This window comes from Platalea leucorodia (genome assembly GCF_965183815.1).
Source record: "Platalea leucorodia genome assembly, chromosome: 5".
Taxonomy (NCBI): domain Eukaryota; kingdom Metazoa; phylum Chordata; class Aves; order Pelecaniformes; family Threskiornithidae; genus Platalea; species Platalea leucorodia.
Genome location: NC_138827.1, coordinates 62377749 through 62430727, shown reverse-complemented (window position 1 = coordinate 62430727; position 52979 = coordinate 62377749). Strand labels below are relative to the sequence as shown.

At 39.8% G+C, this 52979-nt stretch overlaps 1 protein-coding gene across 1 annotated transcript; it reads right to left on the bottom strand.

Annotated features, from left to right (window-relative positions):
* Window positions 1-7737: 7737 nt before the first annotated feature.
* Window positions 7738-52382, bottom strand: BARD1 (BRCA1 associated RING domain 1; the record flags this gene model as incomplete). The annotated part of the gene is made up of 11 exons (XM_082313971.1): window positions 7738-8067; window positions 8778-8875; window positions 19128-19220; window positions 20238-20367; window positions 21948-22056; window positions 29999-30171; window positions 30883-30963; window positions 39811-40808; window positions 48207-48352; window positions 52010-52066; window positions 52231-52382. 11 exons carry the CDS (start codon window positions 52380-52382, stop codon window positions 7738-7740), a joined length of 2367 nt encoding a protein of 788 aa, XP_082170097.1.
* Window positions 52383-52979: the final 597 nt, after the last annotated feature.

The window sequence follows — 52979 nt, the reverse complement described above, 5'->3', positions numbered from 1 at the left end:
CAGGGTGCAGGGTAGGCTAAGTGTCTCCACCCAGCTCCTTAGGCAAGCCTGGTGTCCTGCGATGTGTGGGAGACCAAGTCACAAGACCTGAGCTAGCTAGGGACACCCCGCTTCTGAGCCACAGACGTACGCTGCTGCACAGACCACAGGAACTTCTAATTCAGTGTAAGAAGTTTCTCCGTCTCTCATTATTGTCAAGGTCAATTTCATCAAGCAGTTTTTCTAAAACCAGAAGCCAATAGTCCATGCAAACTCTTGAAAGAGTCCACAAAAAGACATCACTGGAAAAAACCAAATGCTTATTCCAGGCTGTTCCTGGATGTTTTTACCACGGCTTGTTCAACAGGTACACAGCAAGTGAAAAACAGAGACCAGTAAACTTGTACTGTGAGTGGATTGAGCTCGGGAGAACATCTGCCTCCAATTTTTCAGTTAAACAAAAGTGTGAATTTTAATTCAATAAAAACCTTCAGCCTACAACCACAAATAAAAATCATTCAAGCTTGGCTGAATTTTAAAACCAGAACCTGGCACCTCTTCAGAAGCACGTTAGAGAGCTTAGGGTAGAAAATCTTCCCATTTTGAGACACGCAGCTGCCAGTACGCAACTGCTGAGAGCAGGAATGAAGCATTGCATTGGGCCCAGGCTCCAGAAGCAAAGCACATGGAGGTCATGAGCAATATTTACATTAATAGCAATATTGTTTGTGTGTGGGCTTTAAAAACTATGCACACCGCTATGAGTGGCTGTTTTGAATCCAGGTTACATCAGCCATGCAGGTGACCCTGACTTTATACAGTCAACCTGAGGGCACATGAAGGAGTTGAACCTGGAGTGCAGCCTGGCTCCTTTGCCCTCTCCCCATGCTATCACCCCCTGCTCTCCTAGAACCAGCCTAGGGGACGCAGCAGGGCAGAACATATGGTCACTACATTGCTGCACATCATAAAATGAACACTGGGGCAGAGAAGATCCAGCACTGCAGACTTATTGAATTAAACATTATTGTGGCTAATGCAATCAATACAGCATTGATTGCATTATCCATATTAATATTTAATTCAATTAAAAGGCCCCCCATTTCTTTTTTACTTTTTAATGTTCTTCCAGGTCTTTTATGCTGCAGAAAAAAAACTTAAATTTTGCTACAGACCGTGAATTCCAGCTGGACCCAAAATGTTGCTGATCTGGGTTTCTCCTGGCACCAGCTGTTCCAAGCTGACCCTGCCAACAGAGCAGGGGACAAGCATTTCCCTGGCCAGGCTGCCACTAGCACCCAGTACGAACCCCACAGAGAGACTGGGACCCCCTCAGGGGAATGTGAAGTGCACGAGTGTGTAGGGCAATCGAAAAACCTCACTTTCCAAGGCCTTCGTAGCACAGCCGAGCCCCAGCTGGTCGCTGCCAAAAGAGGCAGTCTCACACCAGCTCCCCCCACCAAATAACTTTTTTGGTTCCTCTGAGAATTAGTACAGTTTGCTAAACTAGCAGGAAACTAACCCAGCCCCACACTAGCTAAAGAAATAAGTAGATTTTTATCAGTTCAGCAAGCTGAGCAAGACAGCCAGCTTAGCTGTCACTTCACATCCCATTTTTTTAAATATATTTTTAACCCCTGTCTCGCCGTGTATCTGTTTAGCTTATGGGCTTATGAAGGTAAGCACTGCGCGTGCTTGCACAGCGCTCATCATGGCACAGCACTGCTCTTCAGCAAGCTCGCTGCAACTGAATAGAAATAAGCCCCAAAGTAAACTCAGACCCGAGAAAGGGCTGCTGTGGTTTACAGCTGTGCCCCATCAGGGAAGAAACCTCTCTGCTTCTTAAACAAACTTGGACGTCCAGGGCAGCTATTGTAATGCAGCTAACCGTGGCACTGCACAGTTAACTTCTCCCAGCTGCAGTGCACAACGCTTCCGACATCCACTGGAGCAAACATTGCAAGCCCTGCGGCACAATGAAACCAAGGGTACCAGCAACCCCGTTACCTGTCACTGCCTCAGCATCTCCGCTCGGTGAATGATGCCAGTGTCTCAAACACGCAGCGGGAGCTGACATTTCTCTGCTACTTCATCAGACCAGACCTCCTGCCAGGAATTAAATTGAAGTACAGAAAATGCATCTTCTCCATAGGGAAAAAAAAGAAAGGTGGAAACCTTCCTCCTCTTCCTCCACCTGATTACATACAAAATGTTCTTCTGCTTTTAAGGGCAATTTAACACTAGTTAAATTACCGTTAATTTAAATCAAACAAGTCTGAAAAGATAGAACATGCTGCACTGCCATTAAAAACAGCTGAATCTTCATTTGTTCCATCCAAGACACGACTGCCTATTTCCTAGCCAATATTATCTGGCAGTCCAAAGACCCCTTTCTGTAGTTTTTAAATTGATATTTAAGCCTACTTTGTTGGCTTTTGCAACACTTTGGTATCTGAGAGAAAGAGTTAAACCTTTCCATCAAACTGTTTTTTCTTGCAAAGCATGGGAGAAACTCAGAAAAAGAACATGGGGCCAAACAGATTAATATCAATGAATCTGACATTCAATTCACCCCCTCTCCAAGAGCAAAACAGGTGATCCTCCAGCACTGAAGTACAAAATAGCCTAAGGAGGAAAAAAAGAAAAGCTTTGCTCTTCCATGTTTCATAGACCTGTCCTCAACAAGATCCCGAGACGCTGCTATCCAGACTTTGCTGGCAGTGCAGCGGACCCACCAGACAGCCCACAACAGACGCTCCCACCCAGAAGCACCACTGGCACCACAGCACTGGCAGTTATAAATTGGTTTTTCCCCTTCTCCCCACCACCCTGACGGTAAAGCTAGCCCATGTGAATCGGAAGCAGCACAGAAAGCATAGGCAGGGAGACCAGATGATCCCTACATTTACACGTTTTCCCCAAATAACGCACACCAATGTGTAGTTTTGCAACAGTCTGTGGCTTCCATACAGACAGCTTTGTCCTGAGCAGAATATTTGCAAGAGTTTCATTAGCCAAAGTGCTGATCTGCTGGAAGACTGCAGCATAGAATAACTGCTCCAGATTAAGTTTGGTCTTGATGCTGCACCAAGGCAGGGAATACAAAGCCCTGCCTAGAATTATTCCTCTCCTTGAATTAATTCTCTTCAATTGCTCTTGCTCCTTCTGTGAGCCTTGCCCAGGGTGATGACAGATAACTTTGTGGTGGGTCCCACACAGCTGGTCAGGTCCAACCTCAGCTCAGATGCTTGCAATAGAGCAGAAGAGAGGGGCTTTAGTCCAAGCCTGACAAAGGCTGTGCAGAAGCCAGTTGGGTGAAGCACTCGCTGACATCTTCGTTATTAGAGAGATGCAAGACTTTGGACCCTCGCATGCTTGTTACGCATTCAGAAGAGGACTGCGTGATGACCCTGAGCACCTCCTAGGCACGCCAATTCTAATTTGAGAGCAAAAGCAGCTACCGCTGTTCGGTATTACTCATTTGCCTGTTGTTTCCGTAAAACACTTGCGGAAATAATGCAACATCTGGCTCTCCTGCATTGCTCTGATAAGTTCTTTTTATGGGCCACTCACTCCTACCTCAGAAAAGTCACTTCTGAGTATCTCAAATAACAAATTAATCCTCCATGTTCAGCAACAGAGAACAGATTTTATTTTGTAGCTGGATGAACAAAGTCCAAGGAGAACTATTTCCCCAGGCATCCCCACTACAACTAGGCTTCCTCTGACTTGCCCGCCATATATTACTTTCTTAAGAAAATTAATCTCTCCCCCTCAAAAATGTATATAATTTTAATTACTTCAGACAGGGGGAGAGATGCTTTAGGGATAAGAAAAAACGATGAGATCTTTAAATACAAGCAATCAAATAGAGGTAGAAATGGCCAAAAGTATGAACTATTCTATAACTACATTCCCCAGGATCTACCCAGGACAGTGATGCAAGGAAGCAATCTCTGTACTCTCAAGAATCTTTCACTTCAATACACACACACACAAAGAAACCCCTAAAAAGCCCACACAAAACAACAACAACAAAAGAAAAACAAATGAACAAACCGGCCAGGCTTCATATATTCTCCCCTAGATCACAAGCCACAGCCATTCAAAAAGATTATACTGTATTTATTAAAAATGTTATCTTCTATTAACTATTAGTGATGTTAAACTGATGTCACTGAACTGCAGACATTGCTACTGAAGGGGTTATCAGTTGTCCCTGATCAACCGATGCATAATGAGATAAACAGATAAATTTCAAGGGAAGCTGCCTGAAAATCATTAGCCTTTCTGAGACTCACAGCATTTTTGAGGTATAAATACTAGATTAATAAAACCATCTATAATCCAGAATGCAAGTCTTGGACTTTTACCTCTTCAAATGCCCCAAACATAAATGCACATTAAGTATATGCACTTTAGCAGAAGAATACCAATATAAATTCATGTTATAGCTAAGGTTCTTTAGAATTATAGAATCATTTAGGTTGGAAAAGACCTTTAAGATCATCAAGTCCAACCGTTAATGTAACACTGCCAAGTCCACCACTAAACCATGTCCCCAAGCACCGTATCTACCGGTCTTTTAAATACCTCCATGGAGGGGGACTCCACCACTTCCCTGGGCAGCCTGTTCCAGTGCCTGACCACCCTTTCAGTGAAGAAGTTTTTCTTAATATCCAATCTAAACCTCCCCTGGCACAACTTGAGGCCATTTCCTCTTGTCCTGTCACTTGTTACTCAGGAGAAGAGACTGACCCCCACCTCGCTACAGCCTCCTTTCAGGTAGCTGTAGAGAGCGATAAGGTCTCCCCTCAGCCTCCTCTTCTCCAGACTAAACAACCCCAGCTCCCTCAGCTGCTCCTCATAAGACTTGTGCTCCAGACCCTTCACCAACTTTGTTGCCCTTCTCTGGACACACTCCACCACCTCGATGTCCTTGTAGTGAGGGGCCCAAAACTGAACACAGGACTTGAGCTGCGGCCTCACCAGTGCCACATACAGAGGGACAGTCACTTCCCTGGTCCTGCTGGCCACGCTATTCCCGATAGGGTGCTATTGGCCTTCTTGGCCACCTGAGCACACTGCTGGCTCATATTCAGCTCTCCATTGACCAGCAGCTTTAACAGATTTTCTTTGATGAACTGATCCACTCCCTGCTTCAGACTATGCTGAAACATACTGCACCCAAAACAGGCTACGGCTGTCAGTGCCACAAGTCTGCTCACACTGCATGAAATACCTCTTCTGGTTTTGAGCCTGCTTCATACCAGGTTCCTTTAATGCACTCTTCTTCTTGAACTAGAAGAGACAGCAAGAAATGATCCATACACACTCTTTACCAGATGCCTCATGATTTTATAACCCTGCTTTCATCCAATCCAAAATTCATCCAGTGGATTAAGGGACTTGATTTATCCTTACTACGAGACTTTTTTTTAGACATGTTTTATCAAGTGCCATCCCTCTGCTTTTAATGATTAGCAAGAGTGAATTAAGCAGGGTCTGCATTACCGACCTCTAGCTTTTGTGTACTTACCTATTGCTTCAGTAGTGTTCGACAGCTGCTGCAATTTTGGCATCAGAGTCTACTTACAGCAGTTCTGCAAGGCTCTTTAAGTGCAGAAGTCTGCACAAGTTGATCGCACTCAAACTCCGAATTCCTGAAGAGACCTGAAGGAGACGGGCCAGAGTTGATCTTGAATGCACTTCAATGAGAAGGGTAAGTAAGGATCACTCCTCAGTAGGATATGGAAATAATGTGATTTGATAGTAACTCTGCTTGAAACCACCACTTGATTCAAAGGAACAAGACCTTAGGAAAAGTTCAGTGTGGCTTAAAAAAAAAAAAAAAAAATCAGGGTGATTTTCTAACAGAGTTTCTTTTGAGCTGCCAAGGAGCAATGGCTCTTAAAATCTGTAAATCTGCTGCCCCTACTTTAGGACATAGAACAGGATTACCGATGGGCCAAATTTCTTCCTGGTACACAGCAGAAAAGCTCCACTCTTAAGAATTTTGCCAAGACTCACTGCTATTTTTGCAAAGAATACCGCATTAGGGATATTGATGTGCTATGAAATGCCAAGTTAAAATGTGCTACTATTCTTAAAATAAATGACCAGTACCTTATTTGCTGCCAGTGTTTATCTGCACAAAAACCCAAAACACATTCATCCCATGGGTTGTTCCATTTATTAAGGAGCCTTACATTTTTGCTCGCTCACACAGACTTGCAAGTACTTGAGAACTGCATTTAGTGAAGAGCAATGATTCAGTCTAGCTTAAGTGACAGATCAAGATACTCCAGCTACTGAAGTCTAGTAGATGCTATGGAAAACTATACCTGTTATACATGAAGTGTATAGTTCTAAGAGTTCTATAGAGCATATTGAAAATTGGCATAGGATCTCCAATGGCAATGGTTACAGAAAACAACTGTCTCTTACACTGAAGAGCTGGTGGATACGCTATCTTCACAGCTGTATCAAGTTCACAGAAGAGTACTTACATTTCCATCTACCTGTTGAGATACATATGGACTATGTACTTATTCTGCAGCTAAGCTCATGCAATAAGATACTCCAAATTTACTGGCACCAGAAGTTTTATTATTACAAGCAACACAAAAGCAAACACAAGAAATTTTGTTTTATCCCACAACTATCATTCTCATTGTATATTATTACCATTTTTAAATTATGAATTCACAAACTAAGGCAATGCAAAAGATGCAAGACATTACATAAGAGCAAAGAGTGATGAAGTAATATTCCGACAATAACTTATGATCAATTATGAGAAACTAATTAGAAATTTATTGTAACAAATATGAAAGAATCAAATATTGCTCCAATGTAGCCACCTAAGTTTAAGTACAATTGTGCAGAGTGAGGCATAATTCTTGTAATCATTAAATTTTTTTCATTAAAGTATCCATGATTGCAACCATCCATACTTACAGAATATTTTTTTATTTTAATAAATTAAGAAGGATCCTGATGCTTAGAAACCTTCAGAAAATAGAACAGAATTCAAGTTAAAGCATAAGAGAGGACAGAAGTAAATAAAGCATTACTCTTGCTACAAATAAGGAATTTTAGACCAAGATTTTTAAAGAGAGTGTTTTCAAAATTGTCTACTTCCAAATAAATTTAGGCCATTAGCTCTACTCTAATTTCTACGAAGCTTATCCCGTGGCCAAGAATTTCCTGCAAAATTCAGTTGTAAGAAGTTATAAGAAACATCACGTCATCTGACAGAAGAGATGTCTATACGAGCAAATGACTATGTTCAAATGCATAGAGTCTTTTTTTTAAACAATACAAATTCTGGCCTGGCTGGGAAATCTTGACACATACAGTAGATCTTGTCAATGAGTATTAAACAGAAAAGAAATGGGGTCATGCTCTGTGACCTAGGAAGGGCTGGTTTAAATGAAGAATGCAGTAGGTTTAATTTTGCAAAATCTTAGTTACAAAATGTCAGTGATTACTACACTTAGGTTAAATGCAAAAATAAAGCATACTAAATAACCCAAGGCACATTTTTCAATGCAGTATATTTATGTCCCTCCTCCATTGTAAATTCATTTATTCCAGCATACCAGTGATCTTAGTAACTCATTTAAATCGTCAAAGCTCTCCTGTATTCCTAAATGCGAAACATAAATCATAGCTCCAGCTCCAGACCAGCGTTCACCAGAGCATTCCAACTGCTCAAGATGCACCACACTTTAAAACCTTGCTCATGAGACATATTCATTTTACAGGCAGGAGCTGAAATGACATCACACAGTCTATAAGCCAGCTGGAGGGGGCCATCCAGACTTTGCCCTGACGAATTTTTTCTGGCTTGAATTTAGAAGACACATCATAGATTACATACTGAGTGCAAAATCTCTGGTCAGAAGTAGATTCTGCATGGTAAGCCACCGTGTTGACTGTCTGCGTCACATCACTGTCTGGTTTTGGCTGCCTAACCAGAATTTGTCCTCCTGCTGCTTTGACCAACTCCACAAGATCACTCTTCTGGTGATGCTTGAAAGATCCCAAAAAATAGAAGTAGCATCCATCAAACAACTTGGGCAACTAAGTGGAAGAAAAAAATAAATAAATAAATACATACAGGACTTCACAACTGAGCACACAGGAAAAAAGTGGAAAGGAACAATCAGTGCCTACAAAAAAATACAATTTAAAGTGACCAACACTTGAAACTAGAACAGTAACTTAACATGTAAGGTCCTCAGTATAAGTATGCAACCAAGAAAAGCTTGCTTACATGGTAAGTTCTTGCTAACGTTCAAATATTTTCCAGCACAACAGGGTTTACTTATGAGCTAGGAATATTTACAGCTACTGTTAAAATACATTTAATGGATTTCTCCAGTGTAATCCAGAAAGTAACCAGAAATTAATCCAGTTAGATATAAGAGTGGTCCTATATGGAAACAAGAAGTAATAAAAATATTTTTCTTTCAACTATCAGATAATTTCAACTAGGTTCTAAAGTTGAGCAGAGAAGGCCAAAGCAGCATCACTTCCCGTCCCGTACAACTTCTTCCACGAATGTAATAACAGCGCTCCCTCTGACAAGGTTATAGCAACATATCCACTGATAGAGAAAAATGACAGCTTTATGGGTGTTCGCAGTTCTTTCAATCACCTTGCACATAATCAAATTTCTCTACAAGACCACATTAAAATTTTACATCTACTGAACCTGCACATGTGGCAAAGGGCAAAAACGCATGAACCAAAGGTCATTAAGATAATCTGTCTCAAGCAATAAAACCCACCAGCTGTTCTCTGTTGAGCCGGCTTCTTTGTGGGCCACCTTGGATTTCATACTTCTCTTCTTGTTCTCGAACTGTGGTTTGTAGACAGGCATGTACCCCTACAAAAACCACAATAAGGAAGGCAAAGATTAGAGATCCCATGTTTTAACAGAGGCTTGCATGTCATTTTAGGGACTAAAGAGCTGCACTAAAATAAAAGGACTACTCACAATGCACAACATAGCATCAAAGCTTGTGTGCTTTAGCAATTTGCTTTTAAACTTGAAAAAATTTACAACAGCGGCTGAAGATGCAAGTTAGATGGAGAGAAGCAATATCACACTAAAATCACTGCTGTAAACACTAGGAATTATTAGCTTTTCCTCTTACCCACTAAAGGTCAACCACTTAATGTCAAATGTCAAATTGTTGATCATTTGGGAAGCTTAAAGCCAGCATGTAGAACCAACTCCGCAGTTATGAAATGGAAGCAATTGCCTGATAAAGAGCAATTACAAAGCAAGCACAAAGCTGTTTCCGAACAGCTATGGCCTCAAATAACAAATCAGATGGGATTTCAAGGTCTCCAAGATCAGCACAAACCGGAGATTTATGCTAGGGTTTAACAGTGGCATTCATTTTTGTTACCACTGCTGCATAATGAGATTGTCTTTTAGAGTCAATGTGTTTTTACATTGTTTTAAGGTTAGTTATTTTTTCCAATACCGAATGCGCTGATGCTAAAGTATCACTAACATCAGTTAAACGTACTACCTGACCTCACTTTGGAAAGAGAAATTGCTGTGGTCACCCATTCAAGGATGGCACATTTTGCACTCATACATACATTGCACTCATTAATAAAAATTACCCAAGAAAGTAAGTTTGCAAAGCTGATTTTGAAAACTGTTCCATGAGGATTTACAATGTTGTCAAGGTTGTAACTTTTAAATTAGGACCTCACTCCGTGCACAGCATTTCTTATCAAGCAACTTATTTCTACTGTGCAAATATGAAACCCACAGTATTAAAAAAATACAAGCTAAACAAAATCAGAAGTAAAATGCAGGGGTTTGATCCTAAAAAGGAAGAAAGCACAAGACTACGAAGAGAAGTATCACTGACAAAAGTACTGAGATACCATGGCAGCCAATAGATAGGAATATCTAATCTAGAGAGATCTTGAAAGCCAACTGTTAGCAATTTACCACCAGTTCATACAAACTCACAAAATGCAATGGGAATTCATATGTTAGTTACCAGAAGTCCTCCAATGTACTTAGACCAAAAAAGATAAACCTATACAGAAAACCACAGCTGGTTGAACACTATGCCAGCATATATCTCCCTCCGTGTACAAGTATTGGGTTGATAATTTGCACTTGTTCATTCCTTCAAGGAAAATTAACATGAACTTGTACAAAACTAGAAGGGCAACCTAATCATGTATTTTCCAGAAAAGCAACCTGCATATTCATTATTGATAACAGCAATGAATACGGGTAACTTATTTTCAAAGTACTCATGACTCAAAAATAAATCTAAAAGTTATTTCAATATTTTTTTATCATCACAACTCAACAAGACTTCCTGTGTCAATTTGCCTCTAACTTACACGGCTATTCTTTCCTTCCAAGAAAACACAGACGTTAATGGGTGCCACTTACAACAAAGGAAAAACCATCTCATTTAGTCTTAAGAACAGAACCATCCGTTCATTAAGAGCATGTTTTATTTCAATCTACTATCAAAAGCTCAATTTCAAGGACTTTCACTACGGAGCTGAGGTTTTTATACAATGAGTACATCGCAAATTGAGCATCTAGTGCCAGCATCTGTAAATGAAGCAAATTTGATACAAAAGTAGTAAAAGATTGAATGAATACAAAAGACTATGATGTGTTTTTGTACTGTTACTTCCCCGAAAAAAAAAAGTAATGAAAATGACTAATGTTACTGGAATGTCTAATTTAGCAGAAAATGCAAAATAGGTTATGTCTGTTTTGCCTACATGTCTGTCCATTTTACACTGCCAAGTCTCCCGAGGAATCTGTATGCCTCAAAGTTCTTTGCAACACGTAATGACAATCCTCCATGAGAGCAAGAAGAGAGACCCATCTACATGTGTCCTGTTTTCATTGTATCTATAAGAACCACAAGATAAACATGTTTCCTTGAAAACTGGAAATATGCAAACAGACCATTTGTCTAGCCAGTGTCTGCATGATCAGCATTCTCATTAATTTTAACTTATCTTAACCAGCTAGAATCAGAACAGATCTGTGCCTTAACAGATTTATGGCACAAAAGCTATGTATTCCAGATAGGATAAAAAGCCCTGAACGTAAATTCTCAGTGCCCAGGTGTTTCTCTTTAACATAAAAACTGTTACTTAACATAAATATGTCACTTAACATAAATATGTTAAGAGGCAACACTGTTAGGCCTACACACACACAACTTTGTGGAGCAACAGACTCTGTATGGTTTTTGGTGATGGAAAAGTAGTACATTTTCAATTCCTGAATATATTTTTCATGCAAGATGTAGAAGCAGAACTTGCTCTGACTCATGGGTCCTGTCATATTTGATAGATAAGAACAAATGTTTTTTGGAACCGTTGTGCTCAGGAACATTTCAAGCAGTCTCGTCTAAAACTTTGTCTACGTGCAGGTAGCAAAAGAGGAAAGAAAGTCATTGAAATCCTCAAGCTCAGAAGAGGCGGTGCTTCAGGCTTCAACATACTTCATGGTAATCTTACCATCAACAGCACAACTAATCCGTACTAAGAGTGTCACTTGGAAAGAGACAAGACGACACAGGGTAACAGCAAAAGGAGAGCCCTAGGCACAACAAAATGTGGCAAACGGCATGTCATGTGTCATCAGAATCGTGGTCTAGCTATATTTTTTTTTTTTCCCAAAAAACTTAGACAGTTAGCAACTGATGTTTGAGGAAGGTGCTTAGAACCCTAAGGTGAACAGTCAAAGAATACCTGTCCACGGAGGAAGGCTTCCTAACTAGAAAAAGGAAGCTAAAATAATTTAAGTGATAGAGGTGAATATGTCCTTTAACTGCAGACTTTGTTCAGACTGATTTCTTCCTGAGTTGCTCATTTCTCTTCAGCAACTCTTGCATACTATAAAGAGATTTTTGTATTAAAGAGTTAAAGGATTCACATACTATAAAAAAAAATCAGCAAAACAAAAAAAGGGAAATACGCCCTTGTTCTCATATCTGAGATAAAATGACAGAGGGCTCAAGCTGTGTTTCTACCTAATTCATTATCCATTTCTCTAAACAAAAGGTTATTTGCCCATTCTTTTTCCCCCTCTCCAGACAAAACTTAGTGTCAAGTCACTTGGTGCTAGATCACTAATTCTGCATTATCATTTTCAGATGCAGTGACTCCAACTGGATGCAATAGTCTAAGTGAGGTTCTCGGAGACGGCATAATCAGTTTTGGTTGCGTTACACTGTCATTTGGAGGCACCAGGCATGTACAAGTTTTATCATTCTTCTAATAGATGGTACAACTACGACAAGATGACCTTGTGCTAAAAAACCTCAATTTCACGCTTAAGAGTAGGGATGCAAGCAGAAGATTAGAGCATACTGTAGGCCCTTCCGATTTTTTTCTTTTTTTTTCCACAGCTAGGGATTTTATTTTGACACCTGCGTGCTAAGCTGAGTTCACTCAGTAAGCCCAGATCTTTTTCTTGAGTAGGTATTATTAATTTTAGAGCTGCTAACGTGTATAAGTGGCTGGATAACATGACAGTTCCCTTTTAATAGTCTCTCCATCCAACTGAGTGTCATCCTGATTAAAAGGACATATAAAAGGAAATAAAATTCCATACTGTACTCAAAGGTATATCACTTCACTACTTTTACAGGGACATTTCCAGAAGCTCTGTTTACCTTACATCACTCCTGTTTAAGTCAGAGGTATAGTGCCCTTTGACTTCAAACAGGAACCATGTTAAATTGATTCCCAGAACTCCTGAGATTACAGACTCTCATTTATTTAGCACTGTATTGAAAAGCCACCAGTAAGAACTTGATGCCAAGACACTGGTCAAATGAATGGACTGAAAAAAGGAAATGCTATTATCCTAATTAACAAGTGATCAGGACACCATCAATACTATGCCATCTCCCTTCTGAAATTAAGATGGACATCTTAAGTACTTATGCAAAAAAAGTTTAAGAACAGGACAATCTCTGAAGGACAAGGACATCCTTAAAGAAGCTCTCAGAGGAAGTAAACCTACTTTTGAGAGGACACCTGTAATTTTAGAAGGGGGTAGAGATCAGGGTTACATTGTTTTCCTTCCCACATTTGCAGTCTGTGCATTCTTTACAGGCACGTCTGAAAAAAATCTAGTCTGTTCTGTTATAAAATAAAATAAAACCATTCAACTTACTCAGGATCTCAGCCAATCTTGATTTATTCCTTGGTACTATTGCCAATAGGAGCTGTGGACCTTCTAGGTTTGAGGTTTATCAAGTTTACTCATTTAACGTGTTCTCTTCCCTAAAGAGAAGAGGGTGATTATTGCAACTATGCTTTAGCGGCCCTCTAGTTTAATCACAGTAGTTGGATCAATTACCCGCAAAAGGGTAAGAGTTGTACCAAGGCAAGTGGCAATTTTTCCTTTTCACATGGACCAGAGCTGTTTTGCAATGCCCAGTTCAAGTGTGCAAGCACTCACTAATAAAGCTTGCCTGACAGAAGACCACACTGGGGCAAGATTGCATGTACACAGGGGTCATGCAAAGTTCTTCCCTAAAAATGCAGAACACTAGAAATGTGAAAGCCTCTTAAATAGCTGATTTCACACTAGATATAAACAAGATCATTTGCACCAAATTCTAGCAAAAAAGAGAGCCTGCATTAAAGTCCCTAGAAAATATTGCAGAAGAAGGTTTTAGCTTAATACAACTGCATTTTAGCTTGATGCCACCACATTTGGCAAGAAGAACACTGCTCATTTTTTTCCCCTCATTAGCAAGATCAGTAAAGCATCACTACTTACACCGATCCTTATTACTTCACTGAACAGCTGCCCCTACCTTCTCACCTTCTGGTATATAAGGAGCAAAGAGGTTAAAAGGGTGCCCACTCTTAACGGTATCGTTAATTGACCTTTGATACGACTGTAGCTACTAGTACTGGAAATAAAGAAATCATTATTTGCAAAATTTAAGATCAGAGCCCTATAATCCTTATTCATGTAAGTCTTATTGGTTTATAATGAAACTAACTGCATCAGCAAAAACAATTTAAACAGGATGAAGTACAAAAAGCGCTGGTTGCCAAGAACAAGTTGTAATCACCCACAGATACCCAGAGGTAGCTCTCAGTAACTCAATTAGCCTTAGTGGAGTTTTGTTGGATTTGCATTAATAAAGCAAAGAGCAGGGGTTAGTCCCAAAAATCTCTTAGAACAGCTAAAAGTAATTTAGAAATACAGGATAGCAACAAAGAAGATAAAATACTACATATCCAGGATCCAGTAGAGATTGCAACTGAACCTTCCTCAGGTCAGTCTGCACTGGGTTTTAAGACTTACATGCAGATTGAGTAAAGCTTGATGATATTATTTTCCTAGAAAAGGAAGAAATCTGGACTGAGAGAAAGCCTTAGGGGAACCTGGCATGGCTAGCTTCAATTTGCTTTCATCAACAGCATTACTGGTCTCTACTACAGCACAGAAAAGAATTTTTATACTGTCTCTTACATTCTTGTAAAGTAACTTTAGAATCACAGATTTTCATGGCGTGAGGTAGAGATCTCATTTGGTGAAATAAAAGCAGTCCATTTTCCAACACACAGAAATGACACAAGATGCTGCAGAGACTAAAATGAATCTGCTTAAGAATGGTAATTAACAAGTTAATCCAGGTGATATTTATTAAACATGATGGAGCAGATGTTTAGGAAGTCCTTAAACATCAATTCCCAGAAGCCAGGAGCATGTAATATGAAAATCATTACTTCACTTAAAAAATCCCAAGCATCATATCTTCTTTAAGAAACCACTATTTGCCACTGCTGTTTTCTAAACTGATCAAAGTGACTGGAGGCAGCCTATCCTAAGGTGCAGAGGTCAGGTTAAATTCCACTGGAAGTACTCATTCTGTGGATCCCGTCACATGCTTTTAAATAAATGAGGTAATATTTCCCATCCTTCTCCTTACAATGGGCTTCCTTAATGCAATGTTTTCTTCAAATCAGAAGTGAATTAGAGCAAAAGGACTCTCTAAATACGAAAAACTGAGTATCTGGATGACACAGAACAGAGGGAACAGTGGACACATGGTTTCTTTTTCCTCTAGACCTTATTTCAAACCAGCCCACTTCCATCTCTGCAGTCAAAGGCAAACACACATTTAAGACATTCTTGCCCCCATTTTCTCCTCTGCAAACCCCAGCACCTTCACAGTCTAAATTTGTGCCAACTTTGAAGTGAAACTGTTTCCCTCCTCCTTTCCAGGAGGTGCAGACACTGTGGGAGTGCAGAAGTTCAGACCCTGTTGACATGAAACACTCCCCTCAGCTGTACACCCAATACAACTAGCACATGCATATGCACATTAGATATTTCTACCACCTCCCACAGAGCTGCGAGTCCTTTTGTAGAAGGAGGCAGTTGAAGAAAGTCTCCAACTGCAAAACAAGCATGAAACCCCAGTGATCAAAAGTTTTGAGCTGTTTTAAGGAGGCAGGGCTTTGCTGAGTATCAGCCTGTTATCTAAAAGATGTTCATGCATGGCAGAGAGACAGTCCAGTCTGAGAAGCAGTCAGCTCAAACAGCTTTGCACTTGTCTTGTCTAATAGCCTAAACAAGAATGGGCATATTGCTCCAAGAAATTCAGAAAGATGTTTTCACCTTGAAATGTCAGTCATGCAATCCCCTAGCTCTTCCAAGTCAACTCCCAGTTGTTCCGAATCCTTAGAGGAAAAGCAGGGTTTTTTTGCATTCTTTTAAACGATCAGAGCTGAATCATTGCTGCTGCTCCAGGTAAGCAAAGCAAGGGAAGGAATAAGCAATCAGATGCTTAAAATTCTTCCAGATGCTTTGCTGCAAAGACTGACACAAGCTTGTTTCGATGCATATCGTTACTGAGATCATTTTTCATTCCCTGTTTTAACAGATGACAATCAGTTTAAGAAAAAACAAGCTGAAAAGCTATTAAAGGCTTCTGCTGGTTTTAATTACACTATTCTATCCTCTACAAAAAGCATAGAGGAAATACAGCGATACTTGAATCTTTGTCTCAGCCTACTTGCAGAAGGATAATGATATGCTACTTTGTGCCCTATTACCGTCCCAGAAATAATGAAGGCAATAAAATAATGAAACCAATGAAAGATATGGCCAAGGGCAAGGACCACAGTGACAACAGTGTCTCAATTGAATTCTAAGCTGCTTTGAAAGTGGGTATGTTGCTGACAGGGTATTATATATGGAAAACACGGAACGGCAACTGGTAATGTGAAACTTTTCTGCTGTAAAGATCCGATATTGCTCAGTGGTGACATCCATTCATCCTAATCTTCCACCTGAAGACAAAAGGGAACTCCAAAACTGAAACTATATATTTAGATCTTGGGTCTCTTAATACTTAGAGGCCTTAGATATAGCTCAAACTCTGCTGGAAAATTCCACATTACCTCTCTACTGATACTAATGGATGCTATATCTGTGTGTATAGACACATGTAAACAGAAGTATCACAGAATTATACAAGAGAAGGAAATTGCTTTTTATTAGAGAAACACAGCTTGAAAGCCTGCTATAACAGAAGAGTTAATATAAGAAATACACCCTTAAATTAAATATTTTGCAAGCATGCGATGTTTTTTAAAAAAAGTAGTATAATTATGTGTAGACTATAAATATAACTTTAGAAATAACAATCAAATGCAGCTTACCTTGTAGTAAAAAAAATTGAAATACTCACTTATGCATAGTCAGCATTTCATTAAGTGCTACACTGAGCTTTGTTTTTTCAAATATTTCAGTGAACTTTTTGAACATGAATTTACTTTAAGTGAATGGTTTACAACACTGAACTATAAGCAACTCCTTCAATTTATTTGCAGTGGCTTTGACAGAAGCAAGCCAGAATATGCACACAATTCTGGAAGTTTATTTGCATCACATTTAAGGAAACTTATCCAAACAGAAGTCAAAAAGCCACAATAAATAAAGAGAGAAATTATGGAAAAGAAAATCAAAGACCTCTTTTTCCTAGACAAATGTTCCATCAGCAGGAGTCCCATTATTTGTTATAACAATCTTTAACTTGTAATGACTCTGAAGAAGACTAATAACAGACTGGTGGGAACAGATGGAGTGGTGCTGTTAATTATAGGCACTTAGCTGCATCAGACCCCATGAGTTATTACTAACATTTCCCACTAGGGAGGAGAATCACTCGCTTTTAAGTAGTATGTTGCTTACTAAGCTGGGAGCATTAGCAGTCAGGATTGTACTAATCAGTACTAACAACATAAAATAAAACTCAGCTGCAAACAAAAAAATATGAAAATACTCCCTGAATAACCCCCACATTATTTTATTTGTTTTTTCTTTTCCAATCGCTTCTAAATATAAAAGTTCTTCCACAAAGATTTAAACTCAGGTCTCACTAATTACATCTCCCTACCACTCAGCTGAAGCTTTCTAAGCATCTGACTAGCAAGAAGATAAAATGCAATAAAGGAAAACCACCCTAGCACGCATAAGAGAAGGCATGCAGACCTCCTGAACTGAGTGAAGCCAAGAACCTGCAAAGTGGTTCACCACAGAAACAGATTATTCAGTCTTAGTTAAACAGGGTATCATTACAGAGCACCTGCACACACCCTTTCCAATTACACAACCCAAACATTGCTTCTAGGCCTTATGAGTTTCCTTCTGCATCCCCACCTCCAAACAGGAAACCATCTCCCTTCTGCTTATCAACAAAGTGTCTGGAGGTTATTAAACCCACCTGCTTGCTTAAGTATAAACAGTATTTCTCCATGTTACATATTCAACAAGAAGCTACTCCTATTTGTAATAATCACAGTACAAAGACAACACAATGTTTTCCTTTTGGAAATGCTTGTAAGGCCACGAACAGAAGCCACTGCAGGCATTGCAGAAACATCTCTGTGAGGACACTAATTCAACAGACCCTTTATAAAAAGCATGGAACAAGTCCACTGGCTATCTGGAAGCCAAACACACACCCTGAAAGAGAGTCCAATGTTCAAAGAGTCTGATGATGTGCCTTATTTGAAAAACTACTACGCATCTTTTGAAGCTTTAAGCAGTGCCTTCATAAACATTAGTGACTGGAAAATTTAGACCATTAAAGAATCCTTATATTGTGATGTTTAGTCACACAGTAGAAAACTAGAATGAAATTTGTCTGTGAGTTTCCCATGGATAATTAACTCATTTGTAGAGTACTTATTAGCTAAAGGGACTTAGCCATAAAGGTCAAGGGGAAGAAGATGGCTTTTACAACTACTGTGAAAGGAGATACTAAGAAATACATTAGAAAGAATGAATAAAAAGCAGAAATTGGGGTGTAAGTCCACAGAACAGCTGTACAAAAAAGCACTCACTGTATAAAAACTAATTACAAATTGCATGAAAGACAACATCAAAACTACTTGCATGCTAAGGGGACACTATGCAAATAATCTTTCCTTGGAGGTTACTATTTTAATTGAAGAGCACTTCAGTCTGCAGGGCCTGTGCGTACAAAAATGGGTATCAAAAGTTACAAATACATTTGATCTGCCTGAGCCTGCGATTGCATAAATCCTGACAATTTTCTCAACAAATAGAGAACTTCAGTGGAAAGTACAAACAGGGGTTATGATCAGCTGACAGCCTAACTTTGGTTAGAAGTTATAACTTTCAACAGATCTCAACTTATATGTAGATAGGTAACACCTTACCTTCCTACAGGCCTTGATCACATACCCCAAGCAAGCAAAAGTTTCCTATCAATTTCAATGGAAACTGCTTATAAGAAATCCAAGAACTTAATAAATTCCTTCCTCCTCTCCCAGGATATTTTCAATAATCTTCCAAATCACTCTTAACGTAGCAATGAACAAATTCACTCCCCACTGATACTTAGGGTATGATCTACCCAATACATCTAATAATGAAATTCACACATTTGCCAAGGAAGGAGTAGTTGTATTTAATTAAATCTCTTGTCATTCAGGGGATTAAACACTTTATGTTAAGCTAGTATTGATATTAGGGCAGTTGTTGAAAAGGAAAATTTTCTCTGGAATCCCATCTACAGTTTCTGGTTAAAAAGCCTGAAGAATCCCATATATTTAATACTTACATTCAAACTTGAGGACCCAACATCCAGTCAGAACAGCCATCATACATTTGACAGTACTTGGCATTGGAACATCAGGGATAACAAGATGAGTTACTAGGAGAAAGATTACATGAGTAGAACTAAAAGCACATAAAAATCAGAACCATGCCTGGCTGAAAAGCAATCAATCACCATTTAAACAATAAACAGACTATAATAATTTATCAACCACTTTTCAGCACAAGTATGTGACTTTTGAGACTAAGATATAAGTAGAAGCACTATTACAAATTTTGTGGGTTTCAACATATACTTGCTGTGAAAAAGGGAAGCCACATTTTTATAGTTCTAATACTTAAATCTTCAAAGGAGGCTCTGGTTTATAGGATAGTATTTTTTTTTTCAATCCTTTTAAAGTTATATTCAACTTTGACAGGAATCTTACTATGGGATCTCACTGCTTTAACACAAAGCTAACAGAACTCAACTCAATTCTGGAGTAGTAATCAGAGTGTGAAAGATGGTAGGGGAAAATTACCTTAGCATTTCTTTCAGAAGCAGGAAAAGCAGCACTCTAAAGAAAAACTAATAGGAGGGATTAAGACAATGTTCCCCTCCTCAAAAGGGAACAAAAAAAACCCCCCAAGCCCCATAATTTGGCTCCATCATCTTAATGAAGAACAATATTTGAAGGAAGGTAGCATATGAGAAGAAATTTGGGAACTTTTAGTCAATGACATGCTCTTTCTAAAGGCACCATCTGCCTAAGACTCACTTCTGGAAGATAAAAACCTTACAGGATGTCTCTGATGAGCAGAGACCTTAAAGTTGGTAAAAGCAGTGTAAAGAGAAGAGTTCTTTGAGGAAGACTTAGGGATTATAAATAACAGACGATATACTGTCAAACTGTGGCTCCCCTAGAAGTCTCCTGCCTCAGTAACCAGGCAGGCTTTATAAGCATTTACATGCAACAACACACCATCATTCTACTACAGCTGTAATTCAGGGATTTCAGAAACTGCACTTATTAGGAACGATAAAAAAACCTGTTGCAGCTAGTATCTTAAAGGATAAAGTGCAGGACTGTAGCTACTTATATTTGGACAGAGACATTTCAACAAGATTACATACCTCTGCTGTTAAACTCAGTACACCTTCGAGCCTTCAGAACTGTTGCTAGTTTGGTCAGCAATTTCTGTTGCTCCAAACTAAGATTGCTCCCCAGTATACCAAGAGGTCCATCTCTTGGCTGGCTGGGGCTCAGCACCTGCATGAACAGAAAATCCTACAATAAGCTGAATGTTTGGGAACATAAAGAAAGCAACTAACTTGGTTGACAGATTCATTTAATAAGAATAAGCATTTTGAAAAACAATTCATGGCAAGCTTAGTGGACAGCGTCCATAAATAAGTCTCTATATAACAAACAACCTCTAGAGGAAAAGAGCTTGACATTAGAGGTACTTCATTTAGCTTATGCAAGGTACCAAAACAGCTTGTGCATCAGTTGTTTTTTTTGGTTTTGTTTTGGTTTGGTTTTTTTTTTTTTTTTTAAAAGACACTGGTGGCCACACATACAGCTGGTTGAACATTGTGTAAACAGCCTTGCTGACTGCAGTGTTGAAGGAGAAAAAAATTTCCCAATAAAGCAGTAAAGCCTCCTACTTTTAGTGAAGCATTACCAACAGATACACTACCAATATGTTGAGTAACCTATATAATTAACACCTGCATTTTCTTTTACTAAAAAGTCCCTGATACATTGCAGTCCTGGAAGTAACGAATGCCTAAGTTTTTTTATGCGGATACTACTAATGCAAAGTAAGAGGAGCTGCTTTCTCAACTGTTATGCTGACAAGGATGTGATACTTCAGCTCCTGGGTCTTCCTAAGTACTCCCAGATTCCATAGTAGAGACATACCTTTGAGAGCCAGTTACCCTAAAGCCTCAGGCTTTTGATCAAGTCATCCATACAAGCTGGTAACCATCCACTGGCACACATTCATCCCAAAGCAAATGCAAATACCGAGTGTTTCATTTGCGACAGAAGAGCTGCATCTTACATTCGCTACACGTGGGAGGAACAGTCATATCCTTGCCGATTTAGCTGCAACAATTTACTTTTGGCCAATGGGTATCTTATTACCTCAGTGAGAAGGGATCACAACAGGCTGTATACCCTGGAGTAGACTAGGACTGCTTGTAGCAGCAAGGTCAGTTTAATCATCACTCATTAGGAAGCACAAAGCATTTCACAATGCAGTAACTTGTTAAGTCTGAATACCCTGATTTTGGTCACAAGTCCTGAGAATTCTTCGGCAAAAAGGGGGAACAAACAAAAAACAAAACCCCAAAACAGTCTTCCAAAAACTGTTTTCAACTGATGAGCTGATATCTTCATTGATGGACAAAGGACAATACTGGAACAGCCTTTTAAAGGCATGCAAAAAGCACCTAGAGCAAAGACTGCTGCTGCTTTCAGCCAGTTTGGCAAGTAGAACAAATTTAAATATGCAGAAGAACAACAACAATAGCAAAGTTCAATCAACAATACTTCAGGAATAACACAGCATTCATTCTCCTATAATAAATCCACATTACAAGAAACATCCTTTGTTTTCCCAGAAAAAGTATAACATAGAATATCATAGCTTGTAAGTGTCTCACCTACATTCTAGAAATATTGTCCAAGTTAGTTTCCCAACCTATTTTAAATCTCCCTGTAAATGCAGGTGATGTACTGCACTTAGGTCCAAGCCTTCAATACTTAACAGGATGAACTTACATTTTTTTAAAAAGCAAAACAAAACACCCCCCCCCCACACACACACACACACTTACCTCAGAGGGTTGGTTAAGTGAAAATGATTCGTTCTTCACCGGTAACATTAGCACAGACTTCATCTTTTCACTTTCTGCATAGTCCACAGGCCGCAGACCAAATATATTACTGGCAAAACAAGCACAGATGGGTTTAAGTAAATAAAATGTGACTTGATTCTTAACTAACTGGGCACATTAGCTGGGTAGCTTTCCCTCCCACTTTCTTATTAATATGTAATTTCAGCTAAAAACCACTAAGCTTCAAGTAAGAATTGCATCCAAGACAGATGGATACTGAATTACAAGCTGCTGCATTCAGCTGAGGAGTAAGGGATGTTCAGAGCAGTATGTTCAGTTAAATAAACCACAGTCCTTGTTAAACTGTTTCAAGATGCACTTTGATATCATTCACAAGACCCAGAAATTTCAGCTTTAATCTTTCATTGCAGTCATATAACCAAGAAATGTATTTTTGGCTTACCCATTTGCCATAAAAGGCATGTCAGAAGATTCTACATACTGTGTTAAACATTGGAGCTTGATGTGGTTATGCTTTTATGGGAAAAGCTGTCTGCTTCCTACTTGGGAACTGAGACTCCCTCACGCTTCCAAATTTGAGCGTGCATCTCATTTTCCCTCAGTGTGCTGTTCCACAGAACACATTACAGCCAATTCATTCAAATTTTAGTTGGTTTGCCAATTTTGTTGAACACTGTTCACCCTATGTGGCACCTCATAGTTATTAGATATGCTTCAAGACCCCTTTCCTCCTCCATTCTTTTAACATTAGTCTGATAGATACGATTTGCTATAAACACAACATCAAGCACAGCCATGGCTTCTATCTCTTCTTCACGCAACTTCACAGCTGCAGGATGGTAGTGAGTGGAGGAAAGCTTGAAGCTGCAGAACAGGTATAATTGCTGTTAACAAACATGATCCTCTGCCAGCACTCTCGGGAAATATTCTGCTTGCTTTGCCCTTTGCAAGAATAATGGCTATTCCAGCTGATCCTCTTCTCCCCACCTCATGTAGCTCTGGCTCTCAAAAGGCATAATAAGAGCTTGTTATGAAGGGGAAGCTTGTCACTGAGAACAAAGCCCTGACTCAGTATCTGAAATCCAGCAAGCTTAGTCATCAAACAATGAAACATTTAAAGAGGTCAAAAAACCACTGCATCTTCGAAGCGCTGTCTCTTAGTTAGCCACGCGTTCCTGTGCAGAGTAGGAATCTAGGAAGCTTTATAGGGAATTCCATGTAAGGCCATAACCCAATTCAGCCCAAAGAGAAACTCAAATCATTAAGTCTTCACTCTGACTTAACTGGGGGCCTTTGGGCAGTGCAAAGCTGAAAGATGCATCTGACCTTAGCACCTTTCTATGCTCCTCACTGAGCACTGCTCACTAACATAGCCTCTTGGGAAAACAACAATCCACAAAAATCCCACACAGAATATTCTGGGATGGTATTTTACAATTGCTAATTTTACAGTATTACCAACCCGAAGCTCTTCTGTGTTACTAATGAGCAAAGAGCTAGCATAATACAAATTCTGCAGACTAAAAGATAATTGGTTAAATCTCAGCCCAGTCCTGGGAGTTGCAGCCCATTAAATATTGTCATGCTGTTCCTGCTTTGTCATGCATCATCAGGGAAGCTCTTGCCCTTTCTTTAAATAAGGGGCCATATTCGACTCAAACTGCTGCAGGACAGTTCCTTTGAACAACACATTCAGAGAGGGGGAAAAAAAAATTATATGTATTAGCACATACACCAGAATCACCTTTAGACTAGATGGCTGACCTCTTGCTGTGAACTAAGCAGGGGGAGGAAATCACTGTATGTCAGCAGCAGAGGTTTGGGAGTGTCTCCCCCCCCAGGTCACAGCAAGATCCTTAACTGTTTGGAAAAAAAAAAAACCAAAACCAACAAACAAAAAACCAAACCTCATGAATGTTTACCATAGATAAATATATAGGCCACCACAGTTAAATACAGAGCACTTTTTGCCAATTAAATTGTACGAATAAGAGCTCCAGATACCCCCTCTGTATTCACTTGATTTTTTTTTTCTCCATTTTTAAGATCATTTCAGTTGCTTCTTACCAGTGTGTTGCAAAGTGCTATCCCATCATTATGCAGCATTGAAGAATTAATGGCTATTCGTGGGATGTTAAGGTGGCACAGTTAAAGTAAAATGTGACAAACTTGGGAGCTCAGGTCTGAAAACAGGAACACCAGCCCAAGGGATGGGTTTAAGAGTTTTGAATATTTGCAATAAAGCAGCTTGTTGAGCTTAAAGAAAGTGAGAAAAAGTAGCTGAAACAGGAGAAAAGAGGGTTTACAAAATAAAAACTAAGACAAAGAACACATTCAGACCACAGATTTCAAGTATGGTAATATATATAATATGGTAATATTTCGAGTATATAATTTACACATCCTTTTCCAAAAAAAGGATGAAAACCAGGTTTGTTCTTTTTAGTTAGGCACCCACTAACCACCCAAAAAGCAAGTAATCATTATCAGACCTTGCCCAGTCTCTGTTGGGCTGTTACAGTTATCAGTGCAGTTACTTGAGGAACCGTCTTTACTATATTAGGAATGTATATTATTTTTAACCCTATGATCAGGATCAAGGGCGAGATCTGTGCAGCTACAAGAACACCAGTAAGGCACAGGAATGGGAAACAGAGGCTTTTTGGCAAAGACATGTGCCTAAATCCATCTTTATTCAGCCAAGTTGAACAAGAGAAATCATCCGCCTTGTTCAGAGTAAAAAAAAAAAAATAAATTTTTTTTGATCCAGTTTGCAAAACAAAATTAAGCAGGACATGCACATTAGGTCCACCCTAACACACACACACAGCACTCTTAGAAATATCAATAACTATGTTTATGTGCTCCTACTATAGGTCTGGATTTGTTGAGAATGGGTCCAGTGCACGTGACTGCTTAACACAACTTCCACACTCAGAAGGAAGACGGACACAATTGTTTCTACATGAGAGCAGTAAGTGTCTCTGGTGCTTAAGCTAGAATACCAGGTCTCTAAGACATACTTCTTTCTACCAGAATGCAAGCGGGCTTTTTGCAAGTTGTTTTAAACACTCAAGAGTCAGATGTATCCTTTGATGCAAGCAGTCTCCTATTAGTCAGTCATCAAGGTACTGAATAGTCAGTAGAGGGCTCTTACAGCTAGAACAAATTCCAATCAAAGAGCAGGATGTCTGTGCTGAGAACAAAGATGAGCCCAATGAAGAGCAACTCAATGTAATCTGCTGAGTATGACTTTACATGAGATGACAGATGATATCTTAAGGACTGACAGATCAAAGAACTTCTTATGAAGAGCTTTAGAAATGGGATTCAGTTCATGGTGCAATATCGCTGAAGTCCTAGGTAAAAAGACAACAGAGGTTACCACTGTAGTCAAAAAGAAACTTAACAGCTACCTGCCAAATGTTTCAGTAAAGTTTCAGGAAATAAGCAACCAGAGGAGAGAAGATAAATAAGGAGACACATCCTTGTCAATTCTTTAGAAGCCCCAAACTTTCACATCTTTTGATACAAGCAAACAATCACTATATAATAGTTCGTAATGAGGAGTTTTAAGCTACTCCATTTTGACACCAGAAGTTATTTGCTGTTCCACAGCTTAGCATAAACCAACTTTTACCCCAGCCCCACAAAAAGAGTTCAGTATTGAATGGAAGTCCCACCAACCACGTCCCAGTGCAGTACTGTAATCACTAATTCCCATATGAAAATCTGACCACTTTGGGGGTCTCCAGTCAGCGCCCATATTTCGAGAGTGTGGTAAGCAGAAATCTGTTTTGAACCTAACAGAAGGAAAAAAATTTAATCTGTGTAGCCATAAAGACCGTCTTAGATATCCAAACAGGGCCAGGGTTTTAATTAACCTGCTGTCAGCAGGAAGTTAAGCATACTGTCTTGCACTTCAACAGCAAAGTCCCGCTCTATCTTGACTTAGAAAACACAGACAAAATTATGTCAGTGTCAAAGGTCTAATGCCTCCTGGAATTAACTGCAGTTTGTCATAGTTTTCACCCCTATGCCATTCATAATTGAGGGCCACGGTCTATCCCTAAGCATTCCCACAGGTTTGTTGAGAATTGGACTCACAGCTACTCAAAGACAGCTAACACCTAAAGAATTAGGGCAACACAACAATTTTTACTAATGCTAAACTTCTCGTACATGAAGAACTGACAAGAGAGCCCATTTGAGTGAAAGCATTTACGAAGTACTGTGAAATTGCAAATGCACAGATCTAATTTTTCAAATCACTTGGCTTGCTGTGAAGCAAGGAAAAAAGACAGAATTCAAGACTGAGCACATGAAAAAAAGCTATAAAAATATAAATTAGCTATGTGTAGGAGATTAACTTAAAAAAATTAACTCGACCAGCAGGACAATTAATAGGTCCACTGGTCCATATAATATTTTTCATTTGTAGTTCGTATTTTTCCCAGTCAGTGAAAACTTGGCATGGCAAATAAAGTGCCACAACTATTAAATCTTACAGATTTCAAAAAAAATTTTTTGCCAGGGAATACTGATATCCCAGGATTGCTTTTGGCAAAAGAGGTAGTTCTCATCTGTATTCACTTGGTGCAAAAGATATGTAGCTGCTTCATATTACATAGTTACTTCTTAATGCACTATGTATTAACATGTAAGGAGAAAAAACTAGCCCGAAAGACACTTGGAATGAGATGTACTTGATGGGTCTGTGAACCTGATGATCTAAATCTGAAATTGTGAAGTCTCAGCTCTCTGATGGCTAGGATTATGCTAATATCTGTGCACATCATGAATTGAGGTCCACTAGAAAGCAGCTGTATTTGCTCCCAAATATATCTTACATCCCTCCACAGACCAGTGGATCTTATCTGCCTCTGGGCCTGCAGTCAGTAAATATTGCACATCTTTAAAAAAATATTTCATCTTGCACAATTGAGTATCATACTAAATTTCAAAACTACTGCTCTAAGCAGGCTATTCAACACAAGCTCTGTTTTTATTCCAGTAGATTAACTCTCCAACACACAAGGGACATTAAGACACAAAACTGAGTTAATTCTACGGTCAAAACAGCAGCAAGACATCAGTCACTTTTGTGAGGTTTCATGCTATATAATTCATAGTGTCCCAAGTAACATTTGAATACATTTATCATGCTCACATTTTACTTAGCTTAGCTAAAAGAAAAGACTTCAAGTAATCACAGTGAACTAATCAAACTTTCCTCCCTGGCCCCATGAGGTAATGAAGAATCACTTTAATATGTTGGGATAAAGAGGGCCCTCTCCTGGGCTGAAAGTTAGTTCATTAAGAGCCCACAAAAGGACTAGAAAGAGTTTCATACACTCAAAAAAATGCAAACTAAAATTAGACAAATTCATAAGTTTGACAAAATCGGTTTAGTATAGTCTTGGCTCACACACTGCATACCTCTGAAGTTAAGGCGCTCCTCAGGTATATTCCTAAAAAAAACAAACCTTTGAGAAGAGATGCAAGTTCTACTCATCACTGCTCAATTTCTATTTTAAAGATCCTAGAGTAACAACGTGAAGGTGAGCAGATCCTGCATTAAGTACAAAGAGGCCAATTATAACTATTCATATTGAAAAGAACTATAATTGCAGCATCTTAAGTGATCACCCTGTTCTTGCCTGCTGTTTTTAAAACTGTGGTCTGCAGGTCTCGGGGATCTAGGAAAAAAGTCACTGAAGAAAAGCAAGCTTCTTGTCAGATGTGACTTCATTATAAGGGTACCTGCATCCACTAGAAAAAAAATATTTAAACCTTCTACATTAAAGATGGTTCAAATCCACTTACCTAGACCAATCCAACCATGGTGTGATTAGGACTACAACTACCAGAGGCAGTGGCAGAAAAAAAGACCTTGTAAGATTTGCAAAGTCATGATCCAGGGAGGGATCATGGCACAATTCATTGCTGGAAGCTAGCAGGGCACAGGCAGGAAGGGAGGCACAAGACATTCTCAGAAGTCTCAGACATACTGTTCTTATTTCTCTTGTTTCTTGGTAGTGTTTCAAAGAGGTCAGTAAAGTCTTACTATTCAAAAGCCTGAACACTTTGCTTGTACATCCCTTTCTCTGTGTCTCTAATGCTCTCTGTAGAAATAGGGAAAAAAACCCAAATGACCCCTTTCCATCATCAATGCAACAGTAACAAGCACAGTAGCATTTCAGCTAGAAATAGAGAGTCTACAGAAGATTTGGAATCCTCAATTTTTCCAGCGGGGACATACAGGACTGGATGTTTGCCAAAGCACCTATGGTTCCTTTTGCCAGACAAATGAAACAAAGATTAAAGGCAGCTAAATTTGTTCCCGAAAATACTTTAAGTTAAAAGAAATGTCAATATATTTATTAACACCACACACTAGAGATTCCAAGTACCCTTGAGATTAAGTCAAGAACAGTGCATACTTAGAAGCGGGTTAGAAGCCATTTTTGATACTTAGAGGTACTGCAAAAGGGAGCTAGTTGCAGCATTGTGACATATCCTATGTCACATTGTTTTAATATACAACTGAACATTACCTGTATTCAGTGAAAAGCTAAGACAGAGTTTAAGGTTTACATAAATCTCTCCTTCCATGACTAAAAAGCTTCTGTTTCAATAGAAAGTCATGTTTCCTCATGTAGAATGAGCTGAAAGAGGTTCAGCTTCATCTCAGTTTGTGTGAACACATGCGGCAGAGACTAAGGCTAATAAGAGACCCCAAGAGTCCACTGTTGGCATTTGGAGCCTCAGCTGTGCAAAGCCACCAGTGCTTAAGTCCTGTCAAAACCTTGCATCAAAACTGTTGACTGTGCTATGCTTTCAAATACCAGATAGACAAGTGATAAGTGTCACACAACCAGTTCCCAATATTCAAGTGGCTTGAAAATTAGTTTCTGAAGCTGTCAGCTTTTCAAGGTGTAATGCACTGGTCTTTGTTGTTCAAGAACGAAGTGAAGATGAACAATTGATCCTTGTTTTACTTTTTCGTGCTTAAGTTTTGTGGGTTTGTTTTGTTGTTTTGTTTTTGTTTGTTTTTTTTTTTTTTTAAACTCCAGTATATTCAAGATTAGGACTGTTTTTGAAAACCCTATGCTTTTCCACAGAGTATCTTAATTCTGTAAGCTTCAAGAGCCAATATTGAGAGCTGAAGTGATTAAGCTGAATTTGTTTATGCTTCTTTATGCAGCTGGCAAGGAAATTCATGTCATGCAAGACTTCATCCTATCGTGTTACTATATACACACACACCTATTGACGACATGCATTGGACTCAAATCTTATACACACAGGCCCTGGCACAACAGCAATACTACAAACACCTAAAACCACATTTAGTGTCTGAAATACTAATAGCCTGCCGGATTTTTCATAGACTAACAGATTTTAGCACCTCGTATACACAAATGCCAAAATCTTCAGGAGGCATAACTGTATAGAAGGTTCAACTGAAAATATTTCTAAGCTTTTTTTTTTTTTTTTTAATTAAAAAGTGTACCAAGGATTAGTGTTTTGATCCAGAATGGAAAAAATAAAAAACCACTCCCCAAATCTCAGCCTGTGCCTATGTCATTTGTGAAGGTAGAAGAGACTGGACCAAAACACCTTCTGCTAGCAAGTAGTGTAGTAAAAGTAAAGAGACAAAAAACAGCTGTAGCAGTTCAAAACTCATCTAGCTCAGCATCTTAGATCTGACAGTAGCTATAACAAGATGCCAGCAGGAAAGCGTAAGAAAAGGGTAAGCATATTTTGTTACTTTACTAGTACAGTCTCCAATACTCCAGCCATCTATGACTCGGACATCCTCAGAAAAGCTTAGGACAAAGCAATATGGAAAGGAAACACCTACCTGGAAAAGGAGGGCATAAGTATAGCAGAGGATACGTTTAACACCCACACCCTCACTTCAAATAAATCACATTTATTACTAGCTTTGCTTCATATTTACTTAATGTGCACCCTGGAAGCTGTAGCTAATGCCACAGTTAAAACAACATTCCACGTCTACTTACACTGCATCACGGGAAGCACCATGCAAAAGCAGCAGCTCAACAATCCTCACATGCCCATTCTTGGCAGCGTCATGAAGTGGCGAGTCGTTCTGATACCCCGTAGTATTCACTAACGCCTTGTATTGTAGCAGCAGCTCCACCACTTCTTTGTGCCCATGATTACATGCCTCATGCTAGTAAATCCATAAGAGAGGAAACGCAAGTGAAACCGAATTCACAGGAAGGACTTCTGTCACACCAGTTAGCACATTCATTTTCAAACAACTCTCAGTAGATGGTCGGGGAAGACAATGCAAGGATACTGCGTTACATTCCTGACATGAATTAACCTTGGAAGCTGGCACTAATAAAAAGCACAGAGAAGAACTGAACAAAGGCCAATTGTGTGCAAATTAGACTACAGGGAACAAAGCCTCCCAGATTACAGACTCTGTCAAGAGTATTCTTCAGGAAAGGAAGGAGTCATGGTTGAAAAGAACCTTTTGTTTATTTTCTGTAATTCAAGTGAGCAATTTTTTCATTCAACTACTTGATATATTTCCAAAATGATAAAAAACATTGAGGACATTAAGAACCCATAAAATATACACCTTGTCTGCAATTGATCGTTTTCTAGTGATCATAGTCATATTTTCTGCATTTGCAAAATAACAGGCTGATAGATTTCTTGGCATGCCCTACCCCAGCAAAATAGAGTTGGATTTGGGCAGGTCAGTAGTTGCTAATAAATTCTTTTAAAATTGTTTATCATCACCTCTTCACTTTGCATAATTCTTTGTCACCTAAATGCGTGTATAGGGAACTAAAATATGGGAGAGGAAAGGAGGGATGAAATGAAATCTGATTAGAAGACAGATGACAGAAAAATGTCTTCCAACACTCACCAGTGGTGTCCAGCCAGCATTATCTTTGACATTGGGATCTGCCCCATTTTTCAGCAGCTGTTCAACAGCTGCTAAGTCACCCTACATAGGAAAAAAACATAGTTATTAAAAATTAATGAAGACGACACACAAAGACAGCAAATTTTAAGAGATGCAGAATTATAAATTTAGCTGCCATAAAAATGTAACGATACAAGTCATCTCTTTAGATATTGTCAGGATAACAAAATCTCAACTGGTTTAGAGACCACAGTTTATGATCACTGTTCATTTAGAAGCACCTACACACTTTACACATATATATTTTTAGATAAAAATGGTGCACAGAACAGAGTTAACTCAGAATAAATGGACAAGCTTGTGCTGATTGCAATCTATCCACTAGAGTCAGCTGCAAGGATTAAAATCAGGAACATTTATTCAGAATTTCCTTGTCCTTCAGACTGGGTTTTTTTTCAAACTCATCTAAATAACTGGCTAGAAACATGCATAGGTGAAATAGATTAATAAGCCTGACAAGCTTCTATAAGCTGTTTCCCTTTTCATTTTGACTTGTGGGAAAAGAGTTTTATTTAACGCTGCAATGACTACTCTTGTCGAATCTCACTGACGCTTTCTCTGACAGTTATTCTACCAAAATAGTTTTCATTTGCTTTTTGGAAAAATGCTATATTCGTTTTTTGCTATAAGCAAGGAAATGTATGTGGGAAAGGGTGGAAACTGATGCAGAGATTATGGGAAGAGGAAAGAGGCTGAGTAGAGACAAGGCGAAGGAAGCAACTAGGCAGAATTTGTTAATCAGAGGTTTTGACACTCTTAAAAGGCAACTGTAAGAGAGAAAGTTGGTAGTAAGATTGGAGCATATACAGATGCAGCTATAAATAGGCAAGAAGCCTCCTGCGGAAGCTGAGGCAAGGAAATCTCTGCAGTGCAGGTCTTCTTAAAAGCAGGTGGGAAAAGTAACCCAAAGAGACTAAAACCAAACAGACTCTGACCCCCTTCTTTCACAGCACTGTCCGCACCTTAAAACTCACTTTGTGCCACGTCAGCCAGTTCCTGCTTCTGGCATTTATTACTACAGAGCAGCAGTTGCAAAGGTCTGCCCTACTGGAAGAGGCGCCATGAATTCTGTTCCAAAATTTTTGCTGCAATGCCGGGAACCCTCCAGAGCTGCAGGTACACAACTAATGGGGCCAGGCTGTCCCACACCTCTCAGCATCAGGTACCACCTCTCAGGCCCAAGCAATGATTCACCTGCACTATTACAGATTAGGAGCAGTTATGCACCATTTCTCAGCTGATGGAGTAACAGGGAAAGAGGAGATTGCAAAGTGTCATCTAATGACCAAAACTACATAAATAATGCAAGCTTTTCAAAGGCTAAATTACCGTAGTAGTCCTCAAGTTTCTGCATGGCTTGCCACCAATATCCCAATTCTTTTTGTTTTGGGGTATTTTTGGGTGAGTTTTTTTGGTTTTTTGGGTTTTCTTGTTTGTTTGTTTTTTTAGGATCCACCCCAGCCAAGCATTTCAAGACAACCACTAACACTTTACCTAGACCAGTGTATTGTGATCCCCAATGAAGAGACTAATATACAAACTGTTATCTAGCTCTTCCCCTTGGCCAAACTTGCAATATATAAAATATTAGGACCTGGAGGGAGTAAGAGAAGTTTAATCCATGATATACAGAAAGTTCCAGGCCCTTAAGTATTGGCAAGTCAAGGAATTCCTGTTATGCCACAGTGTACCTTAGAGAAAGTGAGACAATATTAAATCAAGCCTTAAATGCAACAAAAATAAACTTAATCCCATTTTTTTGCTACCAATGAACACTTCGGAAAAACGAAATAGCTTTAATCTTTACTCTTTAGTTAGAGAAAATATTAAGACAGACTCTGCCCAGCAGAAATAAATCCAGCGAGCAACAATTAGAAACTCCAAATTCACCACAAAATGCTGAGAATCACTGGCTTTACAACAACCAAGCAAATTAATACATGAGAGATAAATTTCAGGTATTATATTCACAACCTAGATGTCCCAGCAAAATGTTACCTTTCAAAGCAATTAAAGAATACACTGCTGTTAGAATACTTCATGGTTGCAATGTAACAGACATGCATCAAATCTGAAGAGTTATTCAGAGGCAGCTAAGACAGTGCTCAGCATTAGATCTTTTTCTACAGACAGAAGATACAATTATCTATAATGAGCGAGATCTGAGCTTATCATTTAAAGTTAAGTTTGCAAACACGTACAGCAAGGGTTTGACATTTCAAGAGTACTCCTTTAGAGCAGTAAGCATAGCTAATAATTTGTGTGGGCATTAAGTAGTATCACAGCTTTTTAGAACAGTTACGTGAATGTTGATTTGTAAAACATTACTGGAGTTTTATCAAAGGAAATGTTGCTGGTATGGACACCAGTACTGACAACATCCACAGAATGAAATCCAGGTCTAAGTCAAAATCAGAAAATTGGTGTTTTGCCATTTACCAAAGAAAAATATTGTCATCACCTCAGCTGTAAATGGAACCTGCTCCCTGCAATCCGAACCTAGCAATGAGAGTGACAGAAAGGGAGGGGAAGCTGTCATGCCAGCTGTACTGCGCAATGACTGGATGGGTGCTGTCAATCAGCATTACAAGAGATATGTTAACAAAATACTTCATAGCTAGGAGAACATGCCTTTTGTCCCCTCAGAGGCTCTTCAGTCAGTTACTATATTGTGAATATTTAGTTAAAAAGAGGAAGGAGAAATTTCAAGAAGCAGATCCTTAGCAGACATGTGTTAGGGTCCCTCCTGCAAAGAGGAACGCCATCATCTGACAGTGATCCAAAAGTAAAAAAAGTGCAGTTAACACATTGACCAGTTCTATCAGAGTTGATGGAATTACTCAGACATTTAGAAGTTAATAAATGTTTCGCTCAATGCTACAAGAAAGGATAAGCACCTGGCAGGTGCAAGTCCTAGCCACAAATATCTATATAGCATGTGTCTTTCCTCCACAAGAAAGTGGAAGAGACTACACCTATACCCACCTATTGCTTTGAGATTATTAATTCAAACATGCTTCATAAAGTTGTGCGTTGACTAGCATTGACTTTGTACATTTAGCCCCTTGGGTTTACTTGATCTACCAATGCCAGCATAAAATCACCAGTCCCAAATATGGAGTCATAACCTTACCAGATGATACGAGGAGAGGCCCTCACAGCATGTCTTAGCAATCTAGCAACAGCAGAGTGGAAATGGAATTGGAGATACTACTTGTTCAGAAGTAGCGAACAGGACAAACACCAGGTAGAAAAATGCTAACATTAACAATGCACATGGAAGTGTTTATTTTTAAATCTCATTATCAATGAAGGATTACAACCAGCTTCTGAAGAGGCAGAAACTATTGCAGAATGTAAAATTATCCTTTTTGAAGAAACAAAGCAAGGGACATTTTAAGCTCATAACCAAGCTTATGTATAGTGACAATGCAATGATGCAATGGGTTTGCTCTTCCTCTGCTACAGCTTAAGGGAGCTCTGAAAATCATAGGAGCAAGAAAGGCACTGGGGCCATCTGTTGGCAGATCTAGAAGACAGCATTAGCTTACACAGAGAAGGATATTTACACAGCTTTACAAACACTGCCCTCCCAATCAGAATTTAGTTCCTGCAGACACAGATGGCATAAGCCCAGAAAACCACCCTCACTTGGCTTAGACAAGGTTTTTTTTCCTTTTTTTTTTTTTTTTTTTTCCCCTCAAGTCAATTGTGTCACGATGTTAATGCAGACAGATGGTTAAGAACAACTGCAAGTGTTCTTTAAGCCCTATTTGCTAGGTGGTTTTTTTTTTCCATTCTACTCTTTACTATTTCCATTAACCATAGATATTTTTCACCCAAAAGTCACATTTAAATTATTAAGTTAACGAAAACGTATTCTACCAGTTCAAAAAAGACAGACCCAAAGAATTAGGGCAATACATGAAGATGAAGCTAAAAACCTGTACCACATCAATCAAACACTTCTTCATCTATTTACAAAGGTAACCAAGTGACTTCAATCTTTAGGTCAAACAAATGAACAAAAAAACCCCTTTCAAATCCAAATATATTTCCTTGTCATGGCGGGGAGGAGGAAAAGGAGGTTATTTACAACTCATAAGTGGTCAAAGAGGGCAAAAATGAATTGCAGAGTGCTTTTAATAATTGTGAGCGCTCCAACCAACTCCTTCCAGGAATCAGAGAGTTTCTCACCTCAAATTTCTCTAATTCCCTACCCAGCAGACCATTTATTAACTAACAAGTAGCTATGCTTAACCTTTAACAAAAAGACAACATTCAGGAAGTTTAACCCATCTCAGAAACAAGAGAAGTAACAACCAAGCATTATCAAAAAAGAAATGCAATTTGTTTCTAAGCTTTCAAATCAGCACTTGGAAAGATGGATTGCTTTGACTCATGGCCAATTTTCATATTCTTAAGTTCTGCATTTGAAACTATTACACTGCTTCGTATTTGTCTTAAGCTACCTGCTGGATACGACCCATAATCAGGAGGCTGCTTAGCATTCCAATACCACTTGGCTTTAACATTAGAGCCAATGTCAAACTACAACTTCAAAGCAGTCTCAGGTGCTATACCTGCATCTGAGTCATCCTGCTAGTTTCTGCCAGCAGACCTCATTTCTCCAATGAAAGGGGTATTATACACACAGCTAAGTCACCTGCCACACAAAATCATGAGGTCTGGACGAAAAGGCCTTGGACCAACAGATGCATTCATTCACTGTGAAGCAGCTGGCAGGGATGATGCTATCCATCCACTGCCTTTTGCTCAGGGGAGGCTGGGAGTGTCCAGCTGAGCAGCAGCACAACTCCCCCCTTGTACCTAAAGGCTCAAGAGGAAAGGCAGGAGGGGAGACATTCCTCCCATAGACATGTGTGACCCAACACTCAACCACGATATATACCCATCTGGTACCAAATCGAGGAACTGCACAGCTGATGTGGTCAGAGACACCTGAAGAAGGATCTAAAAGGTATTCTGATGTTGGCCATCACATGCTCACAAAACCACAAATACCTTTCACTCTTTCTAATGTGTCATTAACTGGTAACAAAGCAATAAAAAGGAAGAACAGTCTCACAGGCTCGGAAGGAATTATCTAATAGTTATTAGAGTGTTAAGTATAATGCATATGAAGAGCCCAGGACAGCACTCTAGCCATTGGTGAAGCCTTTATGAAGGCCCTCCTGGTCAACTGTCAAAACTAAAGGGTCCCTGGAGCAAGAGGTACCCAAAACTGGTCCCAGTGCTCCTTCTCTCTTTTTTCAGACTAAGTAGATGCTCTGCACAGATGCAATTTCTTCTTTCCTCAGAACAGGGACAACTCTCTAATTGCTTTTAACTTGAAGCATAAAAATCAAAATATTTTCCCAGCGACCAGCCATCCACTCCTTTGTAACAGTGCGGCTGTTGCCATGGTCCTCTGTTATCCTGTTGCATTGCAGTTTGCTACTCCTCTTCCTGGCATCCATAGTGGCAGCGATTCCACACTGTGAACTGGCCCATCATCTCCCTTGTCAATGAAGAAGGAACATAGGCACAACCAAGACCTGAAATACTGTACCAAAAAACTATGATTTTTTTTCCCCATAGTAGATTGAAGACTCAGTACTAACTAGTTAAGTAGTACTGTGCTGCATTTTTAATTGCCACAGAAGAGCTAGTCCTGTGAACAACTTGTTATTTTACTGTAAAAAAAATCCTGTGTGGTAGGACTGTTGATTGGGCAATTTCCCACCAGTTTAGAATATTAGGAGTGCAATAGGTCACGCTTTGTATTTTCACTAATTGGAAGTTTTACCTTTAATGACTATGGAGGAAGATAAACATAACTGCTGTTTGCTATGGGAAGAGCCACATTTATTTTAACTTATTAGTTTAACTCAGTATTAAGTCCATCCGCACTAGAACCTTTCTTGAGAACCATTTTGATTTCAGTAAGTTAATAACTAGTAGTAGTGAATAGGTGCAATCCCTCAGAATCATTTGAAACAGCACAACACATTTAATTTTAATGCCTGATAATGTTGTTTATCATCTCTTAAATAAGAAAAATGGGAGAACTCAATTAGCTTTAATTAAATTCAGGGTATTAGACCCTAACAGCTAATGAAAATAATACAGATTTATTTTTATAATTAATGAAGTCCCAGAGAATTAGCCTTTATTTCACTTTGGGGAGAGGGTGGCAGCTACAAGTCTGTTTCCCATTACACACATGGAAAAACATTACTGGCTGTAGAAAGAACAAGAAAAAAAAAAACACCTATAAAACAAAACTGGAAGAGAAACACTTCTTCCAGAAACAGAAAAAAAATGACAGGGCTATTTGGGGGGGGGGGGGGGGGGGGGAACCAAAACCAAAACAAACAAAAACCAAAACACACAAAGAGAATATACATACACTATAAAGCCTAGTATTTTCAAGACCAGCTTCTTTGAGAAAACACATTTACCAGTTCTGCAGCAGGGTTCCTACAGCTTAGAAGAGTGATCTAGAAACATACAGGTTATATCAAAGATACTTGCATGCAAAAAAATGTTTTCTTGCAATTGCCACACATCCCCAGCAGATTCATGGCAATTAATCACTACTATTTCTTGTTCACTGCTTCACAAAGTAAAATGTTAGCAAAACCCATGACCAGTAGTTTTCTAGAAAGACCAAGTCCTCACATCATGCTGCCTCGAGCAACTTAGTCTTAATCCATTTTGACATGGACTAGTAACTGTGGCAACATTTACTGGCTACCAGGGGATGCAGCATCTTCTTAGGAACACCATAATATACCATGGTTAAGCTATATAACAAGAACAAAGAACACCACAAATGAAAGTTGATAATCTGTATAACCTCCTTCTACAGATGAGGATTTGAGGCTCAGAGACAGTATAACTTTCTCAGAGTTGCATTGGAAGTTTGGCAGCGGGAAACAAAGATACATGCAAGTGAACTAAGACCATAACTAAAAGACCACTCTCCTTGCCTTATTTTAATTACTTTTAAAAGAGTGTGGTAACTTTGAAATCACCCTGAAGACCTACCTAGTTAAACAAGCCTTTACTAATGAGCACCTCAATGCAAATGGATTTGACAAATTAAAATCACAGCAGAACTAGCGAGGAACAGAAGCAACTTCCCAGTTTAGCTCAGTAATTATAAACATTAAAAGAAGACATCAAAATGAATTCACACACAGGACTGAAAAAAGCATTCATGTGTCCGCCCGCCCCACTGCCTGCACTGCAGCTGGAGGTCAGCTTTTCAGCCCACAGAAATAGCCCTATCCCTTCCTCGGAGAGGGCTGTACCAATGCCAACAAGCAGTGTCAGCCACGCTACTAACCTTGGATAGCCAAAACTTGTTTATTCTTTTTGTCTGTAGCATCCATCGTTTAATTTTTACTCCTTTATCTTCAAAATTCTTTGCAATGAAAAACCACATCATTGGCATATCACTGTTTACTCCAAATCTCACAATAAGTATCAAACATATTGCTGGAAACCATACCTTTGTGAAAATTTGTCAAGGGAGATCAATTTTTTTTTAGAACCAGTCAGTCATAGTAGTATGCCTTACAAATTTGCAGAAAATCATGGAAGGATAATTTGTAAACAGTGCTTTGATAAAGAGGAATATACAGGACTTACGATGAGAGGTAACAAGAGATCTATCCTTTAAAGTTCTTGAGTCCTGTGAGGACAATGTTTCATTTTCTCCTCCCTAATTCCATATTAATGGCATCAAGTAAGATATTTGAACTCAACTCAGCTCAGCTGCCACTTCCATTTAAAAAGGTCTCGTGCAGCAGGAGTGGCTTATTAGAATGTCTTTGAAAGAGGACACAGTTATTTATCAAGAACAGCCTTTGTCTCAACAAATAGAAGTGCTGCATAAACGTCAGGATGCTTACAGGTGAATCAATTCTACCAGTATAGGCAGTTTATTAACCACACAATATTTCTATATTATGATTCGGCACAAAGTACATTTAAATTGCCAGACTACAAACTCTTTGAAATGACCTCTCAGAAGAGAGCTGCCATATTAGTGCATCTGATGGAGCTTGACTGTAAGCATTCAACTCACCCTTCCTGCATGCAGCTTTTACATAGTAACGGGGAAGGACAGCCCTTGCAAAGAGCAAAGCCATGAAGTTCTACCACAGCAGGAACTGGCTAAGATAATAACAGCAAATGAGTGACAGCTGTCATTACAAGAATAACATTGATCCTAAGTCTACTGAGAACATCCCAACTCTCTCCTAATTCTCCCTTCTCCACTCTGTGTGAAGACAGCATGCTCACAGCATAGGGCTCTGCATGGGAATCACAGGGTGCAGCATTTTGTTCCTCTTGAGCCAGCGCTTGCATCAGATGGAGGATCTCAAAGATGATGAAATAGTTCACCTCAATTAAGGCTGCATAGAGTTATCTTCATGTAGGTAATTCAGATCTTGTCCTGGCTGAGTTGACATGTCAAGTTAAACTCATCAAGTTCTCTTGGTGAGATCTGAAATACTTAGCTAAACTCTTTATGACAAATCACAGAGACAGCTTTCTGGCACCATAAGGCCAAAAGAATTGAATGCTTATCACTTCCTAGAACTCATAGGTATAACTGACACTGTAGTACACTGAGTTTCTCAAGTATAACCATCTTTGATCATTCCAATAGTAATTTCTTTATAAAATCAGAGAATCAGGTTGGAAACTCCCCAATAAACCTAGAAGAAAGACCACAAGATGAGACTCCCCCCCTAGAAATAGGATATTGTAACTGCTTTCCAGGATATTTTTAATACAACATAGTCTTTTTAAACCCATGTTTAAAGTTGAACTAAAAGATGATGGTCCTACCTTGATGGAAGCAACATGGAGCAAAGTCTCTCCTTTGTAATTTCTTCTGGCAATTGTGTTACCACCAGGGGACTTCAGCACAGAAGGACTGTACAGTATTCCTACTTGATTACAAGTCTTAGAACTAGATGGGGTAGAGGGACATTTTGAAAGTGAGGGACTATTTATTGCTTGAAAGACTGCAGAGCTTCTTGTCTTCATTACGGTGTCAGTGAGTTTCAATACAGAGGAAGAAATCTGAACTGGTGTCTTCTGTTCAGTTGCTGGGGAGACAGGGGAACCCTGCGGTAACTCCTCTGAACAATTTGCCTGCGTGCCTGACTTCCTAATAATGCTCCTCTCAGTTCTTCTTGGTCTTTTAGACTGAGAAGTAACGGGAAGTCTGGATTGCTCCCGTCCACGTTTTAAAGGTGTACTTTCATTTTCTATTGACAGTGATGTCTCTGTAGCACAATTTTTTTCCTTGCTGACTTGTGCAGGGCACGCAACCTCACTGTTATCTTTCTTCACTGAGGATTTTACCTGTGGTGATATTTCCACATTTTCTCTATTTTTGCTGGAGTCAGCTTCCTTTACAGACTCCTGCTGAAGTGTCTCTTCAGGTGTATTTGGTTCTGGACTGCACAGGACTACTGGTTGACTGCAGATGGTCACACACTTTTCCTTGGTAGTCTTCTCCTCAACTCCTTTCTGCTCAGGCTTCTCTAAGCTCCACACTTTGTTAATGTCTGCTAGACGTTTCTTCTTCATCTTCTTACTCTGTCTCTGTGTTGGCTTTTTTGTTGGCTTGGAAGGCTTTTCATGAGGAGGGGAAGGAAAAAAATCATAAATTGAAGACGTGTCTTGACAAAGGTCATCACTTTTAGTCTCAGGCTGACTCTTGTTCAGGACACATCGGATCTTCCTACTTCTTGGGCTGAACCACATTTTTATCTGTTCCTTCTTATTCTTTTTTCCAAAGTCTGAGTCAGTTGGTGTGGACTTATCTTCTGTTGAATCTAAGTGCATCAGGGGAGAGGAAAAATAATTTATAGAGCACTCTTCAGTAGAAGATCGCAAAGAAGAAAGATCAGAATAACAACCGTAACAACTGATGAAGTGTTACTAAATACAACCTATGAGTGCCTTCATTTCTTCTGAAAAGACACATGTAATGGCACACATCACTCTGGAGTTCAGGGATCCCAGCGCAGCTAAAGCTATCCACCAGGCAAGCGAGCACCCCGGTAGAGAAATTTCCTCAATAGTTTGGGCTCACAACGCAGCACGTGCACAGATGATTTCTGACCAGATTATAAAGAGGAGAGAAGCTGGTTCTCTCACTGGCTTTTCCTTGGAAATAGGTTTAATAAAGTATTCTGTGCATACATAAAAGAGCACAGAAACAATCTTCTAAAAAGATATTACAGTTCATCTGAAGATGAACAGGAACAATAACTGCAAGCAAGCAAAAATAACATCCTTATAAGAATGTTGAACATCCCTGAGACATTTTGACTGATTCCACAGATATAGCAGATGAATCAGAGGAATATATAGAAAATCTGTAAGTAATTGTGTCCTGTCATTTGATCCTTTACCCCTTGGTAGTAAATAATTGCAAGGAAACTACACATCTTGATGATCTCAAACATTTCTTTAAAAATACGCAGTGAAGCAAGTTTGTAAGTCACATCGTACAGCATATTACAAATCAATAACAAAGACAACAGAGGAATATCCTGTACTCCCAGTGCATGAAATAACAGTTGAGAACAAGGACTACAAATGGTGTCCTCAGTGGCTTAAGAAAAAGTTAAGGAGCATAAAGTGACCTCTAAGTTAGACATTAATTTAATTTGTCAACTCTTTCAATACAAAAGAACTATAACAGATTATTTTACAGATACCTGCTTGGAAACGTAAGTTATTTTAAGTTATTTGGACAAGTCCTCCAAAGTAAGCACATGGCTCATTCTGTTGCCTCCAACCTAAGGGATAAACTACGATTCACAAAAGTCTGGTGATTTATAGCAATCAATCAGAAAAACCAATATTAATTTTGCCTAGTGAGGCAAGTAAGGTAATATTATTTTTAAAGAGAACTAAGACAAAGATTAGTGGGTTTTTAAAATATTCTTAAAATAAACTATACCAAGTCTTGATTATTAAAAGTGAAACACAGACACTCATTGCAAAAATGTGTTACTTTCACTTCAGTGCGTTAACTTTCTACGGATAATTTGTCTTCTCCATACCTTCTCTTCTATTTTTGGCGTTAATAACTATAAATTCACAGATAACAGACAAACGAGTCCCAATCCCTTAGCCACAAAAAACGTAAGTTTGAAATTTCACTGAAAACAGAACCATATAGCTAGTAATTCAACATCAAAATAGACATTTGCAGTTTTCTTTTAAAACAATATTTCAAGGTTAAATGTTTCATCAATCTTGATCTAAATTACCCTACTTACCCCTTGAATTAAAATATGCTAGATATTAGGAGATTTAGCTAGAGGAATATGTAAGGCATCAGACCAAAACTGTCTTTAAGAATACAGCTTGAGGCTAGCTAATCAATCATTTAGGTACCTAAAGATAATCAAGCACAGAACTGCAGCTATTTGGTTTTCCTGTAGGCCTAGGCTTGGTGCAAACAGGAAAAAAAGCACTGAAATTGGGACTGAAATCTCATAACTAGCTAGCCTTCAGAAAAATATCATATCCAATTTCCTTCTGACAATAACAACTAAAAAAAGGAAGAGCTTGATTGCAAACAGATGCAAAATATAAAACACAGTTACTATTTACTTGTCTTGCCTTCACTGTTTACACAACCAGCAGATTTCCTTCTAAAATATTTACCTTGCTAGAACTATCAGTCATCTCCAGGTAAAGAGCAAAAATAAAATCAGCTTACAAAAGTAATTTGTGCGACAATTTTGTGATGGCCAGAATTCTTTTTGATGTGTGTAGCACAGTAAGACTTTAAAGTCCAAGTGGCAAATTCAATCAAAGGCACTGTCCTTCAGAAGTAGGATCTAAAGCAGCATAACACAATTAAGTATTCGCACTGGAAGCTATGTATATACCACTTCTGGCAGCAAGAAAGCTTGTGAAAAATCAACCACTAGGGTTCTTAAACCGATCTGTTCATTACTGGTTGCTCAGCAGGGACTTACTAGTCAGGTTATTAAAAACCTGCTGAAAATACACCAAATAAATACTTTCCCAGGATTATTCTTCCTCACATGCAACTACTTTAGGTGTAAAAGAGTATGTTGCATGTTTTAGAACATGGAGGTACTTGTGGAACATGATTAAAAGGCCACACATACTGTGAAAGAGATCCATCACATTGAGAGGCCAGCCATGCACACCCAGGGCATCTCCATAGCCTAATGGGGAAGAAACTGCAATTTCTGCCAGTGTGTGTGCTGTCTCTCAGCCATTCTTCAATAACTCCATCCTTTGGAATATTCTGTAGCCAACATCAACTTTATCTAAACAGTTCAGTGTAGCATCTGCAAAAAACACTATTCTTAGGCTCTGCTGCCCCTTTCCTCCATTTCCAAAGCATAAAAGGTAGGAAGTAGAAGTAATAAGGACAAATGGCCAACCTACCCTCCCTGAAAATCTAATCCTTTGATGGACCCAGAGCTGTGAGAGGGAGGGACAGGAAAGACACGGTGCTAAGAAACTGAAAGGAAGTTCTTATGGTTTAATATGTAAATGTTAATTTATACAAAGAGAGTATTATATGGTAGCTAAGTGCATTCAGTTAAACTGCCTTCAGAGAAAATTGCTCATAGAAAAATCAATCCAAAGGAATTCTTAGCTGTCTCCAAGTTGGAAGCCAGAGTTTGCATCTAAACAGGAAAGAAAAAATTACTATATATGATTTTTAATTGTCTTTTTAATAGAATCATAGAATCGTTAAGGTTGGAAAAGACCCTTAAGATCATCAAGTCCAACGCTTAACCTACCACTGCCGCGTCCACCACTAAACCATGTCCCTCAGCACCACACCTACGTGTCTTTTAAATACCTCCAGCGATGACAATTCAACCACTTCCCTGGGCAGCCTGTTCCAGTGCCTGACTACCCTTTCAGTGAAGAAGTTTTTCCTAATATCCAACTTAAACCTCCCCTGGCGCAGCTTGAGGCCGTTTCCTCTCGTTCTATCACTTGTTACTTGGGAGAAGAGACCGACCCCCACCTCGCTACAACCTCCTTTCAGGTGGTTGTAGAGAGTGATAAGGTCTCCCCTCAGCCTCCTCTTCTCCAAACTAAACAACCCCAGCTCCCTCAGCCACTCCTCATAAAACACATGCTCCAGACCCTTCACCAGCTTCATTGCCCTTCTTTGGATGCACTCCAGCACCTCGATGTCCTTCTTGTAGTGATGGCCCCAAAACTGAACACAGTACTCGGGGTGCAGCATAAGAAGTATCGCCCCAAAATTTTTAGAGATGCATTGAGACAAGGTAAACCAGTAAAACATAACTTACTAATTCTAGATTTTAAGCATTTGCAATAGTGTAAAGACTATCCACAATAACAGTGCTAGAATCAGCCTAAAATAAATGCAGTAAACTTACTCTCCATTACCTATTAAATGTAACATTCATATACACAATATATTAACTGAATTCTTTCTAAATTAGACCTACTTGCAAATTATAAGCACAAGTTTCTTAATGCTGACATTTAATAGAGTTTAATTTCTTAAGCGTTAAAAGGGTTGAGAGTAGACAAAAGTATTAGGAGATACACAGCACCTTGCAACGAGAGCACTACATCTCCAAGTTCTGCTGTAGTGCAATAACAGGCTAGAGCAGGGAAAAAAGGAACAATTAGAAAATGTGGTTTAGCTATCATTAATCTGCATCAAAGGAATATAATGATGCACATTGTGTGCCTTTCAAATTATTCTCTATTATGGGTTTCAGAACAGAAGTTGAGAAATCTCTTTGACAAACTAGTCCCTTATTAAAAATCAAAGGGAAGTGCTTTGGTACCATCTGTGCAACATTAGTGCCTTCACTGAAGAATGATTATTTTGCAAGTTAAGTATTCAACACAGGGGGAAAAAGGGAGAAATTCCAGCTATTCAAAAACTCATCTTTAGCTATTATGAAAAATGTCATAGCATACATGAAATGCAATGTAATCTGTTACAACGGGAGTTCAACGTCTTTCCCTCCACATCAGTAAACATGAAACTAAATTATGATACTATAAAGGCTAATCAAAAGTTAATCTCTCCTACTGTCCACCATCATCACCATGAGCTTAGGAAGCTTTGACCAATACCTGCAGGGTCTAGCTCTGTATGAGAAGAGGGGAGGAAGGCTTGCTGTTTGACTGTGTTAGAGTGAAGCAGATTATGTTACAAAGAGTAAGGTAAAATCATCTACAAATGGTTGTGAAAATTTATGACAATCTCTTCTTTTTAAAGAACATCACACAAAAATCTGCTGAGGGAAGGAAGGCTTGCTGTTTGACTGTGTTAGAGTGAAGCAGATTATGTTACAGAGAGTAAGGTAAAATCATCTATAAATGGCTGTGAAAATTTATGACAATCTCTTCTTTTTAAAGAACATCACACAGAAAAATCTGCTGAAGTATTTAGCAATTCACTGTCAAAGTCATTACTGTGAATAAACCTTCTTCATCTCCAGTATACTATATACACTATGTCCATGATTCAACAAGTTCTTATAATTGCCCACCTATGAAGCCTATCATCCCATCAACTCCAATTCTCAAGATGCCTTGGACTCTGCAACGTTAGAGCTAAAGATTTTGAGGTGCGGACATCCCATCTCTGAAGCCTGCCAGCCAGATAGCTTCCCCTTACCTCATAAAGGTACAACACTAGGCAGTGAAAAGGTCAGATGGCTCTCCTCACCTTGCCACAGGCTAAGGATATAACATCTCTAACAAGTGAATTAATTTTGAGACTCAGCATTTGCTACCTATAGTTCGCATTTTCTAGCCAGAGTCAGGTTTGTTTTTTGCCAATTTCCCTTCAGTCACCTCAGTACTATTCTGTAGTGTCATTTGCTGTGCTTCCCTTTAAAAGCAAAGTATTAGCTGTTTTGCACAGTCTTTCCTGCATTACCTACTGCTGTTTCTTAGAAGACACACGCTGTTTGGCAAAAAGCTATTCTTATCCCAATGGAGTCCAAAGTGAGATCCCTCACATACCTACTGTGGAATCTCAGCATATTCAACACGTGAGCTTAACCCTATCTTTTTCAGTCACAGTAGTTCTGTGGTTTTTTTAAAGACAACGCACACAACTTACTGCGTTCACTAGGTCTGTCGTAGATTAGAAAGTGGGTAATATGGTACATTTGCATTAGAAACTTCAGTGTGAACAAGGATCTCAAACAGAAGCCTTGAGACAAGCCACAGTTGTCTCAAAATGAGGCATATAAAACAAATATGCAAAAGGCATATAAATCAAATATATGGAAAGATTCCTTTTTCAACTGCTTCTCTTCCTTTCCTCCACAGAAAGATTGATTTTTCAGTCTGTTTCCTTTACTGGAACATAAAATACAATTTCTGACCTTCTAACAAAAAAGAAAATAAAATATTGTTGACAGAAACGTGGCAGAATTACAGTGCAGTAAGAACATGAAAGCAACTCCTTAACAAGAGGCCCTGATTCTCCAAACTCAAACATATTTCACTTTGTACACATTAGGTTCAAGACATACATCTATGGGAGGTGACAGATTTGCCAGAGATGAGTGACAAAACATCCTAAAGGATTTGCTCTCAGAATCTCTAAAGCTACAGCATCCTGTGAGTTGCCATAGTACAACACATAAATGGCTGTTGTCAGAGGTGTGCTCATTTACTTAGGTATCCAAACCATTCCTAAGAGTGCACTATCACCAACTTGGGAGACTTTTCCTTTGACCTCAGTATGAAACATCCAAAAGGCCATTAATCCTTAGTATAGGGCAAAGACTACAACGGACGAAAAGTAATCTCCCACATCAGTTCATAACTTCAGCTCCAAATAAAACGCTCTTGTAAACTTCAATTTTGTGTCTGCTTTTAAGTTAGAACAAGGAACAATAAAAAGAACCTCATTTTGTTCTGTGGTTTAGCCACACCATGCAAACCTTATTTTAGAAGAACTATAGGATTAAGTGTATCATGCAACTTCTAGTACAGTGAAACAGACCAATTTGTAAGAGTTAATCCAATCTGTAAGAGTTCTCCAAAACATCTAAACAGTATCAATACTACCATATTGTATTTTAAATGCTTTATTTATAGCATCACAAATAGCTTGTCTCAGAGATTCTCCTCCAACTATGTTTTTAAAAGCCTTCACCACTTAAAATGTTTCCCTGAAATCCTATTTAAGCCATCATCTACATTTTCTATGCTCCAGGAGATTTAATCACCATAGGATTTTATATCTCTATAAAATGTATTCCGTTATAGTTGGACACAGGCCTCACTTCAATGTATTGTGATGTTGCTAAAGAGCTACCCCACAAATGAACATGAAGGTGCCAATGGGATTAGACTTAGAAAAAGAATCTTTAATTTAGACAAACATATTAGGAAGCAACAATGAATGAAGAATTACCTTTTCTGTATCTGACAGTTACATGAATGTTTTCTAAAACTTGGTATTACGTAAAATGCTCCTCTCTGGGCTTGCAGAAGAGACATACATTCACCTACACTCATTTCACTTCATTTTTTCCTACTTTGACAATCAGCCTAAAATTTGATAGAGAGATGAATTCCCAGAGTACGATCTCTGTAATCTTCTAGCAGTCAGCAATGACAAAATTCCATTGTAGCAGACTAGCTGATTGTTAGGGACCAGAAAATAAATGAGTTAAGACTTGCCTTCTTCTCCTTTTAGGCAAGGAACACAGATAATTTTTTTCCGTGTGCAAAAACACTAAACTGAAAATTACTGGGACAGCATGCACACCTCAGTGCACAAATACACAAGTGGCAAGAGAATATATGCATTAATCCTTTAACAGGGCCCCCCTAAAGAAGTGTACACTGCAGAACATTACACATTCGTACTCCCCTAAGAGCACAAGACATGACAACTTGCGCCCCTGGTTTGTGCAACTAAATGCCACGTGATTTGGGCATCTATCCCACTTTTGTCTAATTTTGGAAGACAGATTCTAATGAATTATGGACTAACTCCCTCATGCTGATTTCTTAGTAAAACAGATTCAAAGAACGAGCAATCCATACAGACAGTTCTCTTCAAATCAAATTTTCCAAACATGATTCCGAACAGCCTTTCAGAATCTTAAACAGGGCTGCACTGCTCATTCTCTATAAAGCCCATGAAATGAAACGGAGTGGTCTGGATTCAATGGCTGCCAGAGACCCAGGTTTGCTCTTACCTGAGGTGTCTGCACCCAGTAGATGCCGCAGCTTGCTGCAAAGCTGAATCATGTTATCTAGTTGCCGGTTTATCTGTGCATCTTGCACCCAGGCTGGCATGTGGCACACTGGGCATTCTGTGCCAACACAGTCACCCACGCAAGATCTGAAAGTCAAATGTAAAAATCCATTATCCATCATAAGTTATCTACTGTACTCGCTATCAACCTTTTCACAGCCAAACGCTCAGCGAGAATATCTTATTTATTGACAAACCACTATTGTAAAGCCCACGAGTTAGTCACAAACGCAGGAGAGGACATATTTATCATGGCAAGTGACAAGCCATAATTAAGCAAGCCAAGTCCAGAGCCTTGTCAGGACACTGTCATGAAAGATGTGGTATCTTGTGACTCCTACAGACTCACATGCTGATCCAAATTTTCAAGGTATGCTAAAGCTCCTTTGCTGTTTGTCTCCAGATAACAATTAGGCTCAAACAGTTAAAACTCCACGTTCTTTTATACCTCAGCTAAAGGTAGGGCTATTCTTCTGCAGCCTTCTATTTCTAAACAAATGTCAGAAAGCCAACCCATAGTAACTTATAATTTCCATTTTTTTCTACTTAAAATTTTCTTGATATTGTAAAGTTTCACCTGTCTGAACACTTTTCTGTAAGAATTCCTATGAGGATCTGCAGGTGTTTGGAGCATTTCATCACTTTTCCAGAGCATTTACGTCAGGAGATGATCAAGCTGGGGTGGGGGAACACATTTACTTAGTAACGGTCATTTAACACTTGTACCTTCTTAGCAATACTACTCTCCCCATATGAGCCTAAAATCTTTTATTCATTTGATTAGTCCAGTGAGAGGACCGTATGATGCGCCATCTGAACTGCTGCATTCAAGGGCCATTGTTACTTCTCAGTTCCAATCTATCTTATTAAATATACGTTATAATTTCACATACTCAAGACTGAATTAATTTCAAAAGTCTCTGTTATCTTACCACCAGGTAGCACGCACAGTTCTAGACAAAGGTATAAAATTAAATGTGAGTAGATCATGTTAAACATTCAGAGGAACAGAATGTAAGTAATACCAAGGCACTGCTACCTGGAGAGGAAGGTTAAAGTCTATGCATCTAGACTCTAAACATATGGTCAGCTTGGAAGCTGACAGTCATACACTGCAAAACTAGTAGCATATATCAGTTAACAATACCAGAAGTATAACTACCACCAGTTTTCTTAAGAGGAGAGTTATTTTCAGATCTGTTCTCTGCACTGGCATCTCCCCCTCAAACACCACACAAGTATCATGCCTTTGGTCAATTCCAAGACAGGAAATTTGGTATGTAAAAATTCCTGCTAGGTGTGTTTTCTGCTTTAAAGAGCTTGCTCTAAGCAGGCAAAGGACCTCGTGGTTGAGACACTGCTATGATCGGGAGACTGAAGTACAATTCTTGGCTCTGACATATTTTAGATGACATTGACAAATCATTTGGAGCAAAGATAAGAATGGATCAGGTCTCACTCTCTAGGAAAGCTGGCCTCAGGTCTCCCATGTCTGTAAAAGGTGGTGCAAAAGAAGTGCAGAATGACTTTTATACCACGACATTTCCTAATTACTTCTAGCTGTTAGGTTTTTAGAGTCATTATCCATTAACTATAACTAACGTAGTAGAGTTACTCAGACAAAACTGCAGAAACTGATCTTAGTAAATATCCCTGCCCTCCATGCTGAGGGAGAACCAGTTACATTACATGTGACCTGATTATTGCAGTTCATCAGTTTCACATATTTCACTTCATATATATCAGGAGCCAACTCCAGCCATTCACCCCACTCCCTCCTTGGTATATTAATAAATGTCTGTCTTTAGCAATGGATCAGAATCAGTTCACATCAGAATACTGCAGATTCAATCCATGCCCTACCAAATTTGCTTGTAAACAAATTTAGATTAATTTCTTTAGGTTTATTTAAAAAAAAGGCGCTATCCAAGACTCTGTCAGCAAAGGACACATTAAATGGATGACTAAAAGGCAGGTATACAAAAGAGAAAAGATCAGGTATAACAATAACTTGGATAATAGCAAATAAACTCTTTTTCTGGAGTAAGAAATAGCTGCTAACAAGTGCTTAAGGCTCCTATTAGGTATTCTTTCCAGCCTCATCAATGCAAACTGCACCATCTTCTGATGTCTTGAAAATTTTTCTTAAAAACAAAACAAAAGAAACTTCAACAGTGGGTGTTTGAAATCTATCACCTAGAATACACTGAGGTTATCCAAAATAAAACTGCAAGGCCTGAGATGCCCAACAGCTAAACAATTATGCTTATTAAGCCACCCTACTCTACCCTTCAGCAATCCACACCACCCCGGAGAAAGAAACATTTTATAAGATAGATATGAACATATTTATGGATAACTTGTAAAAGCTTCTGGGGGTTATTTTATCAAGTACTCTGCGGACAGGTAGTACAAACAGAACAAATAACAAAAAATTTCCTTCAGATGGCAGAATCTTCTACAGCAATTAATGGTCAAAGCTGGGAAAGAACCCATATGTCTGCGTAGAAATAAATAATTTGTGTATCTTTTAATACATCCATACTGGGAGGAAGAGATGCTGAGGGCATCTGTCCCATAATCAGTTACTCCTTTAAAAGCAAGAAAATCTTTTGCTAGTATTTTACTCTTCAAGCCTTCAACACTTTAAGTTCCCATTAGAAAGGTGCAGCTGAAGACAGGGAGTGAACACACAGCCATGAGGGAGGGCGGGTTTTCCTCTGCTGTTATTGACATAGTGACTACAGTATTAACAAGAGGCAAAGTTGAATATCCTGACTGGCTTACAAGCAGAGGTTAGAAAGCATCTATCCTCTCCACCGTAACAAGCATAGGATTTTAACAGACAGCTCACACCTGTGCTGTGCAGAGAAACTGTTTAAGATATATGACTGACCTTTAAACTCCCTGTGTTTGCATTTGCATGCCGTGAAGAGCAGTGACATACGGAACAGCCAGAAGGTTCCACCACCTTCCCCAAATGAGGTTCTGGGGCACAAACATTTCAGACTCTGCTTGTACTGACAATGCAGTGAGTTGTCTTAAGACAGGCCACATGACTGCCACCTCCTCAGACCTGCCTCGTTAGCAGAATGTTTCTAACTTAACTCAGTTTTTTTTAAACACTCAGATTATTTGACAAACTGTAAGTAGAGGTACTCATGCTATCCCACCATGTTGAGATGGACATGAATACAGGAACGGTTAGAGAGGCAGATCTGAAGGAGCAAAGCCATTAGCATAGCAGAAGGCCAAAGCAACAACAAGAAGCACCCCATCCTCTCAAGCAGAGCAAAACCCCCTTGGAAAAAGGAAGCATCTTCCCAGGCTGTTCTGTTTTGTTTGTTTTGAAGGGAGGAAGAGGAAGGAGTTGGAGACAACGAGAAGAACTGGAAGTTGTTTTCACCTCCTACCTCACTACAAGCGGACACCCCGCCCCCATCAGACTGAAGGTTCCCGTTACAGCAGGCAAACATCCTGAAGCCTAAACCAGCACTCGGAAAGTCAGGCCTTTACTTTAGCAAGCCAGACACCCGCCCCAGAAGCGGTGAGCTGGACCTACTGGGGGGAGAGCAGCTCCCGCTTTCCTCTCCCCGGCCAGAAAGCGCCACCGGTGCCCGAAGGCAGCAGCCCCTTCTCCAAAGCATGGCAGCGAGGAGGGCGGGGGCCTCGGGGCGCCCTTGGAAGCCCGGCGGCCCGGGGAGGGAGGCGGGGCGGCCGAGCCCGGCGCATCCCGCTACTTACAGGCAGAAGACGTGCTCGCACTGCCCCAGGGACACGGGCTCCCGCAGGACGCCGGCGCTGTGGGCAGAGAAAGCAGAAAGGCGGCAGTATGAACACGCACAGCCTCAAGGGCCCAGCGTCAGCGGCGGCTCCGCTCGCCTGCCGGCGGCCGGGACGTAACGGCCACCCCGACCAACGGCCGTAACGGCCGCGGGGGAAAGGGGAAGGGGGGCATCCGTTACCAGCGGGAGCAGCTCAGCGCCCTCTCCAGCCGCGCCAGCGCGGCGCGGGTACGGGCCCAGGAGGGGCCGGGCAGCGCCATGGGGGCGGCGGCGAGGGGCTGGCCGCCCGGGGCCGGCCGGTTGCCCGAGCGGCCGCGCAGCACCTCCCGCATCGCCGGCCGCCGCCGCTCCGAATTCCCCGCCCGCCAGCACTGCGCAGGCGCGGCGGGCAGCGCGCACGCGCGCTCGGGGGAACCGCGCTCACCGCCCCCAGGCCCCCGCGCTTCCCGCGCTCCGGGAGCGGGGCGGGGCCAGAGGAGGGGCGGGGCCGCGCGGAAAGGGGCGGGGCCACCCCGAGGGGAAATGGCGGGCTGGCTGGCAGCCAGCCTGAAAGGCAGGGTTGGCATAGCTGAACAGAGTCCAAATCGACCAAACGCCCAAACCCCCTGCGGCTATATGCATCTTTCCAATATCTGCCTGTCTATAACGACCATGTCTAGCACCTCCCACCCAAACGAGGCCTGAAAGAGGTGGGCGGGTGCAGGGTTGCGGTGCTGAGGGCCTTCTCCCCTCGCGCCCAGCACATAGCCCAGGCAGGGCGCCAGCCCCGTGCTGATGCCTTTCTGCCCCGACTCTAAAATTTTCATTTTCTTCCCTCTCTTCCACCCGTTCACCAGCTTCAGTCTGATGGAGATACTTCACCAGTCGCTGTTACTTTGGGCTTCAAAGGTGTTTTTCTTCCTCAGCATATGCATCCAGTAGCACGTCAG